General features: G+C 35.9%; 2 protein-coding genes and 2 long non-coding RNA genes across 4 annotated transcripts; 2 read left to right on the forward strand and 2 right to left on the reverse strand.

Moving 5' to 3' along the window:
- Positions 1–4,938: 4,938 nt before the first annotated feature.
- Positions 4,939–19,051, reverse strand: LOC136821000 (zinc finger SWIM domain-containing protein 8-like; the record flags this gene model as incomplete). The annotated part of the gene is given in 8 exon segments (XM_067077234.1): positions 4,939–5,061; positions 5,600–5,788; positions 7,741–7,961; positions 11,382–11,553; positions 13,088–13,169; positions 16,181–16,464; positions 16,820–17,060; positions 18,815–19,051. Coding segments are annotated over 8 exon segments (1,471 nt in total), but the record flags the coding sequence as incomplete, so codon positions are not given.
- Positions 19,052–29,879: 10,828 nt separating this feature from the next.
- Positions 29,880–40,375, forward strand: LOC136820995 (collagen triple helix repeat-containing protein 1-like). The gene is made up of 5 exons (XM_067077229.1): positions 29,880–30,209; positions 30,960–31,185; positions 32,598–32,669; positions 39,186–39,262; positions 39,822–40,375. The coding sequence occupies exons 1-5, from the start codon at positions 30,099–30,101 to the stop codon at positions 40,152–40,154; spliced, it is 819 nt and encodes a 272-aa protein (XP_066933330.1). The 5' UTR covers positions 29,880–30,098; the 3' UTR covers positions 40,155–40,375.
- Positions 40,376–42,127: 1,752 nt separating this feature from the next.
- LOC136820986 (uncharacterized) lies at positions 42,128–57,776 on the forward strand. The gene is made up of 3 exons (XR_010848671.1): positions 42,128–42,184; positions 56,208–56,270; positions 57,234–57,776. It is a non-coding gene; the product is annotated as an uncharacterized lncRNA (long non-coding RNA).
- On the reverse strand, positions 44,118–46,071 carry LOC136820987 (uncharacterized). Its single transcript, XR_010848672.1, has 2 exons — positions 45,401–46,071; positions 44,118–45,065 (listed from the first exon to the last, which is right to left on the reverse strand). It is a non-coding gene; the product is annotated as an uncharacterized lncRNA (long non-coding RNA).
- Positions 57,777–58,486: the final 710 nt, after the last annotated feature.

A 58,486-nucleotide genomic window follows, 5' to 3' on the forward strand; every position in this document is an offset into this window, starting at 1 on the left:
CACCTCGAGCACCACTATGTACTGCAGACAGAGATGGAACGAGTTCAACATCTAGCGAATGAATTCGGGACACGCTGGCGCAAGAATATCTCACAACCCTCCAAAACGACCAAATGCCATCAACCAGACGAAATCTGAGTATCGTGATGTAGTCTTGAAGATGGCGATCTCTTCGTAATATGGAACATGGGAATCGTCGGTCGACAAAACAAGCGCTGACGGTTTTTCGTTCTTGTACGTGAAAACGAGATCAGGAATATTTGAGCGACGATTCACAAATTAGTTCTATTACTTGAATCCGAGAGAAAGGTCCGATCCCAGCCGTGGGAGCCTTAATGATGAATGTTCGGAAAAAGATTGTGTTTATCTTTTTGGAGAGCCATGTTAGGGGATAGTCCCCAAATAATGACGTCACACAATGATACGTTAACTTATAGTTAACGCAAATCAAGTTTTTATTACGCTCTTTTTTGTTTTCTAGTTCAATTTGTAATTGCATTTTTGTCTTAGATATTTTTAACAGTTAACGTATTCCCCTAGGAAATTAGAAATTTTGTGGCCTCAGAAGCGACTCCGTTTTGTTCATTTGCTTTTTGATAATCACGGTGTAAAGACTGTGTTAGAGAGAAGACCTCTATGTTGAGAATTTTTGTAGTAATCTCTAGGTCGAATAAAATGTTTTTCTCCTCGAATTACGAGGCAATGTGAAGTTTAAATCAAATACTAAATTGTTTTATTTGGAGATGTTTTGCCATAGTGCACGCTGGAATCGCTTTTAGTAAGTTATTCACGTTTTTTCTTAGTATTTTAGATTATCTATGCTCGTGTGCTTCTTTCATCCTGTGGTGTTTGCTTGTTCGCGCGTCTTTCGTCTTCGTCAGCCTGGTCCTGGAGCTTTCTGTGATTTGGGTCATGTTTTTCTGAGAGTCTCTTGTATTATGGTCTTGCGCTACAGGACCCTTAGTTCAATATTTCAATATTTTTCATTTTTATAATTTTTCTCCTTTTGTATCTTATTTTAGCTAAAAGTCGAAATACCAGTAAAGGCAAACTTTAAGACGTGTGCACATTCTCCAACAAACACTTAACACTTTCCAACTTTTAATTGCACTGTTCAAAAAAGATAACATAACCCCCGTTTTTAGTAATAAGTTGGAGATTTGATATTTCACAGAAAAGTGCTACCAAGGGGGATTTCGGGTCCCATATCTTCCGAAGGACTTTTCTGTTCGCCTTGAAATTTTACAAACTTCTTAACCTAAGGTTGAACTACCACTGGTGTAAAAATGAACGTTATAGCATAAGTAGAAAAAAAGCTCAATTTTTACAAACGCAAATTTAACCGCTAAAAATCGCGAATTTTTCAACCAAAAATGCATTCAAATATAGCGCTTTTGATTCTCTAAAACAAGCAAAAACTATTTCCATAATCATATTTGACTATCAAAAGTTACAGGCATTCTTGTTTCCACTGCCAATTATATCTGGACAGACTTTAGGACCCCCCCGTTTATTAATCTATAAGAATATTTTCAGCTGTCAAAGAGAAGGCCCCATATTTTGCTCTAAATAGCCCGATTTTAGCCTATTTTTACTTTATTTTTGGGTTTCAGAAGTACAATTTCCAACCCCCCGGTAATTAGCCCCCCCCCCGTTTATTAAAATCTAGAAAATTTTCCAACCCCCCCCCGTTTATTTGGAACCTAAGAGTAATGTACAAAATGTGAAACATTTGATAACTTGATTTAAAATTATGTAAAACAAGCCTGCGAGCCCCCCCAACCCCCCCCCACGAGAAGCTCAAGTATACTTTGTCTTTAGCATTGTCCATATAGTAACGTAACGCAAAGATTTTCCAAATATTAGACACCCCTCCCCCCTTGTACGCAGAGAACAATAGAATGACTTTGTTTAAACAATAGATGTACGCTTTTGCTGAACCCCTCCCGGGGGGGGGGTACTACCCTTGTGACCGACGGGGGTGCTCCGCCGAGGTTCGAAAAATGGACCCTACGTGGGACTCGAAATTTGCGAAAAAGTGACCCTGAATGGGACTGAAATTCCAAAATTTTCTACTTTTTCCCAAATTCCTCCAAAATAGGCACCCTACGAGGGACTGATTTTTCTATTTCGTGTTTTGGCGACCCTACCAGGACTCGTGGAGGTTAAAAAAGGTACCCTGACCAGCGGAGCATCCCGTAACCATTTTACCCATCCCCCCCCCCCGGACCCCTCTCCCCCTTCCTGTGTACGTACTATATGGATGGCCAGTCGGGTAAATAAATTTTGTCGTCATTTATTGAATACACAACTGCACACAACCATCTTGAAGACTTTGCTGGTCGAAAATGATAATCGAAAGCAAAACTTAAAATTCACAACTATGCGGGAAGCTCATTTTTCCCCCCGTTTTTGCTTTAAACTCGCTTTTGATTGGTCTATGAATTTGGGCGATTGATTTACCGCCTGGCGAATAAACACCAACCAATAAATAATTCAACAGGCAGCGGTGTAGCAATTAATTTCAACTGGTATCCTCTCTTCTGTGCCAAGCACTGGCAGTGTTTTTTTAAATTTAAAAAACAATGTTAAATGAAGACCAATTGATCTGTTTGTTATGGCTGTGCAGTTGTGACGAGAGTGTGCACAGCATGTTGTGTAACTTGACGGCAGCCGCTTTCGGCAAGTCTGATAAGAGAATCGATAAACTGTTATCGCATTCATTCCATTCCATCATTCAGCCAAAATGTGCGCCAAGGTTAGAAAAGGTTAGAAAAACACAATCTGCATCCGGAACTGCGTGAAAAATAGTTTGATCAATTTCAATAAGAACTGTAATAGTAATACTAATATAGTATCAGGGTGGTTTTTGTTTAGCATTACAGCACATGTTTGTATCAGGTGTTCCCATGTTTTGTTCCGTAGCATGCCTACAGCACAGTTGTGTGCTCTACTAGTATCAGGTGTTCCCATGTTTTGTTCCGTAGCACGCCTACAGCACAGTTGTGTGCTCTACTAGTATCAGGTGTTCCCATGTTGTTCCCTGCATGCCTACGCACAGTTTGTGTGCTCTACTAGATCAGTTTCCCATGTTTTGTCCGAGCATGCCTACAGCACCGTTGTGTGCTCTGCTAGTATCAGGTGTTCCCATGTTTTGTTCCGTAATTTCTTTTTGTTTTGCTTTTTGTCCTGAATAAACCAGAAGGGGACACGAGCATTTAATTTTCCGTTTTAATTTCCACTGCGTTTACTGTGCTAATTCGAAACCTTTTTTGTTAAATTTTTAGTTTTATTGTTTTCGACGATTATTCCCCACGGGGTTGTTTTCATCAATTTTATTGTACTGTTTTAACGTTGTAAATATTATCGCTACGCACCTATTTTTATTAAATCTTTTTAACATTTTCTTTGTTTTATTCCCTATAGAATTTTTTCCTTTGTTCATTAGAATTTTTTATTTCTCGCCTTTTTTTTTTTACGCATCACTGATTTTTGTAGCATTTAAAAATGTGTTAACGCTTGTGCAGTATTATACCTGATGAAGTTCTGAAAATAGAACGAAATATCGTAAAAAACAAACTGTGTTGATTTTACTTTTTTGTTCACTTATTAATACTAATATAAATGATCAAATTCCAAAGACCATTTGTCATAATCTTGCAAGTCCAATAATAGGAGATGTGATGTCATCATTTGGTTCCCGTCATCTGATTTACGGTTGCGAGCTGGAGAGTCGGAAAGCTTTTCCGCTGCTTTGCTGGATTTCAACTGTCGACGCTCTGCACGCTCTTGTTTTAAAGTTTTCAAATCGAAGTAGAGAGCGCATCTAATGGAAGAAATCGAAACCCAATTATCCACGGTTTCTCAATTTTAAATTTGGATCTCCACACGAACTCCCTTTCAACAAGATGTATAGCTGCTTCTTAACAGAAAAATAATTTCGACTGACCGAACGACTCCCACTTTTTATAGAAAGAAGGGAACCAAACAGTTTTGCGATCGCCTTAATCACAAACACGTCCAAGTCCAAAAAAGCACGATTCATCCGTTTTTATAATCAAATTTATACAGTAGTTGTACTTTGTAAACTTTATCAATCCCAATAACATATACACCATCAATCCCCTAGAGGCAAACAAGAAAATGTTTTTATTGCAAAAAATATAAAAGCAGCATAAAAAAGTATATATCAGAAAATCAACATAAACAAAACTTGAGCAAACGGCTTTAACCTTCAAGGATATAGAAAAGAATCCCCTTGATGAAAATCATTTGTTTGATTTGCCGAGTTAAAAAAATAAATGACAGAAATTGAAGCTTGCAACAGATTTACACTGGAAATACTTTGGTACAACACTGACTTATCACATCTGACTATCACTTGATGCTTGAGCCGCCATCTTGAAACTACATTATGATCTGTAAAAACAACGCACGCTAAAAGTACCCAAAAAGTTAACCCGATCGGAAGAAAGTTTAGAAATCAAAGTGAGATCGGAAAATCAAATTTTTTTTTTGCCGTCTTATGGAAGAAGAAGAACCGAATTTTACCTATTTGAATGCTCAGCTTAGGCTGACCAAAAAGAATTCTTGATATGCGAAAGTCATTTTTCTAGCGGAAACACCCTGAAAAAGCCGGTATTTGACCCCTCTCTGTTACTAAAATAAAAACACGTGTGATATATGACGTCATCTTGACTTACTTATCTAAGTTTTCGTATGTTTTAAACTTCCTCACAGCTACTTGTTTCAAATAAACACCCTTCCTAGAGGGTGGGAGGCGTTCATTTGAAGGGGACGCTAATTTGAGGGAGGTGTACTTTAAAAATTTCCCACAAAGGAGGAGCGTTTATTCCAGGGGGCGTTTAAAAGAAGGGGCGTTTATTCGAAGTAATAAGGTGACCTTTAAATAAAAAGTTTCGCGAAGTAATCACTCACTTTGAGGGATTCCAAGGACTTGATAGAAGACATCCCAATCAATCTCAGCTGCTTCCAGTGGTCCATTAAACCCAGGAAAGTCTTTTATCATCCTTGAGTTGAAAGCGATCCCTTGACCCTGACCTGTGCATTAAAGTAAGTAAGTAAGTTTGCGATCGCAGTTGAGGGCGATCCAAAGGCTCCCTTTTCGTATAGCTGTCTACCCGAAGGTAGGGGAGGGCGCCTACATAAATTTTTTTGTTTTCGAATTTTTTTCAAACTGTCCGCAAAGAATTGAACTGTTTTAAATTTTTCGGAAAAATATTCTAAACTGATGCATCAAAAGTAATAGCTGTTTTTCTATGAACAATTTGGATGAAAAATTGGTCAAAAAGCAAATTTTCAAGATTTTGAGACAAATAAGCTTTTAGAAAAATTTTCCGAAAATATATTTTTAGTTCGGTAAAAGATACACCATCTACCCCAAAGTTTTTTAAAGATATTTCGTCTTCGCCGAAAATAAGCTCTTCAAATTTGAAATACTCTTCGTCGCAAAAGTCTTCATTTTCTTGTTCAACTAATTTTTTCTTTGCGATTCTAAAATTTTCAGACTCAAGGATAGTTAGCCTAACAGAAAATGTATAACATGTCAAAGTTTTAACCGGCTAGTTCTTATTATTACCTTTGCGACCAGATTCGATCACTTGTTGGTTCCAAATTTCAAATTTGAGTTTCATTTGCAACTTGGTGTCTTTATCAAGGTAAGGAGACATGACAGTCAGTTCCCACAAGTGGACGATCTCTTCCATGAGATGTGCTGACGCGTGCCTCGATAGCACGTGTGTGGAAGGCAATGACATGTGGGGCGGCTCTGAAAATGAAGGAATAAAGGATTAACGGCTGACTAGCTTACACTAGACACTTACTATACGAACAACATAAACTTCTTGATCGTACCAAGATGGCGGACGGCGCTTAGAAACAAAATGGCAGACGAAATCAGTGAAATCATCACAAATGTTGCACAAATTTTTCTACGCAGTAACGTCTATTGTCATGGTCAAGAAACTAAAGCATAATCTAGAATCTAGAAAGAAGCTACAAAAATATGAATGTGTGTAAATTATTAAAGACTTTGATTTCAAAAGAACATTTTCGTTTTACAAAAAAGAACACTCGCCCACCGGACTCCGAAGGAGCCGGTCGACGGTGTCAAAATGATTTATTGGCCACCGAGCGGTACGTCCCAGGAAGAGAAATTATGTATTAGATTTATTGGCATTGCTGAGTTAAACCCAGAGAAGGAAAAGACTGCGGAGTTGGGGATCTCCGCAGAGTGAAATAAAACCCAAGTCGTAATAATCTGCAGTGAACGGCGCATCCAGACGTGAATATTTTATGAACTTTTTATATATATTTATTTGGATTTTATTGTTGGTATCGTGTTTTAATATTGAGTACTTATAATGAACTAAATTCGTGTCCACTCCGTTGAGCCTTGACCCAGGAGCTACAAAGGGTACCAACCCGTCTCCTTACCTTCCAGCGGTAAGTCAGGCCGATATCCGGGAAAAACTTTTAAATATAAATTTTGTTGTCATTAGCTCAGGTATGATCAGCCTTGAGCAACACGACACTATTCCACTTTGCAACTTTTTCGCTCATTTCAGAACATCATTAAAGTGGAACTCACCAAGAAACGGAATGAAAAATCCCGGTTTTTGGATTGGGAACTCGCTAACAGTTGACCCTCTCTAATTTGATTTACAAGGGACCAAGTATTTTCTTCGAATCAGAGAAAGATTTGAAAAACAGAAAGTATTTTATACTAATTTCTAACTGAGGGACCAATTTTTTGGTTCGAATTAGAATAAGATTTTAATAGTTATAGGTTCGAATTATAGGGAGTTAATGTACAAAGTTGTGAAGTACAGTCAATATTCTTTCTTAATCAAACCTCATGGGCTTTTCCAGAAAAAAATTCAACCCCCGCTGTTGAGGATATTGATTTTTCGAAGTATTGAACCCCCTGGATATCCGCTCTTAAAAATATGCTCAAACCCCTGGATATCCTCTCTTATAAAGATGCTTACCCCTGGATATCGTATTGTATTTTTTACTTGAAAAGACACTTTACCCCCTGGATATCCGCTCCCTTTAGATATTTATCCCCATGGATATCCACTTTTGAGCAAAAATCGTAAACCCTCTGGATATCCGATATCCTCAACAAGGGGGGCACGGACTATTTCTGGAAAAGCCCAATTCGAATGTCTCTGTAACTCGAATAAAACATTTTCCATTTGCTTGAAAGGTGATGTGAAACACTTTCCTTATAATTCAAAGAAAATTCTAAGTCACTTGAAGGATTCAATTAGAGAGAGAGAGGCAAAACTAACTGTACACGAAAAAGACCGGACCAAAATGAGCAATAAAACTAGTGTATCATCTCTGAAACAGCAACGTTCTTTCAGCTAGGTTCGTAAACGGGGAAACAGACCTTTTAGCTTTTTTACATGTACGTAAAATTTTAGTCGGTTTTTTATAGAAGGTCAGACTCATGACTAGATATATTGGCTTTAAAGTTTTTGTTTTGCGTGTCGAAAAATGAAATGGCGAAAAACCCCTTGTAGCAAATTTTTAATTCTGTTGAGTAAGAGGGTCTTACGTAACTTTTCATTCCGTTCAAAACTTTTTGAACGTAAGCAAACTCTACATAAGGCCTTAAAGCTTTAAACGTAAGCTAAGGGAAATCCCCAATTCTCTAAGGTCTTAAGTAAAATTTTAAGTGCATGTGAAAAAGCTTTAGAGGGTGTGGCTTACCAGGACGACCACGCCCAATAGCTGCGTGTTGATTGGACGTCGAATTATAGCTCAACATCCAATAGAACATCATTTGGTAAGACAATAGACATTCCTCTGTGATCAAATGCAGAAGATGAGCGGCGTTACGATCACCTTTGGCGTATAAATGTCGGGATATGTTTAAAAGGTTCCATAATGCTTCTGGATCGTTTCCTTGGAATGAGCGTAGCAAGTTTGACCTATACGACAAAGAAAAATTATTAGAATAATATGTTCCATATACTTCACATACCGGGTGTGTCAGAAATAAGTTAACCTTCTTCAAAACGGAATTTCTCGAGATCTACGACTTTCTAAAGAATCTAACTATTTTTTATAATGAAGAGGAAAGGTAAACTTAAACTTTGATCGGTCATTTATCAAATTTGGTTTACTTAGTAGGGGGGCCAAGCCTGGGGTCCCGTGACATCTTTTCTACGACCTAGCCATTTTTAGTCCATTCCAAAGAACAGAGTATATTATAAGATATTTTTGAGAGGGAGGACGCGGATTGGGCCCGGGAAAACTTTTTATGGCCAAAATAGTGACGTCATAGGTAATAAATGAAACTGATTGGTAACATCTGGAAGAACATGAAATTCTGAACAAAAAAATGTATTACAGCAACTCTCTGACTCAAACACAACAAGCTAGATGCTGATTGGACCTACCTGATGATGAAAGTTAGATAGCAATGCGAAAAGAAAAATGAAAAAAATCAGTCAGAAAATATAGCGTTTAGCGAAAATACACAACGCAATAAATTCATCATTGATTGTTGATGGGGGGAGAGGGAAGGGTTGTAGGGAAAAAAATAAATAGGATGTTCTAGTTGCAAAAATCAGTTTTATTGACAATTGAATCATGATTGACGGTGAGCATTGTTATCAATAATGTTTTTTGAGTGAAAAACATAGAAATATAAGGAAAAATCCAATGAAAATCTGCAAAAACGGCGATTTCCGGCATTTTCAACCGGAAAAAATTTTACTCGAATCGAACTCGGCCATGTTTTGAGCATTTGGAATACGCATCTTTCTGCAAAAAATCAGAAAAAACTAAAAATGAAAATTCGAGAAAATGTCAAAAAGCCCATTTTTCCGACATATTTCCGGCATTTTCGGCCGGAAAAAATGTTTTTCGAAATTCGGGCTCCGTCACATTTTAGGTATTGTCATATTGCATCAGTGTGCAAAATTTCATGAAAAAATATAAAGTACAGCTCGAGAAATTATACTGTCTTTCCGGCGAAAATAGGTTGTTCCGGCGACTTTTAAAATAGCTCCGGCTTCAAAAATCAATTTTATTGAAAATTGAAACATGCTTGATGGTGGGCATTGCTATTAATAATGTTTTTGAATGAAAAAACAACCAATTATATGGAAAAAGTCCAATGAAAATCTGCAAAAACGGCGATTTCCGGCATATTTCCGGCATTTTCGACCGGAAAAGATTTTTTCTCAAAAATCGGACTAGGCCAAGTTTTGGGCATTGCTAATACGCATCTTTGTGCAAAAAATCAGAAAAAACTAATTATGAAATCTTGAGAAAATGCCAAAAAACCGGTTTTTCCGGCGTATTTCCGGTATTTTCGGCCGGAAGTGAATTTTTTTCGAAAATCGGGCTCCGTCACATTTTGGGCATTACCATTTTGCATCATTGTGCCAAAAATCAGAAAAAACTAATGAGCCAATCTCGAGAAAAGCAGGTAACAGACGGACGAATAGTCTAGCAAGCTAGACGACTAATTCAGACATATTAGAAATAAAGCAAAAAGTAAATTTTAGTCGTCTAGAAACCTTTGTGCACTAGCTCCAAACAAATAAAAAGTGTCAAATTCGCAATTAAAATTTTTTCCCGCTCAAAAAAAATTCTTGAAAATAAAATGTGTGTGGATTTGTGTGTTAAAAGTTTTTCATTTGAGTTGATTTTATTTTGAGAGTTTGTTGTTGTTTGACAAATTGTTTTCTCGCTACGCAAGTTTCTGCGTAGCTAGGCCCGGTATCTATAAGGCTGGAACACCGTATTCTTCCAGTCGTTTATACAAACTAAATCCCGTATCATTATTTGTGTTTATTATTAGTATTACATGCATTATAATCGACTCCAGTCTAACGGACGAACGGACGAACGGTCGGACGGACGGACGGACAAAGGTTAATTTATAGGACCTCCAGGTAGGTCCAAAAAGAAATACAGCCTCTTGAAGTTCAAAAACATACCGACGTCAGTACGACCAAGACAAGATTTAACGTCAAATCACAGTAGAGCTGACAGTTAGTTGGTCTTAAAGCGGCTGTATTTCTTTGTGTGCTTTAGTCAGAGAGTTTTTGTAATACATTTTTTTGCTCGGAATTTCATGCTCTTTTTAATGGCACCAATCATTTCCGTTAATTTTGACTTTTGAAAATAAGCTATTCTCTACCCCTTATTTTTCCTTGCAGTTTTGCCTACGGCGTCACTAATGTTCATAAAAAGTTTTCCCGGGCAGTCCCTGGCCTAATCCGTGTCCTCCCTCTAAAAAATATCTCATAATATACTGTTCTTTGGAATGGACTAAAAATGGCTAAATCGTAAAAAAGATGTCACGGGACCCCAGGTTTGACCTCCTACTAACTAGATCAAAAGTTATGATTAAATGGAAAATGAATCGTTTTCTGAGATTGCTCAAAAAGTTCAAAAATCAGCCAATCAAATTTTGACAGAAACATGAATGCATGTAGCATTGATTTCATTGTTTAAGTGATTAAAACAAAAGCTAAGCGTTTAAAAATTACAATGCAAGGAAAAAAGGATTTCAGTCTTAAGGCTACAAAGGAAAATATCCTTAAAAGTGAAACTATATGGTATTTCTAGAAGAAATGCCATTATTATTACTGACGATAACTTTGGAATTTTTGGGGTCTTTAACCAAAAATTAGACCCAATTTTAGGATAAATTGGGTAGAAAGCTAATTTAATCTAATTCTAGTCGCAATTAAAACACTTCATTCGGGCGAAAGGTAATAATTCACAGTAGTGAGAATGAAAATTTAATAGAATGATTTTTTAATTCATTCAAGCAAAACTTTTGATATTGTTTTATTACCAAACTCAATGAATGATCCATCAAAATCTATTAAAATTTATTCTTTTTCTTTCTAATGAAATAGGTTCGAGTCCTAAAGAAGTTGTATAACTTGAGAAATTTCACTTAAAGTCAAAAGAGGGTAACTTATTTCTGGCACACCCGGTACGCTTTAGTCACTCCGCCGTCCTCAAAAGTGCAATTCGTGATATGCACCGTTGCAACGTCTTCTGACATTACATCACGGACCCAATAGCTGATTGGTTGTAAGTGACGTAAAATCAGTCAATACGTCACTTTCAACCAATCAGCTGTCGGGTGCCCGGAAGACATTGCAATGGTGCATATCATGGACACCCCTTCCTCTGGAATGGCCCATTAGGTGCCGTTGACATTGCTTACGAATACTTAAGAATTTATTTTCTTTCTCTTTTGCATATCATGAACACTTGCTTTTGATGGAAAAATAATGCGATTCATAAAAAAGAAAAGCGATTTTTGGATTGACAAAATACTGTCTTCGAACAGAACAGAAATAGAGATGTAAACTTACCATTCTTGAGAAACAGGGGGTACTGAATTCAAGAAAGCAGCGTTGGAGTCCATCATAACATAAGGTAAAGTTCCACAAAACCGTGCCAAAATCTTCTTGATGTTTTCTTGCAGTGAAGCTTCATCTAAAACCCATTTTGCGTCTTCAAAGGCGGATGCTCCACCGGTCGGATCTAGAAAAAGAGAAAAAAAAGTTATATACACATTTTTTTTATAAGAACATTTTAAGGCTTCGATGGTCAAAATATTAAGAACAAGTTAAGAACATTTTAAAGGCTTTGCTGGACGCTAAAACCACCTTATTTTCTTAGGGAAATGAACAAAATAGTCACAAAATTGTAAAAAATAAGAACAAGTTAAGAACATTTAAGACCCAAAAAGAGGTATCCAAAGGCTACAAAGATTTGGGATGTTCTTATAAAAAAAAACCTGCATACCAATAATGCCTTTCTACAAAGGTGTAGGATATATTGGATATTTTGTCCGGGGGTAGTGAAAAATCTGCAAAATTTGCCTTGTTTTGGGGAAAAAATTGCTCTGATTAGGGGTGATTTTGAATGTTCGGGGGGGGGGGGGGGGGTCAAGCAATGCTTGTCCGGGGGCTCAAAATTCACAATGTCCAGGGCTAAATTTCCAAAACATGTTATATCCTCTACCCCTCATACTCAAATATTTTCTGGAAGAGCCCATTAAAACAGATGGAGAAAAACCTAGGTCATCATTTCCAAATTGGCATAACAGTGAGATTGATTTTCCTAGGATTAGAACTAAAAAATTAGAATGGTGTCAATGGTAAACTACATAATAGATAGTTCCAGGCTTCTAGGCCTACAAAATGACTGGAATGAAATGAATGTCCATAAGAGCTGACTAATCTGCCATATAGATAGCAGATACAACTGCTATCTTTGTTGTCAATGTTTGGAAATTCGAGCGTGCAAAAATCTAGTGTAAAACAGAAAACAGCATGGCGGACTAGTCGACTTTTTCACTGGACATACATGGGATCATCCCCCCCCCCCAGGAAGATGGGGGGGAATCAGATTTTGATGCCAGGGGGGAAGTGAAAATTTCAAGCTTGATGGGGGGAGAAAGGCGAATAGGGGGTATATTCAGTCCTCTACCTAGTGGGGGGAGTAATAGGATAAATACAGACCTTCCTGGTGTGTTTGGGCATTCAGGCTTATGAGCCTGTCTTTCTTGGGATTTTGAGAGTCTTTTTTTTGCTATAGTAGCTTGCGAATTGAGGCGAGTCTGGATCATCACTTCGCAACCCTTATACAATACGGCTAGGGGGATTTCCCAATTGGGGGGAGCACGAATTTTAAAGACAGGTGGGGGGGGGAAAGGCCAGATGGGGGATTTTAGCTCATATTAGGGGGGACCAAAAAGCTGGAGGACGCCATGACATATTTTCAAGGGAAATCTTGTAAGCAGTTAGCGTATCTAGTGTGTAAAGCTTTTTTCACATGCACGTAAAATTTTACTTCAGACCTTACAGAAAATCGTTCGTAAGGCTTTTGGGAATTTCCCCGACATTATGTAGAGCTTTTGTTGATTAAAAGGGTCTTACGTGACTTTTCAACTTAAGCATAAGGCCTTAAAACACTATGGAAGCTTAGGGAAGTTCCCCGTTCTTTAAGGTCTAAAGTAAAGTTTTGAGTGCGTGTGAAAAAAGCTTAAAGGAATAAGGATATCTGTACATACCAGGAGCACCAGCGATCATGTTGATTTGTGAAGTTTTGGAAGAAAGTAATTCATCTAATAAACGTTGTGCAGTCGGTAGTATCTATGAACAGAAAAACAGACGTCTATAAATTCGGTCGAGGTAAGATTATTAGCCTGAAATGGACGATAATAAAGATGTTTTTACAGTAATAATTATTCTGAGAATTTATACGTACTATAATCTGTTCGTCTGTTCACGATAAGTGTGCACTCTTTTTTTTTACCTATAGGTTATAGATAACTTTTGAAGGAATTCTTCAATCTTTATAAATTTGGTATCGTTGGAGAGATAATTTGCAAGTGGAACAATTTGAAATAAAAAAGTCTTTAAAAAAATTCTTAAAACGAAGATGAAAATGAAGAAGAAAAAATGAAAATCTTGTAGAAAAGTGCTATAACTTTCATTTTCACTGGAGAGATTCTTTGATCTTAGGAGGTCATCACTGTGAAGAAATTTCACTGAAATATTTATTCAAAATAAAGTTATGATACAAAGTTGATAAGTGATTGACCCCAAAAAACAGCAGAAAACAGCAGAAAACAGCGTTTTTAGACGTCAATCAGCTCATAACTTTGTTTGATATCTTTTGACTGAATGATAATTTTTGAAAAAACATTTTCACAGTGATGACGTTCAATAATCAAGGATTCACTTCAGTGAAAATGATAGTTATAGCACTTTTCTACAAGATCTTCATTTTTTTCTTCTTCATTTTCATCTTCATTTTTAGAATTTTTTAGATATCTTTTTATTTCAAATTGTTCCACCCACTAATATCTTTCCAATGATACCAAATTTATAAAGATTGAAGAATTCCTTCAAAAGTTATAGGTAAAAGAAAAAGGAGTGCACACTTATCGTGAATAGACTTTGATTATTTCGAAACAAAGTGAAATCACAGTATAACTGCTTTTATTGAAAAGATAAGCATGAACTTATATTGCCTTTGTTATTTTTAAGTCATTAAAGAACTTTGCTAATTCCCAAAACACTACACACAGTTTGGCTATGAGGTCATTAAAAAGATCGTAAATGTGTTATGATCGAAAAACTTTTTTATCAATCATATCACTACCCCCGTTTTTAGTAATAAGTTGGAGATTTGATATTTCACAGAAAAGTGCTACCAAGGGGTATTTCGGGTCCCATATCTTCCGAAGAACTTATCTGTTTGCCTTGAAATTTAACAAACTTCTTAACCTAAGGTCGAACTGCCACTGGTGTAAAAATGAACGTTAAAGCATAAGTAGAAAAAAAGCTCAATTTTGGCAATCGCAAACTTAACCGCTAAAAACTGCGAATTTTTCAACCAAAAATACATTCAAATATAGCGCTTTTGATTCTCTAAAACAAGCAAAAAAATTTCCATAATTGTATTTGACTATCAAAAGTTACAGGCATTCTTGTTTCCACTGCCAATAGACGATATCGGCTTAACGAATTCTCCCCGAATGATTACCCATGATGCATTGCGCAAAAAAATTCAGTAAGTCAATATAGTCCGTGAATTTTTTTGCGCAATGCATCATGGGTAATCATTCGGGGAGAATTTCGTTAAGCCGATATCGTCTATTATATCTGGACAGACTTTAGTTGATCAGATTTGATTTTAGTGTCTTTTATGGAATAACTCCAAAGTAAAAGTTAATCTGAAAATAATTTTTGTTGCGTTTTTCCCTTTGACTCCCAAGTCAAGTTCTCCGAAAGTTAGTTTTTTTCGGCTGTTTTGTTTTGATTTTTCTCCCGCCGTTTACCCAGTCCCCAAAAAGTCAACGCGGTCATATTTTCATACTAGAGAAATATGAAATATCGTAAGTATCTCGATGCTCTCAACCAATCAAAACGCTCATATTTTTTTGGGTCGGCAATAATAAAGATAATTCTATGGAGCTATACAAACAGGATTTCATTTTTGTCAATATTCTAATAATTTAATTAATTTAATCATTAACTGAATCGAATATACTTTAGGTGTACAAACTTTCGCGAGTAGAAACTTTCTGAACATACAGAAAGATACAGGTATCAACAAAGACTACCACGGATACGCGAAAGAAGTGTACCAGATGTTCCGTGACGTCAAAAACTGAAGAAGTCATTGTAATGCCGTTCTAGCGTCGTTAAATATAATTGTTAAACGTCTTTGTTATTCAAAAAAACTGAAAATGCTCTAAGAGAGAGCGAAATATTTTAAACCAGAATGTTTTTATTCTTAGAAACTTTCGCGATTTTCGCAAAGGGCAATTCACGAAAGTTTATGCTCGCAAAAAAACATTTTTTCCTAAAATTCGCGAAAGTAAATGTCACAAATTTCGCGATTTTTCGACCTCGCGAAAGTTTCTGCTCTTGAAAGTTTGTACGCCCAAAGTACAAGGAGCGGGAGTTCGAGCGAGGAGATCGTATTCAAGTAGTGAGTACCTCACCAAAAACCGGATTTTTTCATTCTGTTTCTTAGACCATGTTCAGACATTACGGTTCCGTTCCGTTCCGAAACGAAACGAAACGGTTCCGAAACAAGTGTGAACGTCAAAATTCGAAACGTCAAAAAAGAAGACGTTACAAAACAAAACAGATCGAAACGGTTTCGCTCCACTTTTTTCATCGGAGCGGAACTGCTCCGTTTTCTTGCTCCGAAGCGTTTTGAAACCAATATGAACACATTAGATCCGTAACGAAAATCATACCGGAGCGAAATGCAACAGTAACGTGTGAACATGGTCTTAGTGAGTTCCATTTTGATGATTTTTGAAAAAAAGAGGCCTTTCAAGTGTTTAGACGCAAGTTCGATATTTTTGCTACTGCAGGAGCTTCGAAAGTTAATTGCTACTGCAGGAGCTTCGAAAGTTAAAAGTGGCGTCAAAAAATCGAATGTTTAAAGCCTGAAAACGTGGGCTCAAAATATTCGAAAAAGTCACAAAGTGGAATAGACGTTAATCGCGTAAAAAAAACGCGGGTGACGTCTAGTATAGGCTCGTATTCAAGCTGGCACGTAATGTTATTTTCACGTTTCACGAATGTTATGAATGTCACATGGACGTTATTTCGACGTTGTGTAAAAAAAAAAGACTCACTTGCTGCGGTAGCTCACTGATCAGATATTGCGCAAACTTCTGTAGTTGATCTCTCTCCAACCGGCCGAGCGACTCAGAAACGGGCGAACGTAAAGCTACTTCGTCTTTACGCGTGATACGGTAGATACATAAAGCGTTGGCGTGTTCACACCACGCGGCTGTTTCTTGGCACGAGCATTGACATGACGTAATATGACCACGGTCAAACGTGATAGCGATGTTGAAGGTTTGTTTTGCAGTGGTGTGTGGAGCCGGTTGTGTAACAACGCCGCTCAAGTGAAAGCCTGTGGAAAGAAATTGAATTAAAGTCTGTTCCAAAAAATTATTGCTAGTCCACACGACGTCTTGGTACATTGCTCTTGAAGTAGAAAAGATATAATTGAAAATAAGAATAATGCTCAACCTCAGCCAAAGTACTATATTCTTATAAAAAAAGCGTACGTATTCTTATGATATGCTTATTTTTCCACAATAGACCAGAGTTTTTTATTTTTCTAAAAAAAGCGATGCATTGTGGGATTGTTTCGAGTGTATTACAATAGAAATCTCTTAGGAATTCCTCGAGAAAAATAAAAAACTCGGATAAGGTCTATATCCTGGTGTCAGTATGCTTATAAACGTTATGCATTGTTTCCTTACCAATTTGTAAAACGTCATGAACATTTCCTGTCTTAGCCAAAATTTCTCCTTGTTTGAATTTGTCATTTGAGCCTGAAGCAAGACATGAATACAAACGGATTTCTTCTTCACTCTCTGGGAAGGAGTGGTATGCAATCCGTAATTGCAGGTTGTCCGGGATGGGTGGTGTGTAGAGCTCCACTGTTTCAAAAGCGTGATTTTTGGCAACACATTTGGAGCAAATTTCAATCAATGACAAGACCTGGAATGACAAAGGATCGAGAAAAAAATCAACAAAATTTCTTGTTTTTGGTTTTTTATAAAAGGTAATAATAAAAATAATAATAATAACAAATATTTTACGTGGCATGCTTTTCTAACAAAATTCGAAACGAGAATGAAAAACAGAAAGACAAAAATTGATTATTGAAAGAAATGACATTATTATTAGGTAGATTATTCCAGACGTCAGTACCATTATAAAGAAACATTTTAGAGTCATATTTTGTTTCTTGTTTTTTGAACATGTAACTTGTTTTCCCTCGCAGCTTTGGTGTTCACACCTACTAGCTCGCCTTTCTCATTCCTATTACCACAGAGAATGAATCGTTTAGTGAGATAAGAAGGAGAATTTTTATTTAAAGATTTAAAAGCCATTATCGCAGTGCTATAATTTGTAATTTTTCAAAGGAAAGGTTGTAGATCATTGGCATGAAATTATATTGAATAGTCCTCGATGATAAACAAACAAGATACTGTACCAGAGCTAAATAAAATTTAAAAAGTTTTCTTTCAATAATTCAATACATAACTTAAAGTTTTAAAAGGTTGTAGATTATACTTCCTCTAACGGGCTGTGCCAAAAATATGCTTAATTTGCTTACCTTATCTACACGAATACTACTGGTCATTTTATTAACACAAATTGAAAAATTTCGTTTTAATAAAAACCCCCTTGATTAAAACCAGACGTGGTGTCCTTGAAAAAGCAAATAAAATTCGTGTTAATTTTGTGCGTGTTAATTTCAAGGCGTTTAAAATTTTCCTAGTAATATTCGTGTAAAAAGGTAGTTTGCTGGGGTACTTTAGATATAATTATGACAATTTTTACAAAATTCAAACTTGAAAATTTAAGAAATGATTAAACATACATATAGCATTATAGGGCATAGTTCAGACTACCCCCTTTGACACCTTTTCATGAAAAAGGGGGGATAGTTAGGAAGGGGGATAGTTTAAGAAGGGGGCGCTTACATATATATTGCAGATTATTTTCAAGCACTGTTATGAAATTTGTTCTTCATAAAAGGATGTTTTCTGTTAGAGTGATCTGGAGTCAAAAAGAAGAAAGAAAGTTTATCATTTCGCTTTCTCTCTCTTTAAAAGGTATTTCGCATATATTTGTTAGCTATTTTTGTCCAAAAAAAGGCATTTTTAAAGGTCGGGGGGGGGAGGGGATTCCAGGGGAGGTGTTAAGAAGGGGGATCAGATCCCTCTCCGCACTATTTAGGGTTGATTAACATACATAAGGATCACATGAAAAAGGTTCTAGTAGAAATTCGCACGCATTCTTTATATCTCAACAAAAGCTATCGATTATGTTTTAGACGCACCCGATAAAGGAAAATACATTTTGCAACCTTGAACCAACAGTCCATCAAAAAGAAATGTTTTGATATTTGTTCATCGTTGCAACATTTCCCATCATTAATGATTTGAAACGATCATTATATAACACCATGAAAAACCTTTCTTATCGACCATAACAGACAAATGTGAATGAATAATGCAATGGATTTACAATACATTAGGTGGGGCTTTGCAACTCAACTCTCAAGTAGTTGGGCCTGAAATCTTAGGTGGGACCTTGAACCCCCCCCTTGACACTATTTCATAGATCATTATATTATAAAACATCACCTTTGATGGTCTATCCACTTTACCTGAGACCTTAACTTAGTTTAGATTAAAGATCCAAAAGAAAGGAGGTCTGATTAGAAAAAAAATTTAATATACTTCTTTTTCTTCTGTTGGTGAGGGATCAGTTGAAATTGGTGACGCCCTTTTCCATCCTGACCACTTGACGTCTTGGTCAGAGTCAGAAATCCAGGATGATGAGTCTTCAAATTGTTCTGAATCATCGAACGATGAGTAAGGTGCATCTACTTGCATCATTTTATTGTTTTTTTTATGATGGCCCTGATGTCATTATTTATACCTTGTGTTTTTCTATTTGTTCATTTTTTTCTGTTAAAAAAAGAGAAATGATTAAAGTGTCCTCATTATTTCATTATTAATTTTTTGTGTTTTTCTTTGTTTATTTTTCTGTAAGAAAAAGAAAGAGTTTAATGGAATCTTTGAAAAAAAAGGAGCATCTACTTGTGTAGTGTGTGATCCAACATCACTGAAGAATGGTGGATAATGGTACTGGGACAAAGGTCAGTAAAAAGGAAACAATCATTTCAAATGTGAAGACATTTTTTCTGCAGAATCATGATCAGAATAGAGTCAGTCCCACAGATCTGTAAAGCCCAAAGGGCTAGATTTGCGGCTTTTATCGAAAAGTGAAACCTAGGTTTAGAAGGATTTCTAAAATATGCAATTTCACCGGTTTGAGTGAAATAGCGTTTTCTGCCTACTTTTTTTGATCTCGCGCTCCGAAAACAATTAAAATGCTAGATCCTATCCATCGGCACGAAATTTAAAAAGTCAAATTTTTGCTTCACTTTTTTTTGCTGGAGAAAGCTTAAAGTTGCCTATCTAGCCCTTCGGGCTTTACAGATATCTGTGGTCAGTCCCCATGCTCTTATTGGGAATCTGGTCAGACTCAGTCCCAGTCCCTCAAAGCATGGGTAAGCAAGGCAAAATTGGAAATCATCAGCAAAGATGAAAGTATAACCCTTATTCAGCTAACAGCAAATAAATAGACCTTTTTTTGGGAAGCGGTACGGTTTTGATTCCAAAGAATTAGAGCTAGAGGCAAAACTATTATGGGATGACTCCAAAAACTCCTAAGACAACCTTTTTTTAATACCTTATAATAATTGGAACTAATTTTTGCGATTTTGACGAAAAACCCAGAAAAAACGCTAAAATTAATTCCCATGAAAATTAGTTCCAATAAGGTAAGTGATGCACTTTTGTGAATCCAGTTTTATTTCTTCTGAAAGATGTATGCATGAAAGATAGATATTTTAGCATCAAACTTTCTAGTCATTTTTTTCTGATTAGGATAAGTTTATTTTGTACTAAAACATAATATGCCATGTATTCAGAACATATTTCTAAAAGGGTTTTAAATGTGAGTATTTCTCATTAATTATGAAGCTTTGTTGGCTTTATAATCATTGAGTATGTGTACAGTAAAATGAATAGAATCACATAGTAGTTAGGCAAGTTGCATAGTTTCGCAGCGCTGCAATTTTCTGCAAATGGGCTGTTCCAGAAAATGTCCATACATAGGGGGTGGAGGATATATTTTGTCCAGGGGGTAGCGAAAAATCATCAAAATTTGCCTTGTCCGTGGGGTAAATTTGCTCTGTCTGGGGGGTCAACTGATGCTTGTCCGGAGGTTAAAACCTGTTGTCCGGGGGGCCAAAAGTCACTTTGTCCGGGGAAACTGAAAATTGTTACATCATCCACCCCCGTATTCAAATTTTTTCAAGAAAAACCCAATGTTGCAGTTTTTTTGCAATGTTTCCACAGCGGTGTGTTGCTATTCTACGACAGTCTATATATTATTGAATAACAAATTACTCCAGCCAATACAAGTGAGATAAGTTATCATGTATCTAGATGACACCTAAGTTGTAAAAGACAAATCAATAATATGACGTTATCATTAAAACAGTAATTAAACTTATTCAAAAGATTGTCCCATTCTCCCAAAGGGGCCATCCACATAGTACGTACGCAGTGAAGAAGGGAGACAGGCACTTAGCAAAAACGTACGTCTGTTGTTTAAATGACGCAAGGGGGTATCCAATATTTGGAAAGATTTTGCGTACGTACTATATGGATGACCCCAGAAAGTACAGTCAAATATCAATATTGGAGTTATTACAAAAATTTCTATTTTTTGAGGATTTTTTGCCGTATAATCACTTTAGTTTTTAACATAAGGTCTTAGCAATGGGTACTCCATGCATAGTTACAGGGCATTGAGCTAAACATAGAATTTCAAAAAGATTCACACCATCATATTTTATTCTGCATTACAAAAATGTACCTTCTCTATGTTGGTTTTTTTCTTGGTGCTTTGTAGGTTTAATTGTTGTCACAGGAAATGAACAAAAAACCACCAGAAATCTTTAGGTTTTGATTACCAGAATACTTACCGTGAAGTCGGGTAACTTGCATCAGTAGAGGGAAACTTGCATAGCCATCAAATGACTGACCAATCAAAACAGCAAAATTTCAAAACAAATGAACTACAAAGCTATGCTCGCAGCTCAACTCTACCATTTTTGTTTTGATTCAACTTTGTATTTTAATGCAAGTTACCCAATCTCACGGTATCGATTCTTCCCACGACTAACGTCAAATTGACGCTAATTTGAAACCCCCCCACCCCCGACTCTTACCGTCAAAGTTTGAAAATTATCAAAAATCAATGAAACTCTCTCCTTCACTTTCATCGTTGTTCTGTGACGTGAGCCAGCTTTAATTTTGCCACGGCTTGCTCAGTTTACATTTTAAAAATAAAGGAGATAAGTTCTAAACTTTCTTTCGGAAATTTCCCTGCAATTAATTATCTCTCCAATCATAATCGACAGAATAGTGGCATTTCACAAAAAAAAGACTGACCATCGGCAAAATTTAAGGGCCGCGCGGACTAAACAAAAGGAACACGAGACAAAAACATTGGGCCATTTGTTTTTGGTTAAAATTGTTCTACATATAAAATAGCGAAGTGAACGAAGGAAAAGAAATATGAAAAGTAACATTTGTCACAAAATAAGCGTATCAAAAATCGATATTTATGGTGAAATTTCTTAGCATCACAGACTCTAACACCCTTCGCATCAATTTGATGTTAGTTGTGGGATGAATCGATATGTGAGTGACCCCTTAAAGAAAAGCTCAAAAAACTAACTTTCCCTAAGGAACGCAGGTAAAAACAGGTTTGTTTACCTCCATAGACCAAACGGTGGAGAGCATCAAAATAATATGCGCAAATATCTGTTTTACGAATTACGGGAAAAGTGTATTTCACTTGGTTTAAAAGGCCTAATTAGGAAAGGCCTTCCTAATTAGGAAAGGAAAGACCCAAAAACCTTTTCTACATGATGCAAAAAAAAAATTTCAAAATGCCCGGATACATTTATACCTCTTGTCCTTCAGAAAAACCAAACATATTGCATTGGCCTTAATTGTTTGCTTTCAGTTCCTGTAGCCAGTAGTGTGACCCCCTGTATTTCTCAAGAGATGTCACATGACTCAAATCCTGCAGTCTTATTGGACTAGAGAAAGCAAAAGTGAAATCGCACGATCTGATTGGATGAAAAAAAAGACTGTGTGAATTGGAACCAATAATAATTCCCATTCTAAAACAAGATGGTGGCGAGAAAAGCATGTCTTTTGCTTTGGACAAAAGGCCCGGGGGGGATACTTAGGCAAAAATGGGTGCTGGGTATGTGCGTGCCTTAAGGGTAGGGTTTTTCACCCTCCCAAAGTCTCTCTAAGGGTTACCAAAACAACAAAAGTCAAAATCAGTCTCTCTAAGGGTCGGTTTTTTCACAAACTCGGGTCAAAGAAAAGTGAAAAGTCAAAAAAGTGAGAACATTTTCAAAAAAAGTGAGAACATTTTTAAAAAAAGTGAGAAAATTTTTCAAAAATTAGAGAAATTTTTCGAAAATTGGAGAAATTCTTTTAAAAATCGAATTTCTTTGGCCCATTATAGAAATTTTTTGTGAAAAAGTCTCTCTAAGGGTTGGGTTTTTCTACACTGAGTCTCTCTAAGGGTCACCTTTTCACCAAAATTCAGTCTCTCTAAGGGTAAGGGTCCAGAGGTCTGGCACGCACATACCCGACACCCATCAATCCTAGTACCCCCCCCGGGACAAAAGGTTGTAAATTCTGGTTGATTTTAAGGTTTTATCTTATCTTATCTCATTTACTTTAATTAGTAGCTAGGGCTAGGCTTTTTCAATACAATGTTTGGGGAAGGTAAAAGTCTATAAAAGTTATTTGTTTTTCGGTGGAAAAAAGTGTTTAAAAAAGCATTTTTTGTGCTCAAGGTTTATTTTTCTTCACAATTTCTTTTCACAGAACATAGTAAAACTATTCAGGAACTTGGACCTTTTTACAGAATTTCAAAAAGTTTATTAGTTCTGGCATAGAATGCATCCCCCCTGGCTCTTAGGGGGGGGGGCTAGAACCTAAAGTTCTGGCTGGGGGCTCTTTTTCCCTAAGATCAGGGGGGGGCTACTTACTCAGGGGGGGGGGGTTATTTGTTTAGGTCTGTTGACTGGGGGCTAACCTAACAACTTTTTCCAAGAACTAAGAAATTTTTCTTTGTACATTTTGGTATTTTGTTTGTGTAATAACCAGCGGCACTCGATCTGAAAACGACCATACGTTCGGCCCAAAATTTGGCTTCTAAAATCGGACCCTTACAGTGCAGTGAATTTCCATGAAAAATGATACCCTTACAGTGCACTTTTTCAAAATTTCTCGCCCGAAAGGGGGAAAATTTTTACAATTTTCCAAGAAAATGTGGAATTTTTCCTCTAAAATTGACCAATTTTGTGATTGTGCCAATTTTACCAAAAAATTGGCCTTTTATCACAGTTCAGTGCAGTTTTGTAATTTCCTACCCTTACAGTGCACTAGCTGAACTATGAAAAACCTACCCTTAAGGGCCGAACGTCTGGTAGGTCATTTACCTTGAGTGCCCCCCCCCCACCCGGGTGTAATAATGAAGTCGTACTATTGACGTTTGTTGATTAGAATTTCAAAAGAAGACATCATACATTTGGTATCTTTTTCTCTTGTGTGGACATGCAAAAGTGATTAGGAGAAAAGGTTACTTTTATTGAGAGTCTGCTAAATTACGTGGGTTACGTGCGTGTCGTGGGTTCGTGGGTTCGTGGGTTCGTGGGTCCGTGCCCTCGTGGGTGTTCGTGGGTTAAAATGTCTCGTGGGTTAAAATGTCTTGTGGGTCAAAATATCTTGTGGGTTTGTGGGTTTGTGGGTCCAAAAAAAATCACGTGGGTTGAAATTGCTCGTGGGTTCGTGGGTTCGTGGGTCAAAATCGCTTGTGGGTCCAAATTTTCCAGTGGGTCCAAAATGTTCCAAAAATCCCAATACTTTAAGATCGTGTAAGATATGATATTTTAAGCAGCGAGAGCTGTAAACATTGTTTACATTTCGCTGTTTCATATCTATTCTTAAATCCATCATCTTCTAAAACCCTAAAACACTTAATAATGATTCAATTTTTTCTTTTGCAAATTTCTTTGCCATTCTGTGACCTCTTGTATTAATTGTGTAGTAGGTGGAACATGGTAAACCGTAAAGGGAGATAAAAATAAGATTCCTCATAGTTAGCGACTCCAGAAGTCATGCAACTTTTGTTGACGTCAAACCAAATGTTTCATTTTTCCGTGAACTTTGAACCCTTCAAACTTTTTTTCTATGTATGCTAAAGCGTTCTGGTTTTTACTAAATGAAAGCCCGTGATCTTAGCTTTCCAGCGGTATATAACACTGTGGACACGGGCTAGACGGCAAATTGGTAAAATGCCGAACGTTTTGCAACATTTTGAAAATTGTTTGCCAATGGGAGAAAAAAAATTTCCAACTATCGATGAACAAATGTGTCTGGAAACGGAGGAAAATGTATTTGAAGGCTGAAACTTATGTTTATCAGAAAAAGGGTGAGGAATTCAAAAATCACAATCGCTAATTCTAATTCTTTCATTTTCATGTAGTTTTTTTCACTTTTTTGCTTCTTTTGCATGGGAATGTCCCAAAAAAAGTTTTTATTTCTGCCGAAATGGATTTTCTTTTCATTTGGGGTTTCTCCTTTCAGAAAAACTTATTCTTTATTCATAAGTTTTTTTTCCTCCATTTCCAGAGGTCCCTTGAAAATGGGTCCTACCACCTTTTTTGACTCATTTCAACCTTTTCCAAGCTAATTTTCTTCAAAAACAAAAATAAAACAATGCAAAAAAAGATATATCTTTCATTATTTTGATAAATATACTATATTTTACAATTATTTTTATATAATAATATTCTAACACCATCAAAGATTTCTCCCTCAAAATTTCAGGTCTCTAGCTACACTAGAAAAAGAGATATGCAAAATTGAAGAAGCATGACTGGAAAATTTCTTTTTTTTCTTTTTTGACACATTTTTCGAATTTTTACAAGCTATTTTCCTAACCTTTTTTTGACATTTTTAGTCAAATTTTTGACACTAAAATTTGAATATCTTTACAACCACTTATCCTCTGGAGGCCTATGACCCCTCATTTTCTTTCTTTTTCAAAGCTCTACAAGATAGGATAGGTTTTGAAAAAAAAATTAAAATTTGAAAAATCTTCTGGAGTTGCTATCATAGTGACGTTAATTGGGCTTTATATATTATAAAGCTTTCGATGGAAGTCGTTTTTTTAAGGTCAGCGGTAGAAATATTAATATTAAAATCAATCAGATCAGCTGGAAATGTTTTTTGACATTTTCCATTTCGCTCTTTCTTCTCATAAAAACTATTGAGTTGATTATAGGGTGAGAAGAACGAAGAACAATACAATGAGGAAGTTTTTCACTTTTAAATTGTAAAAGTTTAAAATTCACCTATGGCCCACGGACCCACAAGATATTTTGACCCACGAACCCACGAACCCACGAGACATTTTAACCCACGAACACCCACGAGGGCACGAACCCACGAACCCACGGCACGCACGTAACCCACGTAATTTAGCAGACTCCTTTTTTGAGCACTTTCTTAGTTTTAGGAAAGCAAAAACCTGACTGTTCGCCCACGAAATGTTGCTGTGTGTCTGGCAAGTTGAGAAAATAAAAATAGAAGCTAACACCTAAAGGAAGATTTATCTCACCCTTCAACGAGTCTGAAACATTTCCAAAGAACATCGCGTTTATTGTTTTTTGGTAATTTCCGAATAATAGACTGACCGGAATCTTTTATTCTATTAACTATCAGTCTTCCAGGCCAGATTTTTGTAAGCAGACACCGTTAATGGTCGAAACCCAGCATTTCTATTATCGGGGAAAACTTCGTCGAGGAAAAGTGACGAAATTTCGGCCAAGTGACGAATATTCTTCCCGACAAAAATTTTCCCCGGTCTTAATGCGTTTACCAACTACCAACAAGTGACGAATATTTTTTCCCGACGAATATTTTTCCCCGACGAAAATTTTCCCCGACGAAGTTTTCCCCGATAAGGTATATACTGGCACTCGATGCGAATTTTTTAGCGTCGGTTGCCGCCAATCCACCATTGGAATATATCAGATAAGAAGACACAGAAGTTGGGTTTCCGGCCGCTCTAAAGCTGGCTTTCTTGTTGTATGTATGAGCGGACCGGACCTTAAAAGTGAACCTTAGGGACAGGGAGACTAAATTTTGCAAAAGAAATTACCTTTACAACAATCTTGCAACCAGAGCCACTTGAACCATTTTTTGCAGTGTATACGTATAAGAGTTGCGGAGGGATTAAGGCGGGTCACTCAAATCGCAAGTTGCAAGCAAAATATTTATAGGATCACACTCTCCTTTATCTGATCCGACTTCTATGGTAATTTCAACGTTATTTTGGTTCGTTGACATATTGTTCAGAATCTTTTCGACCGTACTCACTAAATATGACTTTTTTTCGAGAAATCTTAAGCAAAACACACAATACATAGAAAATGTGATAACAACAAAGGGTTCACGAACGAAGGATAAACGTGAACATTGAGAATGCGTACTTGCGATGAGAAGAATCAGCTTCAAAATTCAGCGTGTAAAATAACTGATTAAATTTGTCTGACCAAGATTTGGGAACTAAGAAGGAGATTTTAGCCAAACAAGAGGGGTTGAAAACCATAGCTGTGCCTCATTAAGTCACTATTCTTTTCCCTTTCTTTCTTTAAACCTAGGATCTAACCCTCAAAATTTTGGAGAGACTTTCTCATATGCACAGATACTGAAAGAAAAGACCATCATTTAAACCAAGTAAATTCGACATTATTATATCGTTTCAGATTTAGATAAAATTTAATATAACATACTGCCCCTTATAATAGCCCCCCTTTCCCAAATCTTATTACATTTCTCAAAACAAAAATGGTAGAGTAGAGCTGCGATCGGAGCTGCGTAGTTCATTTGTTTTGAAATTTTGCTACTTTGATTGGTCATTCATGATAACGTCAGCATTTTTGACGTATTTTAATTTTTCCCGACAACAAATAGCGTCATTTGGATATTCTGAAATTTTTTTAACAAATATTTCAGAATCATTAATTTACAACTCCAGTCAAAATTTGGTGTTGATTGCATTAATAGAATTGAAGTTATCGCCGTTTTTCAATAATTTGAATCTTCTTACTCATGTGTCATGACGTGTTTTTTCGATGTTTTTTATAACGTCAAAATCATTTTTTGACCGATATCTTCAAAATGACTTAATGTAAATTTTTGACCCAGCACTTTTCGAAATCCTCTCGTTGATACGATTGTTTTGAGCTATATATGAGAGTTAAAGAATAATGGGAAGCGGTGTGCGTCACGCAAAAATATATTTGGGATATGCCTTAACTCACCCGAGGAGTCATTTGAGGGCTTAGCCTCCACTGATGCAAGTTACCCGACTTCACGGTAATCTATAAGAAAGATTCTGTCTAGCACACTAAACCTAAAGTTAGATCGTGCAAATATTTGTCAAAATTTTTCTCACCCCAGTGAAAATCAAGGACATTTTTTACCAACCGACTCAATATTTGAAAGAATATTTTATGCACCCCAGTGAATTTTAGATTTTTTAATTCCTACCCCAGTTGGCGCTCAACACCCTAAGGCACAGAGACAGGGGTGTTATCGATAAAGAATTTCTAACGATAGATTTCATCGACATTCCTTATAGCGGTAGAATTATCTATAGAACTTCTTACAAACCAGCTTATTGATGAATAGTTTACAGTTATATCGAATAAAATCGATCACGAAAATCATCCTCATCCCCGATATGTTAAGATTTCGGTAAAGGTCTACCTTATCGGCCAAAACTTAGTCGGCATTAACTTTAGTCGCCCTTAATTATTAGTCGGCCTTAATTTTATTCACCTCGTTAAAATTTAGTCACTAAGGGCCACGACTAATGATTAAGTTTTGGCCATTTTTAAATTTTAAGTCGGCCCAAATTTTAGTCGGCCCAAATTTTTAGTCAGCCCTAGTTTTAGTCACCAAGCCAAAATTTAGTCACTTAGGGCCGACTAAGTTTTGGCTGATAACACAGATAAGGTATTCTTAGTATTCTTAGGTGATTTTTTTTTATTTGCATTTATTAAAATGTGGAAATTTTTGTTTATGAATTAGGAAATTTTTTTCCACATGTGTTGAAAAAATGTAGAAAACTTTTGTTGTCAATTGAAAATTTTTTGACATTTATTTTTTTTGGAAATTATCTCTCCATGATTTGCAAACTCGTTAGTTTAGTGGTTACTTGGTAAAACCACTGATTTCTAACTATCTCATAGATAGTTTCATTTTCGAGTAGGCATGATTCCGAGATTCTGCCAAAGTTTTGACGGGAAAACGATACTTCGAACACCTACAAACCCCCTGAATAAGGATGAAAACAATCGGTAATCACCTCAAATATGAAGTTAAAGTTTGTGTTCAAAACGTGGAAAATTTTTGTCGTGACTTTTAGGACATTTTCTACAACGTGGATTTAAAACGTGGAAAACTTTTGTTATGACTTCCAGGAGATTTTCTGCAACGTGGGTTTAAAACGTGGAAAACTTGTCATGACGTTCAGGAGATTTTTTTCTATGTGCATTTATTAAAATGTGGAAATTTTTGTTTATGAATTAGGACATTTTTTTCCACATGTGTTGAAAAAATGTAGAAAACTTTTGTTGTCAATTGAAAATTTTTTGACTTTTTCTCTCTTTGACATTTATCTTTTTGGAAATTATCTCTCCATGATTGGCTCATTCAATTTTACCAATATTTTGCACAAAGAATCAAAATGATAAACCCTGGAATGTGACGGAGCCCAATTTCCAAAAAATAGATTTTTCGGGTCAATTTGGGCCAATATATTTCATCTCTTTTTGAAAATATGTAATATAAACTTTAATTTGGCTTATTCCCATGGTCATGTTTGAAAAAGTACTGAATTTGTAAAAATTCTGATTTATGCTAATCCCCGTGGTTGTGTTTACATAAGAGCTGTCTAAATCAAATATAGAGCATGCCGATAGATTAAGTAAGTAGCATTTTCATCTGGTGGCTGTCGGTAAAGCCGGGAGTAAGAGAGTCTATCCCCTTTTCTATTTGCGCTAGACCAGGGCGATCGAATGCTGAGGTGGAGCGCCACACCTACTCTCAGCTCCCAGTAACTTACCTCCTAGATCAGATTACCCAATCTAAGCTAATCATCCCCTGAATTGGCAGTGACCGGGGATCGAACCCACAACCCTTAGATTGTAAGGCGAATGCTCTACCAACTGAGCTTCCCGGCCACGCTAAATTATAGTGCACAAAAATTTAGCTTATCTGATATTCCGATGGTGTATTGGTGGCCGCCCACACTAAAGCTCTAAAGGAGTGGTCCAATATAAAACTAAAATATGCCCGACCTTCAGACCAAAGCGTGTCGTAGCATATTTCCACATCTGGTACCAGATAAAAATTTAGCAGTAATTATCTATCTCGCGCAAGCCTTCTCCCCGCCTGGTGGCCGCACACGACCTGCATGTTTGTACTTCTAGTCTTGTGCACATAACGAATCAAGTGCTCTGATTGGTTCAAAATTAAAACAATCGATTGACCGCAGACATTTCAATAGAAACAAAAGATTCTACAACTTAGGTTTCAATAAATGAATAGCGCATTTCTTATCCTCTTTTCCAAAATCTCTGGAGCAACATTAGCTCTAATCCAACCTCAAAAATAAAAAAAAAGATCTGGGAACTATATGGCTTTTGAGTTTCCTTTTAACTCCGAAACGTATGCAATCGACGACACAAACGAAAGAGATAGAGAAGAGAGCACAAAAGACTGAAGAAATCTACGAAACCATCAACAAAATTAGCGACTACTTTCCGAGAAGTCAAACATGAAGAAAATAATATTTTTCATTCAAATTTTGGTGGTACTTGGCTCAACCAGTTCGATCAGCGAATTTGGAAATGAAGAAGCAGTTTTAGACGCGAAAAGCAGTCAAAAAGTAAGTTCTTTGAATTTTACTATTTTCACTTAACTCTTTACCATATTCAACCTAGGCTTTTAGGGGCGGTTCAGAACTGGGGGAGGGGGCTTTTCCTGCACCACCCCTTAACTTTTGATCTCGTGGATCTTTTTGGATGAAATTTAGCACATAAGATCCTTGTCTCATAAGGTAACTTTTGACAAAAGATTTTTTTGATGACGTCACTCATCATGCCAAATGTGAGCAAAAACCGAAAATTTCCTTTGTTTTTATAAATAGCTATTGTATTCTAACAAAGGCATTAGAAAAAAGTTGCCTGAGTTTAAAATGCTTATTTTATCCTAAATATTCAATAAAATACGGTTTAAACGATATATTTGACATTGAAAATAAATTTGTATTGGAAAAGTGTCAATTTTTGTGAGACCTTACTGTCAGAAATGTCATCATGCTCAAGGTGTGAAAATATTTAGTTGTCAAATTTTTTTTTATTTTGAAGCTAAATAAAAGTTAGGAATTTACAGAAAATTTCACGGCAAAAGCTCTATTATTTCAGGAGCTATTACTAATAGTTTGACCTCCGAACAAGAAGAGCCCCCCCCCCATAGGCCGAATAGGGTTAACTGTTACCCTGGGTATCAGAGGTTGAGTTTCCAAAGAACTTCAAAGTACCACCAAAGAGATTTTTATTGGGTCTAGGAGCTTTATGCTACAACACTAAAAGCACATATCAATCTTTCCTAACAATATCCTATTCTTTTTCATTAGAAAACCCTCGCTGAATCGGATTCTTCCACTTGTCAGCCTTGTCGAAAGGGTCGAGACGGTCGTGATGGCTTGAACGGACTACCCGGACGAGATGGGGAAGATGGATGCCCGGGACTAGCCGGCAGAGACGGACTACCTGGCGCGACGGGGCCAGAAGGTCCCCAAGGTATTCAAGGCCGTCCGGGGTCAAATGGAACCAAGGGAGACCAAGGTGTTCCAGGAAAAGGTAAATGTGAAAGATTCGTATTCTATTGGCCTTAGTATTAGGTGGTAATCGTTAAAAAAATGAAAGGAGAACAAAGCTAAAAGAAGAACTAAATTTAAACTTTAAATTTGCGTCAGTCTATTTCTGTATTAATTTAATTTTTTTTCCTAGAGGAGGGGGAGAGGGTTATCAGAAAAGAGTTCGCACACAGAAGGAGGGAGGTACTGTCAAAGCGTACGCAAGCGTTTAAGGGGGAGTGGGGTCGAATTTTACTTACTTTTGAGCGTTACGTACTTTTTGACCAGCCCCTTTTTGAGTTTTAGAAACCTAATTGATTGATTAGTAGGTTCTATGAAGGATCTTTAAATTTAACTAAATGTGAATCAAAAATTTGAATGGCTAAAGCCTATTAAATTCATTGTATTTCTGAACCCAGTTTTCCGAATTTGGGGTAATTCTAGTCCGACACGCCAGTTGGGATAGAAACGGTATCACGCGGGAAAAGTGAGCGTCGGAGTTAGGTAAGCATAGAAAGATATTGTCGGCGGCAAGGGCTGAAAGTTGATGTTAATCAGCAGCCTCTCACCAACTTTTGCTCGTTCTCCTACGCAGCTCTTATTCCAGCAAACGCCTGCCGCCTTTATGTTCCCACCCTGTGACACCCTGTGGCATGATTAATCAACTAGTTTGCTAGTTTAGGGTAAATCTCGAACGGGAATTTTATACACGTTATCATATCATATCAGAGGATATCTTTTTGACTTATCGACCGCCGGAGGCGGTTTCTTTCATAGTGGTACGCTCATCTCGTTTTGCCTTGGCTCATTACTTTTTCCGAGCTGATTTATATATTCGGAATTGAATAATCGAGACATGAAAAATGACTATATTGTAATCTGTTTTCAATGAATAAACTAAAATGTACTGGAGATGACATGTAGGGCGTTTAATAATGTGCGCGCGCTCTTTCGCGAGCGTGATGCGTGATGGGAGGCGGTTGTTTCAGTGTGGTTTAGATCCACACTGTGACCTAGTTCGTACTACTCTTTGTATAACATATACTAGGTCACAGTGTGGATCTAAACCACACTGAAACGCCCGCCTTCCTTCACGCATCACGCACGCTCGCGAAAGAGTGCGCGCACATTGTTAACGCCTACATGTCATCTCCAGTACATTTTAGATTATTCATTGAAAACAGATTACAATATAGTCATTTTTCACGTCTCGATTATTCAATTACGAATAAAAGACATTCAGGGAAAAAAAAGAGAAACACCTGGGTAATCTAGTTAAAAAAACGAAAGTAAATGGTAGACAAAGTAATGAGCCAAGGCAAAACGAGATTAGCGTACCACTATGAAAAAAACCGCCTCCGGCGGTCGATAACATTCCGTTATACGAAAAGTAATCCAAATTAATTTCTTTATTAGATGGAAAAAATGGTATCAATGGAGCTCCTGGGGTAAATGGAAAACCAGGCCTTCCAGGCCCTCCTGGAAAAGGTTTGTAAAGATTTCCTTTATTTTTCTGTTACATGCATAGCATTTATAGGCAAAAAACAGTTCTTGATCAAGCATCAAAACCCTTAGATCTTAGATTTTCATCGAATAAGGGAGCTTATCGAATAAGGGAGCGTCGTTTATGAGAGTTTCTAGTTGATGGGGTTTTTAAATTTCATCGAATAAGGGAGCCTATCGAATAGTAGAACGTTAGACCATGGCCAGGTACCTCAAAACGTTTCACTTTTTTTCAAAATGTCGGTGAATAAACTTTTGATATCTTTCTTGGTCAATTTGAAGGTGCTGATTCGGAATTTGAATGTTACCAAGCTTGAAAACCCGCAGTTTTTACGTAATTTGCGATTTTTTGCGTTTTTAGGCAAAACTGTAAGCCCCTGAAAATTTATGATTTTGGGGGGGGTCTTCAAAATCAAAAAAGACCTATACCACGTGATAGAGCTCTTCAAACTGAGCAGAAAAATGTATTATATCTAAGTCTCAACTTTTCTTAATCAAAAGTTATGGGCGTTTTTGTGGTAAAAAAATGCTATAATTTTGCATAAATTATGCAAATTGTGGGGAAATTCCCTGTTTTCAATCAATTTTTGACCATAAAATCGTCTATAACTTTTTATCTAAAAAAGTTGAGACTTTGATATAATACATTTTTTTGCTCAGTTTGAAGAGCTCTATCACGTGGTATAGGTCTTTTTTGATTTTGAAGACCCCCCAAAAATCACAAATTTTCAGGGCTTACAATTTTGCCTAGAAACGCAAAAAATCGCAAATTACGCAAAAACTGCGGGTTTTCAAGCTTGGTAACATTCAAATTCCGAATCAGCACCCTCAAATTGACCAAGGAAGATATCAAAAGTTTATTCACCGACATTTTGAAATTTTTATTTATTTTTGAAACAATAACAATCCACTGGCCACGGCCTACGTCAAATTAGAGAGCGTCAACTCGTCAACTGAATGTATATTGCAGTGCCGTAGCAACTGGGGGGCAAGCCCCCCCCAATAATTTTTTCAAAAATAGTTATTTTGCAAAATGCAAAGTTTTTCTTTTTTAATTTGTCATAATTGTCTTTTAAGTGCATGTTATGAGTGCATTTTCAAGCAATCTAAAGTCTATTCACGATAAGTGTGCACTCTTTTTTCTTTTACCTATAACTTTTGAAGGAATTCTTCAATCTTCATAAATTTGGTATCGTTGGAGAGATATTTGTGAGTGGAACAATTTAAAATCAAAAAGTCTTTTAAAAAATTCTAAAAATGAAGATGAAAATGAAGAAGAAAAAAATGAAGATCTTGTAGAAAAGTGCTATAACTTTCATTTTCACTGGAGAGATTCTTTGATCTTAGGAGGTCATCACTGTGAAGAAATTTCACTGGAATATTTATTCAATATAAAGTTATGATACAAAGTTAATAAGTGATTGACCCCAAAAAACAGCGGAAAACAGCAGAAAACAGGGTTTTTAGACGTTAATCAGCTCATAACTTTGTTTGATATCTTTTGACTGAATTATTATTTTTTAGAATTTTTTTCACAGTGATGACGTTCGATGATCAAGGATTCATTTAAGTGAAAATGATGGTTATAGCACTTTTCTACAAGATCTTCATTTTTTTCTTCTTCATTTTCATCTTCATTTTTAGAATTTTTTTAAAGACTTTTTGATTTTAAATTGTTCCACTCACAAATATCTCTCCAACAATACCAAATTTATGAAGATTGAAGAATTCCTTCAAAAGTTATAGGTAAAAGAAAAAAGAGTGCACACTTATCGTGAACAGACTTTAGAGCTCAAATTTTCAAAATTTCCCCCCTGGTTGGCCCTCGCGGTGTCACTAAACTTCAGCCCCCCCAATATGAAAATGCTTTCTACGGCACTGTAGTAGAAAAGTAAACTAGACGATGAAATCGACACCATTGGAACGATAATAAACGCAGGGAAATATGCATGCGTGCAGTTAACATCCATTACGGTAGTTTACGGAAAAATCGGCTGTAGAGTTTAGCCCTGGTGTAGATGATAGGACTGTCTAAGTTTAAGGGCTCTGACCATAGTCGGAAAATTGATTTTAGTATTTGAACATAAAAGTTATGTTTTAGGTTCTTTTAAACACTTTTAACAAAGAATTGCCTTTATAAATTGCTTTTTAATCAAATCCCTTCAGAGTAATTAAGAATTTAATTGCAGAAATGACGCTATGAACTTTAACTAGCTAATAGCCAAGGCTATGATGCGCCCGTTGCAATGTTTTTCTGGGAAACTGACGTCGGTTAGTGATAACCAAGGAAACAAAAAGCAGGAGGCCCAAATAATTACAGTTTCTGTAAACCATTTCAATGACATGTTAAATGAGTCAGAAAGTTGCAATAAAATTTGCTTTTTTAAGTTTTATTTATAAGAACTGCAAGGAAAATGTGTAAAAACAAAACAATATATAGTTTTCTTAAAAATCACACAAGAAGTTTTCTTTGCCACTCCTTTATGGTCCTTGTACACAAAAAATAAATTTAGCAGCTTCCAAGTGTAGAACACCTAAAATCAATATACAACAACAGAACAACAAAAATCAATATTTTTTTTTTAAACATAATTCACTCAAAGTCATCTAGAAGAAATTTAGTTCAGTAAAACATAAATAAAATATAAAAAAAAGATAAAATCGATTATCGATTTCAATCAATGAGTAATCTATAAAATATTGATTGCATTGATACATAGTTTATTGAAACAATTGTGAGTATATATTAATTATCTATCGATTGTGTTAATGTATCAATTAGTTATTAAGTCAGTAAAAATCAATAGGTAATCGATGTAATGTACTTAAATTGATACTGATCGACTGCAATCGATATTTAATCATAATTGATTATTTATCAATCATAATCAATAATCGCACCATCTGGATTTTTGTCCATAATTTGTTGAAAAATACTTTGGTCTTACTTAAATCAAATTCCAGTAACACTTTATCATAATAAATGATCTAAAAGTTCATCAAACCACCCATTGTCTTCAATAGCAAATCGCAGTGGTGAAAAACTCAAACCCATGCATCAATCGCAATCGCAATTAATAACCACAAGAACTGGATTTTGTCCATAATTTGTTGAAAAATGCTTTGGTCTTACTTAATCAAATTCCAGTAACACTTTATCATATAATAAATGATCCAAAAGTTCATCAAATCATCCATCGTCTTCAATATCAAATCGCAGTTTGGTGAATAACTCCAAGGCGACAATCAAAAATATGTTCCGTTCTTGGCAGACAAAAATTCCTAGTCAGACGAGTCAGAAAATTGTCTGAATTTTTCATCAAGCGAACGAATAAATACTTTGAAACCATTTTCCAAAAAACCTGACAGTTACATCAATATGCCTTCTTACCTGTCTTTAAAAATATAAATAAAAGTAATCACGGAAAAGGACGCGAAAAAAAAAGACATAAGTGTGAGAACAGAGTAATCAAACTCGTTAGAAAAAGTACCATTAGAAGTCATAAAAAATCAACCTGAATAAATGCAATCGAAATCCCAGAGAACTTCATAATTCCCCAAACAACATTACATTACTATGTCAAACTCCCATTACATAAATTTTACAATTACGTCAGAGTAGACTACGCTCGCCACCGAAGAGGTTTATTTGGAAAGGGTAATTACATTTTATTGTTCGCTTCTTTTTTAAAGATTGGCCGGGTTGGAAAAGTATGAATTTCTTTGTACATATTTTACCTACCCCAAATATTTAGGAGGCTGAGTTTTAAACAAATGGTCAAGTTGAAACGAACGATAAATGTATCAAGGTCTGTTTTATTTACCCCCTGGTGACTTAACAAAAGAGACTTAACTCGATGTTACAATCCAATTACTGGAAGTTTTTCTCGGCCTTTTTATAATGAGCGAGACATACGTTCTCTGATTACGCAATTTTCATATTGACATTTTCGAGGCATTTTGATGTAACTGCCTGACTAAATTTACTACCGACCGACCGACTCAATTTTAAGAAGATTTTTGACGCGAACGGAACATATTTTCGATTGCCGCCCAAACCATGCATCAATCAATCGCAATCACAATAATTAATAATCGCAACGTCTGGATTTTTGTCCATAATTTGTTGAAAAATACTTTGGTCTTACTTAATCAAATCCCAGTAACACTTTATGATAATAAATGATCTAAAAGTTCATCAAATCATCTATCGCATCATCGTCTTAAATATCAAATCGCAGCAGTGGTGAAAAAACTCCAATGCATCAATTGCAAATCGATAATCGCACCGTCTGGATTTTTGTCCATAATTTGTTGAAAGATACTTTCAACTTACTTAATGAAATTCCAGTATACGATCTAAAAGTTCATCGAATATTGTTCATCACATTATCGTCTTCAATCGATTTGCAGTGAAAGCCGCCATAATTTGTTGGTGAAAATTACTTCTCTCTTCTTCTTCATTACATTTACATAGGAAATGTATACGTTAGGATATTTCATCCAATAATCCATCCATAACTTTCTCCAAGCCCAACAGGAAAATATGTTTTTTATTGCAATCAACCATCGCATCATCATGGAATGTCATGGAATCATAATAACAAACAAACCAAAACAAAGCAAAAAATAAGTCTCACTTTTGGTAAAAAATAGTTCATAAAAATCAACGAAAACTAGAGCAAATAAAGTCTTTACACGATGCAAAAAGGCATGTCCCTGATGCAAGAATTAATTTGCCAAGCTAGAGCTAATTCAAAAAGATGAAACTTGCAATGCCAGCATGCAAATGATCAAAAACACTATCGCTTCGTAATATTATGATAATCGTTTATTCATTTGTTCTTTAGTTCTGTAATAATTTTTCAGTTTCTTCTAGGTTCCCCATTGTATTAGAGAAATCTATTTTTTTTTTTGTAAGGGGTTATCCTGCTGTGTTGCAGCGAAAATATATTCAATTCAAATTCAATTCAATTCAATTCGGTAGCCATCTTGAATAACCTTTTAATGAATCCGATCGGAAGAAAGATAGGAAATCGGGGAAATACTACGAAAAGTAGTTTAATCGAGCAAGGCTCTTGTCTCTGTTAACATTAACATGCGTGAAAAAAACACAAAATAAAAAATGAATGATCGAGAACAAACATGAATAATCGAGCCGGAAAACTGAATCGTGAGATTTTCCCTAGGTACTCCTCATTAAGGCGCCCTTGACGGGCGCAAAAAGACGTTAATAATATGTTGCATCACCTTCTTTTATAAAAAGTGCTAAGTTTTAATGGGTAATTAACCTTTTTGTTTCAAAATTTCTTTACACTGTCTGCAAAGAATTGAACTATTTTAAATTTTGCGGAAAATTTTTCTAAAAAGACGTGTCAAAAGTTATGACTGTTTTTTTTAAGCAAAATCCAGATGAAAAATTGATGAAAAGCCACTATTTTGAAGATTTCGAGACAAAGAAGCATTTACAAAAATTTTCCGCAAAATTTTTTATTGTTCAGTAAAAGATACACCATCTACTGCCAAAAATTTTTCAAAATGTTTTTTCGTCGCCGAAACTAAGCTCTTCAAAGTTGAAATACTCTTCCTCGCAAAAGTCTTCATTTTCTTCTTCATCAAATTTTTTCATTGCAATTTTTGAATTTTCAGATTCAGGAATAGTTTGTCTAACAGAAAATGTATACCATGCTATAGTTTTGTTGGTTACATCAGTCAGAAAACACATTTTAAACACGGCAATTATGAAAAATTCACTAAACTTTCGCAAATCGTTGTACACATAAAAATGAAATATTAACATCAGCATAAAAGTGACAAACTTATAATAAGAAGCCCCCAGCGGTTGGTTTCCAGGAGCAGCCACCGGCTAGGAAGTATGAAATATCTGTTCTTGAGGTCCATTTCTCCTGGAAAAAACTATCTGTTCTGTATCCTGGGCTTTCCTGGATTATATCATCTGTTCTGGGAAAAAAATAAGACTCCTCGAAAATGTATATCTGTTCTCTAGAAATATTGTGTTCCTAGAAAAATATGACAGCTATTCTCTAAAAAAGTTAAAATGCTTTTAGAAAATGAGACCTTTTAAGAAAATTATGAAGCTCCCTGGAAAAAAATCTGGCATCTGTCTGTGTTTTTCACAGTTTAGCTCCTGGATTTTTTGAACAGATTGTCCGCTAGAAAAATTATATGTCTTTTTCCTTAAAATGTGCTCCTGGATTTCAAGAACAGATGTTTTTAAGGCGACCCCTGGATTTTACCTGGGTGTTTTGAGGAAAGACTCTCCTAGATTTATCCATAAAATTTACTCTTCTGGAAAAAAAGAACAGATATTTCAAAAAAGTCCGCCGGCGGCTGCTCTTGGGTTTCGTGGTCCGTTATGACATGAATTTTTGAAACATATGACGCAATGGCGTGAAATTAAAAAGCGGCGTGGTCGTGTAATAGAGATCTTTAAGGTGTGAATTCTGAGGCCAATAGCTGTTTCTATTTTTGTGATTTCAGATGGTTCAATTGGTGGCAGAAACTTTAAACAATGTGCCTGGGATTTTACATCATCTAAAGATTCTGGCTTGCTTAAGGTATGGCTTTTTTCAATACGTTAAAAACTTTCAAGTATTGACAGTAACCATAGCAGAGCATTTAGTGCAATATCACCTTATTGCGAATCCTCTGAAAATACCCAGCTTTGGGGCGTACCAGTTTGTTGGTACGTGTCGGTATTCACCTTTTTTGTGTCGGTATTTTGGTTTTTGAGATGATTTTCGGTGATGGAGAATGTGAAATTTTCACTGATACGTTAATTTTGCTTAAACGTCGGAGAAACGGTGCTAAATAAAGGACTATTTCTAAGAAATTCGTCTTATTCTCTTATCGCATATTAGAACTAAAAAAAATATGAAAATATGTCGGTGTCAGTATTTCGTAAAAAGATGTGCCGGTATTGCGGTGATTTATTTTGATAAATTTCTTTGAAAACAACAAGAACGACAAAAAAAGCAAAATTTGAAAGCAAAACTAAAGAAAATTTTTACCGTGGTAGAATAGTCATGGTAAAGCAGGCATTATTCAATGGCTGTTTTTGCCTACAGGTTTATAATAATTACTTATAACTTCTTTTTCAATCTTTTAAATGAACAGGCTTGCATTTTCACAAAATCAAAAACCGACTCATACTTAATGGTGACAATCTCTTCAAATGTATATCAAGGAAAGGCTAGAGCATGCAGTCGATGGTTTGTCACCTTTGATGGAAAAGAATGTTCTCCTCACCCAATAGACCATGTGTTTTACAGGGGCTACAAGGGGCAATCTGAGTATATCCCCTTCACAATGAATGGTGTTTGCAAAATCAACAAATCAGGCATTGTGAGTGTTGGATTCAACGTTGGGAAATGTAAAGCTATTACGAACATTGGTGATGCGTACACAGGATTCAGATCAGTGACACGCATTGTCATCGAAGAGCTCTAAACACAAATTATTTTTTCTTATTTGGTGCGCCTTAAAAGAGAGCAATTAATCGTTAATTGCATCCTGTAAAAAGCAATTAATCGTTAATCACTTTCTTCGATGCCGCACCAATGATTACAAAATTAATTTTAATGTTTTTTATATACATTTTTTTCATCGAACGCTTTATTAATTGCATTCGAAATTCATTTTGTGAGAAAGAAAATCTATAAACAGCAATAGAAAAAGTAGAAGTGCACTTATTTGCCTGGACACCATTTAAAGGTTTTGTTTTTACGTTTTTAAGTGTTCCCGTTTCATATCAGACACGTATGTCATATCGGGACAGTGTTTGCATATTGTTATATTGTGCTGATATAAACAAAAACTTGTTTTTCTTTCCCTCTTTCTGATCATCTTGCTCCACATACGTGTCAATCTAATGTGAAAAGCTTGTAAGTTAAAATTGATGAGTAAGCAAACGATATCACTCTTATTTAAAAACAAAACCTTTAATTGGCTTTAATGAAATGGGCCATTCTAGAGATTGTCCATTACTGCGACGACATCGATTTTCCCCTAAAAAATGACCCTCGGAAATGTTACTGACCACTCTTGTCTCCCGAATAGACGGGGGGGGTGGGTCCGAATAAGTGGGGGGGGGGGAGGAAAATTTTCTAACTTTTAATTTAGGGGGGGGGGTAATTTGAAGACATAATTTTTTAACTGATATCAATTTCAACAACAAAAAAGAAACTTTAACAAATGAACACGTAAAATAAGAACCAATACTAACAAGACGACTTGAAGTCGAAAATTTCGCCAAATATTTGCAAAGAGTATGCTAAAATGCTGGCTCTGAAAAAGCTGTTAAGAAAATTACGAGGTGGATTAGAAAAAAAAGGTTTAGGTCGAGTGAGAAATGAGAAATGATTCGGACACGGTCATTTTTTTAAATGAATAAGCGAGGCTGAACCATATTAAAACTGCTGCAACCAGTAGTCCCCTGTCTACCTTGTAAGAACTTATAACCTAAAAGTATATCCCCAGCTATCAAAAGTTATTGATTTGATTTTTATAAAGTAAATTCTTATAAGAAAAATAAATATGCTCAAATTGTGCGTCATCCCTCGTTTACTTTGTAAAGTAAATGCTTATAAGAAAAATAAACACCCTCATATTGTGCACTGTCCCCTGTTTACTTTGTATGAACTACTCTCGGGTACCTAATAGCCGTCCCCCCCTCGCTAATTAATTTTTCGAAAATTTTCCACCCAGGACATTCTTATTCCAAACCCCCCCCCGCTTATTAATTTTTGGAAATTTTTTTTGAAAATTCCCCCTTTTGTCCTATTTCAGCTGTATTAGCCACCTTTTCAAAATTTTTCCACCCAGGACATTTTTATTACAACCCCCCCCCCCCCGCTTATTAAGTTTTGAGATTTTTTCCAACCCCCCCCCCAATAGTAATTACCGAAAGGTATATCACCGTGTTTTAAAAGTTATTGATTAGTTTCTTATTAGGTAGATGCCTATATGATAAATAAAATGTTCCCGCATATTATGCCATCCTTTGTTTACTTTGTAGGAACTAATATCCGATCTAATTACAAAGCTGTTCAACCAAATCCTCTCTATTTTGAACGCATAATAACCACTCTCTGTTTTTCATTTACGCATGTCAAGTAGAACATAAATAAGAAAAAAAAATAAAAGAATAAAGTTGTTTGTTTAAAGTACAATGAAGATGAGCAAATAATTGCCCCGCAGGGGCTTTTGTTGCTTCACGTAGCGGACTTGCTCGCCAGAAAAATATTCATGATTCATGTTCATGTTGTTTCTTCCGATTCTGAGCGGGCCGCCGTGGTTAAAAAATGTTCGCGCGCGATATCTCTTTTGTTGCTACTTATATTGATTTCCTAGCTATGCACGGACAGAGAAGGTAGGTTTTCCTAGCTATTCCATCCACGATGGTTGAAATTTTGACAATGACTTGCATTTTGTTTTGTAGCTAGCTGTGCTTTTTTTGCTGAACAAGAAAACAGAAAAAGGTATAAATATTCAAATATCTATGAAAATGTCTAAGAAAAATCATGATGAGCCTTCTTCGGAAGGAATATCTCAGAAATTTATTGAGCCTTCTTCAGTTTCTGATGAAGGAATTTCTCAGAAAATTATTGATGAGCTTTCTTCAGAGGAAGAACAGATAGATCAGGAGAGGTACGTGTACAAAAATGATAGAGGTAATAGAGACTTACATTTTATGAATTTGTGTAGACACCAAGATTCAGTGTATACATGTGCAGTAGACTCATTTTTGGAAATAGCATATACTACGTTTGGCCCATACATTGCTGAAATTGAGACACAGAAGAGCTTATTCTTTGATTTGTTAACAAATTGTTTGAAGTCATACAGTATCATTTTGAATGCAGACATCACAGACAATAGAGAAATGAAGAAAACTTGTCTATTATTCGTCAGCCTGTTTGGGACTTCTTAATTGCAAATTGCACATCTTTTGAAAAACGTGATTGCGATGCTGAGTTTTCTCAGATTTTTTCAGGAAGTATTGTTCGTAATTTTTCAGAGCAAGAGAAAGCTTTATTTGAGACACGTTACAGAATGGAGGGATCATGCCCTAACTGTGGTGAAGAATTAATTCGTCAATGTAGTATATTTTTGAATTACATTTCAGAATTAAACTTAAATCTTTTAGATGACTTTTATAATTGGCAAAATCTTTTAAACCCAGTTATGATTGATAAATCAATAATGTGCAGTAGTTGTGGGAATATTTCTCACGATACATCGCTAGTGTCATTTGTTGCACCTACAATCTACCTTGTAGAATTTGGAGGTGATTACGACCCACGGCATGGCCCGAACATGTTCGGGCCTGTTCGGACCATGCTCGGGCCACAAAAAAGTATTATTAAATCGGCCCGAACATTTTGTTCGGACCATGTTCGGGCCATGTATTTACAATTGATACGGATTTTATTTACCTTTCCTGGTTTATCATCATCCATTCCGTAGGACGGGGTGAATCAGATACCCGGGGTGAATCGGATAATTTGTTTAATCGCCTCTCATACTTCACTGACGATGTCTTTTTCCATTCTGTTTTCAGATCCCGTTCACTGATCGATCAAGCTTTCCGAAAAATATGGCTTCGAAGATTTGGAACATGTTCTTCGGAAATTGAAGAAGAAAACTTTCTGATTTTCGGACCCTTTTTTGAAATACCGAATAAGAAATAATGAAGCGACCGTGATTGAAGATTCCTTTGGCATTGTGTTCTACGAAAGCATATACAATCTTTGGTTCACTAAACAAAAAGCAATGTCTATTCTTCGTATTTTCATTTTAAAGTTAGGGCGGAAAATTGTTCGCGTTAAAACGCGAATCGCCCATTTTCGCCCCAAGTTGAAGGCGTTGCTAAGTGATACAGAACCGAGAAATGGAAAGGAGTTAATTATTGAATAATTAAGAAATATCAAATGCCGTCATCATGTCATTTTTAATTACTGCCACACTATCCGAAGAGGCTTGTTAGTGTTCAGAGTAGCTAGAACTCATTGTTCATGTGAATACAACGTCTTTGTATATTTTGTATAGTGATAATTTAGCAGTTTATATGTTATGTATTATTTTACAGAAGAAGATAGTGGGAAGGGTAAGGCTACAAACACTTTACAACAGGATAAGAACGTTTATTAAAGAAATGGACGCCTCGATCTCTCGTCCTACCTATGAAATGTCTTTGACGAAATGGATTATTTCTAAAGCCTTGATAATGAGACAGGGTACAGTATGAAGCAAGACATAATTTCCCGTTCGTTCATATGCTGTTCATTCTCTCGGAGGTCTCGCACCCCCTGGCTTAAATCATCTCTGAGACAGGGGTGCAAATATTTCTGCAAGCGGAAATTGGAAAAAGGGGCAAACAAGTAGGACACGGTGGAGACCCTTCCTAGTGGAACAATTGGCAATAAATAATCGGCCCGGTGAGAAAATATGCCCCAGACATTTAAGAACCCGAGAAATTTTTATTTTCTATTTTCCTTACCGTTTTTTTATTATCCTTCATTTTCCAAAAGGGTATAAAAGTTCTCACCGGGCACTGAGAGAGACAATGTTATAAAGTATTTTCTTTCGCTAAGAAAAGGATAAAAAGTACATATTTTCCAAATAAGAGCTTAAAAAGTTTGCTGCCAACTACGAGAGTATACTATGCATCTGAGCATTGAATATCATATAGAATTGATACTGTCTCCTGTCTTTGTGTTCATGGTGAGTCCACGCTGGATCTGAATTCTTTAAGTGCCACCATATAATACCCCTGTCTCAGTAACTCAGTGAAAATTTGAAATCGACCATCGGAGAAGTTATGAAACAAGTAAAACGTCACACACGCCGGGTCTGTATTTTTAATTTCTTAATTCTCGCTGGAGTACGGAAGAATTCACTTTTAAGCATTATTCCTAGAATTTATTAATAATTTTTTTCGATTTTGACCGGGTTGACCTAGTTGCAGTAGAGGTGTCAAAATACCGACAGTTCTCCAATAAGGCCATAACATTTGATACGAATACTTTTGCTTGCTTTGTTTTTGTATTTTTGGAATCTTCCTTAAATTCTGCGTCGATCTGTATACAATTTGTAGGCACTTAAAGCAGAACCAAGGCCACCGGAGCTTTTGAAAGTCACTTTCGATGAAAAAAAAGGTTGACAGTGAACGTGTTAGAGTTCATTCTTTGTAATTTTTTTCACCAGTTTTCATCGAGACGGGATCTGTGACCGGGTCACTGATACAGGGGTGTATCATACGTTTTCTCTTATCATTTTGTCCACAAATCTTAGAGTTAACCAGAGCGTTATTGATAATCTTCTCCCGTCTCTCAGGTATCTAAGATTGTTCAGTACCACCTGAAATAACGGGAAAACAAAAATATACGATGATCAGGTTAATTTCTCTACTCTTTTTATCGGCTCAGCTATATCACACCCAGTATCACTGCGAATAAACTGGAAAAAGTTAGCTTTTCATAGGGCATTAGTAGAAGTCCAGTGGATACTTGATACAGGGGTATTCTATGGACGCTCTAAACGTCAAAACAACGTTCTTTTATAATGTCCGTAAAACGACGGAATATGTACACTGGGTTTTTTGGGCGAATTTTCTATCAACCTAACCTAGCCTGTGAATGTGAAACAGGGGTGTGGGTATGCTAGACTCTTCTGGGGTTAAAAGAAATACGCACCTGCTGGGTATGATATTTTTCTGCTTTTAAATTCAATGCTATCTATCGTGTAACCGCGGAATATAACGACCATATAACTAACGACCATGTGTTTGTTGACTCTATCGGTCGATGCTTCGATGAAAATTTGATATTTTCGTAAGTTGTCCAGTTTCTCTAATGCTCTTCTTTCTTAATAATTTATTTACTTCTCCCTTTTTATTTTCCTCTGGAACGAAACGCAAGCGTCAAAAATTTAAAAACAAACAAACTTGGATTTAGCTAATGTAGTCAGACCTTTCATAACCGTTTCATTTTCTTACATCGCACTTTCTATCGTGCTCCTCAACCAAACTTTTCATAGCGCACACTAATTAAACTTTTATTATCAATGATACTTAACGTACTACCCAAAATAGATATCCCTTAGGTATTACATTTTTATGACGCTCCATCTAATGAATAATTAGTTAGTGAAAATCGTATAAATTGAAACGAGAAAAGGGAACGGGATAAAGAATAAAAAGAAGACCATATTATGTAAGATTCAAATCATTCTTTTTAATAATTTTCCTAACTTAATTGGAAAATAGATGATTAACTTTTATATTTGAACAATATATATTTGAATAAAGATGAAGATTTTTGAATTTGTTTGCTAAAATAAGGAATTCAAAATATTAATATTGGGTCCTGAAATTACACGCGCGATCGTAACAAGTTTTCGAAAATCTGGCCCGAACATGGTCCGAAACTGCGCGGGCCCGCGCGGGCCACGCGCGGGCCATTTTAAAAAAAGTATTAATCAAGAGGCCCGAACATGTTCGGGCCATGCCGTGGGTCGTAGGTGATTATGATATAGAATTTGGACAGAATTTGGTTTTAAATGATCAAAACTATGTGCTGAGAGGTCTTGTTAGACATAAAGGAGCCCACTTTTCATGTGCTGTATTAGATGGTAACAATTGGATCTATATTGATGATTTACATGAAAAAACATTTTGTTGCGAAAGCTTGCGTCAACTTTATGAGATTCAAAAAGATGGATGGTTTTTTTGCATTTACATAAAGGAAAACATTTCTGATCAAACTAATTTTGTACATTTTGAGATAGCTAGCACTTTGAGGAAAAGAAAGATGGGCAAAGATGATTTAAAGGACTATCCATTAAGAAGCAAAAGCAAAAAAATTGAGGAAGATAAAGCTGAGATCGATAAAAGATATTATGCAAATAATAAGGAACATATTAATTTGAAAAGGAAGAATTATTACAAAAACAACTGTGAGGATAAAAAAACTATTATGAAAAGACAAAGACAAGCGTAAGGAATATTTAGCCAAAACAAAAGATTTGCAAAAACAAAAGCGTCAGGAATATTTCGCCAAAACTAAAGATTTGCGTAAAGAAAAACAAAAAGAATATTATGAGAAGAATAAAGATAAAATAAAGGCTCAACGTGAGCGTAATCATGATAAAACAAAAGATTTGCGTAAAGAAAAACAAAAAGAATATTATGAGAAGAATAAAGAAAAAATAAAGGCTCAGCAGCGTGAACGTAATCATGATAAAACAAAAGATTTGCGTAAAGAGAAACAAAAAGAATATTATGAGAAACAAAAAGAATATTATGAGAAGAATAAAGAGAAAATAAAGGCTCAGCAGCGTGAACGTAATCATGCTAAAAAAAGGCAAAATACAGAAAAGAATGGCGACTTTTTGGGTGATCAATTTCACAAAAAATTAGAAATGACTATTTTTCAGTGCAACACTTGTAAGGAAGGCTGGCCACTTTGTAAGACTCCAAATGATAAAAGTAATTATGAATGCGTACGATGTAAAAGAGAAAAACTCGGCCAAAGAAATTTAGTATTGAAAATGATATGATTCCAAGTAAAGTTCCACTGGAACTGCAAGGTTTAACACAGGTTGAAGAAATGCTTATTGCTAGAGCATTTCCTATTATTCAAGTTTATACTAAGCCAAATGGAGGGCAAAAAGCTTATAAAGGACATGTTCTAACTTTACCGCATGATGTTCAGCACATTGCTAATGTTTTGCCAAGATATCCCAGTGATATACCAGTTATCGTTTTTAAAATTGACGGGAAAGATAACAGATCAAGAGACCTAAGAGTGCGGAGACAAAAAGTTCTTGATGCATTAGTGTGGCTAACCGGAAAGAATAGTATGGGGGAACCAAATAACCCAAGGTACCAAAATGTGACTATTGATAGAAGTAGATTTGATAAATTGCCTGAAGATGATTATTTGCAAATGCCAATGAATGTAGACTTCAATCAAGAAGAGGTTGAAGATGATGATTTAGATAATGAGGGGGGTGCATGTCACTAGTCCGACACTTTCTAGTCCGACAGCAAAATAGTCCGAATCTATAAAATAAATTTAGAATTTAGAAGTCTTTTTTTTCGATGTCATTTTTGTCCGAAAACGAAAGATTTTACAGTGTCGAATGTTGAATAAGGGTTTTTTTACTGAGATAATATTAATAAAAGTTCATTTTGGCATTTTGACATAATTAGAAATAAAGGACCAATCAAATTTGCTTAGAAATAATTTATAGCAAAAAGAATGCACCACCTTTAACTTTAAGGGTCCCTTTTTGCATGTTCAGAATTATGAAGCTTCCCAAAATTTAAGAAAAGTTGGGTTTAGGGGCCCAACCATTGAGTTTCAAGCCCGAAGGGCTAGAGGTCAATCTCTTTGGTAGGATTTGAAGCCAACAAATCCTACCAAAGTTGCGCGGTCTTGAGCGACCCGCCTGGTTTTTACACAAATGACAGATTGAAACTAAAATTTACCGCTTAATTTCGAAAAAAATATCACTCGAAAACAAAGGAATTGCTAGATTCAATCCGTCATCAAAAATACGGCACATATTTTAAGGCTTCAATTTTTCTTGCCTGAGAAAGGTTAGAGATTGACCTCTAGCCCTTCGGGCTTGAAACTCAATGGGCCCAACCTCAAAGTCGGAACTTTGGATTTTTATAAGCACGTGGTTGCTTATAAAAGATGTGCCTCCTTTTCGGCGATTCATATTTCGTTTTACATGTTTTTTTTGACTCGTTGTCGGACAAAATTGTTGTCGGAATACTGACGCATTCGTCAAATCCAACGTCGGACATTTTTACTGTCGGACTAGAAAGTGTCGGACTACTGACGACCTCCCAATGAGGGAATTCTTCCTGATTTTGGTCCAAATTCTGAGGATAGTGAAGAAAAAACTTATGATTGCAATACTGAAATGGGGAGTTTTATTCCAATTAAAGTAAAAACTAAGAAAGAAAAAGATATAATTAATGATTCAATTTTGAATCCAGAATCTGTTAAGATAGGCAACGAGCCTTTAAATGAGTTCACTACAGAGTATTTGGCTACTTTAGCTTTTCCAACACTTTTCCCAGATGGTAAAGGAGATCCAACCAATTCAAGCATCAGAAGGTCTATTGCTAAAAGTGATACAGAATCTTTTTCTGAAAAGATTAAACATTTGATAAAATTTGCTGAAATGATAGATGGGAAATGGGTATACAGATTTGCAGCCCATCCTCGATTTGGGTTTTGGGCTTACAATATGCTTTATCGTAGACGTCTGTTGGGACAAGGAAGTTTTTACTTGAAGCAAAATCCAGGAGAAGCTAATTTGACAATTAATGAATTACAGGATATGGTTAGAGAAGGTAGTCATGCTACAATCATGAAAAAGCTAATGAGATATGCGAAGAATGTAACAGGTACAAATGCGTACTGGAATCAGGCTAAAGAAGAATTAAAAGCTACAATTAGTCAGGTTGGTTCTCCAACAATTTTTTGGACTCTGTCATGTGCTGAATTCCATTGGCCAGAATATCATGCATTATTTTCAAATGATAATGATAGCTCAAGTGATACATTGCGAGAAAATATTATTAATAATCCTCATTTGATAGACTGGTTTTTTACTGTCAGAGTTGAAAACTTTGTTAAACTTTGGCTTTATGAGACCTTAGGTGCTGAATGGCACTGGTACAGATTTGAATATGCTGTTATGAGAGGCTCTATCCACTGTCATGGGGTAGCAAAACTTAAAAATGACCCAGGATTGTGCTCTCTTACTCAAAAGGCTTTAGAAGGACATATAGCTGAGAAAGAATTACTAGATTCTGAATTTGAGGATAATGTCAAAGTTGAGCTTGAAACTAAAGTCAATGAAGGAAAAGCAGCAGAAAGGGAAGTTACTGAATATGTTGATTCTATTGTGACAGCTTGTAACCCCTGTACTCCTGAAGAAGGCTGGGTAAAACCGAAAGTGCACCCATGCAAAAAAAAAGTTTGAAGACATTGATGAAAATGAGCTTGACAATGATTATGCAAATTTAGTAAATAGTGTTCAGAGGCATACTAAGTGCAGTACAGCCTATTGCTTACGTAAAAAGAATGATGATGAACAATATTGTAGATTCAATTTTCCTTTTGAGGATTGCAATGAAACTTATATTGAATTTGAAGAATTGAATTCAAAGAAATATGGTAAGCAGTACAGACAAAAATTGTATTAAAAAGAAACGACTCAAGAGTAAACAGGCATCAGAGATTGCAATTGCACTCATGGAGAGCTAATTGCGATATACAACCAATTATAGATTACAATGCATGTTTAGAATATCTTGCTAAGTATGCCTCAAAGGCAGAAAAAATATCAGATGTTGCTCGAGACGCTTTTGTTTCTGTGTGTGAGAATTTAAAAGGAACTGAACAAATGAGATCTGTTATTCAGAAATTAATGATTTAGAGCTGTCGGGGAAAGAGATTTTAGTATACAAGAGGTAATGCACCATATATTATCATTAAAACTGGTCAGTTCATCTTTTCAAGTTGTTAATGTTTCGGTTGACGGATCTCGAAAGGTTGAAATCAATAATGAGGATGTCCTTACTGAAGCTTCAACTGTTGATAATTATGCTAACAGGGCTAACCTTGAAGGATGTGATGCATTCGTTTTAGATAGCAATTTTATGCAATTTGTTTCAAACTATTCAGTGCAAAAAGATGTTTTGAAAAAACGTAGAAGCCAGTTATTGTTAGAGCCTTCCCAACACCATCATTTGATCCAAAAGGACCTAATTTTTATGTATTTTGCAAATACCAACTGCTAAAATACAAACCATGGAGGACCAGGATTAGTGATGCTTGGGATGGTTTAAGTGAGAATGATACTGATATGTTTTGCCAAAAATGGAATGAGTTTTTGCAAACTGATTTAGGTCAAAGTGTTGTCCCTATGGAGAAGAGAATTTAATAATGCTGAATTATATTTTGAAAGGTCAGAAACTGATGAGTTTGAAGAGAATGTTGAAGGGGAACGTGAAGAATGGATGCACTTAGCTGATTTATGTGCGAATAACAACGAAATTAATCAAGATGAGCCATCTCATAACGATTTAGAATATTGGCAGCGTTGTTACTAAAAGTGGTAACGGTAGGTAACGGTAGGTAACGATAGGTAACGATAGGTAACGACAAGTAACGGTAGGTAACGATGAAGTAACGGTCAGTAACGATGAAGTAACGCAAGTAACGAGGGGTAACGAAAAAGTAACGAAGTAACGATGGGGAAAAAGCTGAAAATGGTGGCCCTGAGGTGTCGAACTATCAAAATTTGTTAATTTCTACACCAGAGCTAATGGTCAGACCTAACGACTCAGTTAAATCTATTCAAGGCATTTTGGAAAGCTGATGATTGTACATCATAGGATCTGATCGTTCTGGTGAATATGACTGTGGAGATGATAAATGCAATCGTTTTTATTGTAAGTTGGTGTTTGTGAATAAACTGAAAGATTTGACGGCTTTGGTGAATCAATGGTGTTGGTCAATGCAATGATGAAATAAATGGTGCTGGTCAATGTAGCGATGGAATCAATGGTGCTGGTCAATACAATAATGGAATCAATAGTGCTGGTCAATGCAATGATGGAATCAATGGTGCTGGTCAATGCAATGATTGAATCAAAGGTGCTGGTCAATGCAATGATGGAAACAATGGTGCTGGTCAATACAATGAAAGAATCAATGGCGCTGGTCAATGAAATGATGGAATCAATGGTGCTGGTCAATACAATGATGGAATCAATGGTGCTGGTCAATACAATAATGGAATCAATGGTGCTGGTCAATGCAATGATGGAATCAATGGTGCTGGTCAATACAAATGATGGAATCAATGGAGCTGGTCAATGCAATGATAGAAACAATGGTGCTGGTCAATGCAATGATGAAATCAATGGTGCTGGAATCAATAGTGCTGGTGAATGCAATGATGGAATCAATGGTGCTGGTGAATGCAATGATGGAATCAATGGTTCTGGTGAATTCAATGGTGGAATCGATTGTGGTGCACTGGTGTACGCCCAATGGCACTGTTATGCAGGTGAATACAAGTTAGGGATTGTGCATTTTTTGTAAGCATCATCTTTATAAGAAATCCATCGATAATTTTCGATTCAAGGGGTATTGACTTTCGGTGATTGGTTCATTCAAAGCAAGTTAGGGATTGTGCAAAATGTGAGAATATTTATTTTTCTTATAAGCATCATCTTTATAAGAATACAATCCATAACTATTAATCCAAGGGGTATTGACTTTCGGTGATTGGTTCATTCAAAGCAAGTTAGGGATTGTGCAAAATGTGAGCATATTTATTTTTCTTATAAGCATCATTTTTATAAGAATACAATCAATAACTTTTGATTCAAGGGGTATTGACTTTCGGCGATTGGTTCTTTCAAAGCAAGTTAGGGATTGTGCAAAATGTGAGCATATTTATTTTTCTTATAAGCACCATCTTTATAAGAATACAATCAATAACTTTTAATTCAAGGGGGTATTGACTTTTGGTAAGTAAGTCAGGGATATGTGCAGTATGTCTCGGGAGTTTAAGTATAGCAAAACTAATCCGATTAAAGTATCTAGTTTACCTTAAGGGAACTAATTTTTCGCTAATTTTCGGGTTTTTTAGCAAAATTCAAATTTTGCCAAATTTTCTCAAAGATTTGAATAATCCCTAGGAAAATGAAAGAAATTTGTCCAATGATGGGTAAAAGCGCGAAAATTAATTCCCGATTAATTCCCGCGAAATGCCATTTTTTGAATGAACCAATCACCAAAATTCAAAACTTTCAAAGGTTATGGATTGTAATCTTATAAAGATGATGCTTATAAGAAAAATAAATATGCTCACATTTTGCACAATCCCCAACTTGCTTTGAATGAACCAATCGCCGAAAGTCAATACCCCTTGGATTAAAAGTTATGGATCGCATTCTTATAAAGATGATGCTTATAAGAAAAATAAATATGATCACATTTTGCACAATCCCTAACTTGCTTTGAAAGAACCAATCGCCAAAAGTCAATACCCCTCCTTGAATTACAAGTTATGGATTGCATTCTTAAATAGATGATGCTTATAAGAAAAATAAATATGCTCACGTTTTGCACAACCCCTAACTTGCTTTGAAAGAACCAATCGCTGAAAGTCAATACCCCTTGAATCAAAAGTTATTGATTGTATTCTTATAAAGATAATGCTTATAAGAAAAATAAATATGCTCACATTTTGCACAAACCCCAAGTTGCTTTGAATGAACCCATCGCCGAAAGTCAATACCCCTTGAATAAAAAGTTATGGATTGTATTCTTATAAAGATGATGCTTATAAGAAAAATGAATATGCTCACATTTTGCACAAACCCCAAGTTGCTCTGAATGAACCAATCGCCGAAAGTCAATACCCCTTGAATCAAAAGTTATTGATTGTATTCTTATAAAGAAAATGCTTATAAGAAAAATAAATATGCTCACATTTTGCACAATCCCTAACTTGCTTTGAAAGAACCCATCACCGAAAGTCAATATCCCTTGGATCAAAAGTTATTGATTGTATTCTTATAAAGATGGTGCTTATAAGAAAAATAAATATGCTCACATTTTGCACAAACCCTAAGTTGCTTTGAATGAACCTATCGCCGAAAGTCAATACCCCTTGGATTAAAAGTTATGGATTGTATTCTTATAAAGATGGTGCCTATAAGAAAAATAAAAATGCTCACATTTTGCACAATCCCTAACTTGCTTTGAAAGAACCCATCGCCGGAAGTCAATACCCCTTGAATCGAAAATTATAGACGGATTTCTTATAAAAATGATGCTTACAAAAAATGCACAATCCCAAACTTGCATTCACCTACACAACTGTACCATTGGGCGTACACCAGTACACCACCATCGATTCCACCATTGAATTCACCAGAACCATTGATTCCATCATTGCACTGACCAGCACCATTGATTCCATCACTGTGTTGACCAGCACCATTGATTCCATCATTGCATTGACCAGCACCATTGATTCCATCACTGTATTGACCAGCACCATTGATTCCATCATTGCATTGACCAGCACCATTGTTCCATCATTTCATTGACCAGCACCATTGATTCCATCACTGTATTGACCAGCACCATTGATTTCATCATTGTATTGACCAGCACCATCGATTCCACCATTGAATTCACCAGAACCATTGATTCCATCATTGCACTGACCAGCACCATTGATTCCATCATTGTATTGACCAGCACCATTGATTCCATTATTGCATTGACCAGCACCATTGATTCCATCGCTGTATTGACCAGCACCATTGATTCCATCATTGCATTGACCAGCACCATTGATTCCATCACTGTATTGACCAGCACCATTGATTCTGTCATTTCATTGACCAACACCATTGATTCACCAAAGTCGTTAAATCTTTCAGTTTATTCACAAACACCAATTTACAATAAAAACGACTGGATTTATTATCTCCACAGTCATATTCACCAGAACGATCAGATCTTGCTGTACAATCATCAGATTTCCAAAATTCTTGAATGGATTAACCAGAGTCGTTAGGTTCGCCCAAAATCACCGGAACCATTAGATCTGGTGCAGAAATTAACAAATTTTGATAGTTCGACACTCCAGGGCCACCATTTTCAGCTTTTTCCCCATCGTTACTTCGTTACTTTTTCGTTACCCCTCGTTACTTGCGTTACTTCATCGTTACCGATCGTTACTTCATCGTTACCTGTCGTTACCTACCGTTACTTGCCGTTACCTATCGTTACCTATCGTTACCTACCGTTACCACTTTTAGTAACAACGTATTGGCAGTCTTGTAGAAATAATTACACTGAAGAGCAGATTGGAAATATGGTTTCTTGGCTTGACAAAAGAAAAGCCGAAATGTCTGAGAACCCAGTTGAACAAGTGTTTGAACTAAAAGTAGACTCCCTTAATGAGTCGCAAAGAAAAGCATTTGATATATTATTAGATCATGATATGAATCAGAGAGATCAGCTATTCATGATGATTACCGGGTTAGCAGGGAGTGGAAAAAGTTACTTAATTAATAACATTAGAGCTTTACTGAAAGAGAAATGTATTGTATCAGCCTACTTTGGAATAGCTGCATTTAATATTAATGGTAAGACTTTGCATTCTTTATTGAATCTTCCAATAAGAGGAAAAAACCGAAACGATTTGAAGGGTCCTGCACTCTTACGACTACAAGAAAGACTCAGTGGAATTAGATATATGATTATTGATGAGTATTCTGTTGTTGGTCAAAATATGCTAGGATGGATAGATAAACGGTGTAGACAAGGAACAGGTGAATCAGACAAAGCTTTTGGTGGAATATCTATAATCTTGGTAGGAGACATTGCTCAATTACCCCCTGTTGGAGATGAAGTATTGTATCATAAGAAACCTAGAAGTGAAATTGGTACATTAGGTTTTTGCATGTATAGAAGGTTTACGACTGTGATAAAGCTGACAGTAAATGAAAGATCTAAAGGTGATGATTTTGAGCAGGTAAAATTCAAAGCTGCCTTATTGAGATTAAGAAACGGTGATTCAACTGAGGAAGATTGGCAGATGTTCTTATCTAGGACACCTGCCAATTTGACTAATAATTTAAATTTAAAAGACTTTGTGAAATTATCTTTTTCAAATGAGAAAGTTGCTTCCGATAACCATGAAGCATTGATGAGCTTAAATATCCCAGTGGCACAAATTAATGCAAGACACAGTAATAAAGAATCAGCTAAACTTTCTTCAGACGACATGGGTGGATTAGAACCTAAGGTATTTTTAAGCATCGGTGCAAGAGTAATGTTGACTAGAAACCTTTGGACAGACCAAGGACTTTGTAATGGGTCAATGGGAATAGTTAAAGATATTATTTATCAAGAAGGAGATTCTCCTCCAAACCTACCTATAGCTGTTATTGTTCAATTTGACTCTTTTTATAAAGGACCAAGTATATGCGAAGACCAGCCTCGCTGTGTTCCGATTATTCCTTTAACAAATTCTTCAGACCTTCGCGGTACATCGCATGAGCGACAACAGCTACCTTTGAGATTGTCTTGGGCAATAACTATTCACAAGTCTCAAGGATTAACTTGAATAAAGCATGGATTGATTTAGGAAATACAGAAAGATTTATTGGTTTAGCGTATGTTGGGATCTCAAGAGTGAGAAAGCTAAAAGATATGATAATCGAGCCAATGACATTAGAGCGATTACAAGATATTAAGAAAAGGAAAAATTTTAAATTTAGAGAATTAGAAGAACAGAAAATTAACGGTTTGGCACTAGAAACTGAGGCGAGATTGATTTGATAAGGGTGTACATTGATGAGAACTAAACGTTTTTAATGACTGGGTGGGTGGTAATACATTTTCAAAATTGTAAATAATGATTTTTTTCTATTTAAAGCTCGATTTGAAATACATGTCACAAACACAATTCAATGATGCTTCTACATGACACTTCCTAAAGGTAAGAGTGTTATTTTAGTTGTCGTGAGTGTTTTTTCAGTGCAACAGTATAATTTGTAGAGTTATGTCTTATGTTATAGTGGTACTACTTTTTTCACGTTACATGGCAACAGAAGTCGCCCAAAGCTACACCTCTCAAATTTTGAGCCTTTTTAGGTGAAGAACCAGAATCAATCAAAACATCCCTTTGAACAGGCTTAATCTAGCAGAAAGGTTTATATAGTAAAGGGAATTTTGTTCGATTTTTTGGAATCGCTTGACTGTTTTGTTAGAAGCACTTGTTATACATTTTTGGAAAGCTAAGGGGTAGGGGAATCGAAATTACTATGTTTCCAATTTTTTTTCGGACACTTTGGTGTGATTTTCGGACAAATATGACGGTCTCAGGCAAAAATCATAGGGTTAAAAATTAACGAAAATTTTAGCTCGAGAAAACGGAGACCTGTTGTATATTTTTGGAAAGCTCTCAAAAAATTAAGATTAGAGATATATTGCAAGTATAGGTGATTTCAGTACCTAACTCAAGATATTGAGCTTCAAAAAGCGCAAAAACTGGACAAAATAGCTGTTTCTGGCTGAAAAGCACGGTTTTCAAGGGTTAATATCTCGATTTAGGTACAGAAATCACCTATACTTGCAATATATCTCTAATCTTAATTTTTTGAGAGCTTTCCAAAAATATACAACAGGTCTCCGTTTTCTCGAGCTAAAATTTTCGTTAATTTTTAACCCTATGATTTTTGCCTGAGACCGTCATATTTGTCCGAAAATCACACCAAAGTGTCCGAAAAAAAATTGGAAACATAGTAATTTCGATTCCCCTACCCCTTAGCTTTCCAAATATGTATAACAAGTGCTTCTAACAAAACAGTCTAGCGATTTTACAAAATGCCCTCTACTAATAGTGACATAATGGCTCATTTTTAACAATTTTAAATGATTTGATTTTTTTCTCCGTTTTTAGGTCATTTTCAAGCTTATCAACAAAACGAGAAAATGATTTCAATAATCAACCTTCGTATCGTTATTTCACAATTTGACCTCTAGCATGTTCCGTCAATTCGATGCTATTTGTTCAACCATTTTCCTTGATGTTCCTGATGCGTGTATTAATTCAGATCAGTTATTTATATCGACTACATGATAACAAGTACAACGGGTTATGAATAATTTACATTCAACAAATAAACCTTAACGTTATCAATTCACAGCAGTTATATATTAACTACATGAATGCTGTATTTCTATCTACAACAGATTACGAATAGGTTAGATTCAACAAAACCTAAACGTTATAAATGTTGTTGACTTCGGATATACACAAAGATGCTGATACAATGATGCTTATTTCCCTGATAGTAGACTGGTGTTTTTGGTCTTTAACTATTTTAAATGTCATACCACACAACGTGGTAGTTGGAAATTGAATTGTGTTGAGACGGACTTATCAATATTTTAAAGCAGGAAGCATATTTTTATAGAGACTTCTTTCCATTTTAAACGATAATATTTTATTAACACGAAAAATACTAATTTTAATACAATACATGCCTACTCTTACGTTCCAAATAAACGCCCCCCCTTGTTAAATTTTTCGAAAATTTTCTAACCCCCCGGACCTTATTAGGACCCCCCCCGTTTATCAATCTCTAAGAATAGTTTCAGCTGTCAAAGAGAAGGCCCCTTATTTTGCTCTAAATAGCCTGATTTTATTTTCAATGATTAATTATTCCAAAGTAATCTTGAGGTTGAGTCAGAATATACTCCTCAGTTGTCACGTCCTACTGCCGGACTTTAAGGATGACAGCCAAGAAAAGGACTTTACATCTAATTTCAACTTTAGAACATAATGTTGTTTTAAAAGGCTTTTATCGTCGTAACTAAATGTTACTTATCAAATTATAATGGCTGGCAATAAATATTTAACTCCGGCGGTTTCGGGGCATTTATAGCTTCAGCTAACTGCTAGTATTAATGATATTTGAATTGTTTCAAAATTGGAAAATGTTATATCGGATGGCCAAAAGTCACCTCACCTTCTTTTCTTTTCTTTCCTATCTCTTATCCTATTTTTCTCTTTTCTGACTGTCTGAGTTTCTGAGACTTAGTTCCTCATTTCTGACTGAGTTTTCATACCTGTCAATCAATTGTCCATCAATTTCGACCTGTCTAATTTTCGCACCGAGTGGGAATCGAACCACCACCAAAGAAAGACCT

Source organism: Clytia hemisphaerica, unplaced genomic scaffold (genome assembly GCF_902728285.1).
Source record: "Clytia hemisphaerica strain Z4C2 unplaced genomic scaffold, Clytia hemisphaerica genome assembly, whole genome shotgun sequence".
NCBI classification, from domain to species: Eukaryota; Metazoa; Cnidaria; class Hydrozoa; order Leptothecata; family Clytiidae; genus Clytia; species Clytia hemisphaerica.

Coding starts and splice junctions, on each gene's coding strand:
- LOC136820995 (XM_067077229.1), top strand. CDS start 30,099: ATGAAGAAAATAATATTTTTCATTCAAATTTTGGTGGTACTTGGCTCA. Junction 30,210..30,959: donor ACGCGAAAAGCAGTCAAAAA/GTAAGTTCTTTG, acceptor CTTTTTCATTAG/AAAACCCTCGCTGAATCGGA. Junction 31,186..32,597: donor CCAAGGTGTTCCAGGAAAAG/GTAAATGTGAAA, acceptor TTTCTTTATTAG/ATGGAAAAAATGGTATCAAT.